A 58,674-nucleotide genomic window follows, 5' to 3' on the forward strand; every position below is an offset into this window, starting at 1 on the left:
ATCCCCTTACCATGGATACAATAGCACGTTGTTCCTTTTTTAGATCACAAGACTTTTCCTTGAATAGGCAAGGGAGGAAACCCATTTTGTGCCCTACACCATTAACTCAGAAAGAAAATGGCATGCCTGAGTTAGACATCTAACTATTGCAAAAAAATTAATTATTCTAAAAAAAATTTTTGGGTAATCTTGGGAAATAACCTAAACTTAGATTATATTTTCTATAGAAACTACTTTCAACATTATAATATACCTGTGACTTGCAACTAATAGATAAATAAGTCCTAGAGATAGAGTGCACAGTATAGTGATGATGGACAATAATACTATATTGTAAACATCAAATTTGCTAACAGAATAGGTCTTAAGTATTCCCATCACAAAAAAACGATAATTATGTGACATGATGGAGGTGTTAGCTAATGCTACAATGGCAATCATATTGCAATATATAAATGTATCAAATCAATATGTTGTACACCTTAAACTTACACAATATTACATATAAAATATATTTCAATTTTTAAAATTCCCGGTGAAACAGTTTTAATAAATCTGGCCTAAATCTTATTTTAAAACTTGAAAATTGCTCAGCCTGCGTGGCTCAGTGGTTGAGCATCAACCTATGAACCTGGAGGTCATGGTTTGATTTCCGTTCAGGGCACATGCCCAAGTTGTGGGCTCTATTCCCAGTGTGGGGCCTGCAAGAGGCGGCAGATCAATTGTTCTTTCTCATCATTGATGTTTCTATCTCTCTCTTCCTCTCTGAAATCAATAAAAATATTTTTAAAAAACTACGTGAAAACATCTGTTTGCCATCCTCAATCAAAGTCCCATGAAAACCTCAGGTAATCTGACCTAATTTAACTAGAGCCTTCTTTCCACAGACTTTTTCATTCATTTTCCTTTTTGGGAAAAACACACACACACACACACACACACACACACACACACACACAAGCAAATGGTGCGGTGGGGGGGGTTAAGAGATCAACCAAAGGACTTGTATGCATACATATAAGCATAACCAATGGACACAGACAGTAGGAGGGTGGGGACATGTGCTGGGGGGGGGGGGAGGAGCCGGGGAGAGGTCAATGGGGAAAAAAGGAGACATATATAATACTTTTAACAATAAATAATTTAAAAATTTTAAAGCAAATAATAAAAGCCATTTCCTAACAAAATTTGTAAATAATTACTTCAAAGGACTTGCCTCATTTTCATCACGTTTAATCTAGCTTCCTATAATCCTTGCCAGGGCCAGCTTTATGGGCATGGGACCAGGGTAACACAGACGCCCCTGCCCTTGCAGGGTCTAGCCTTATTTTAAAGTTCTGCTGTTGCCATGTTGAAATTCTTAATCATTTTTTAACAAGGCCTGCATTTTGGTTTTGCACAGGGTCCAGTCAATTACATAGCCCTTTCTGATTTTTATATCTACAACTATAGAATAGCACAATGGGAATCCCATGCAGATTAATAATTTACGACACATGGTTTTTCCCTGTATGCTTCAAAGTAGTTCACATTATTTAATTTGATCCGATTGTAAAATTGATGTTCATAATGCAAGATTAAGACCAATTCACTCTATGGGGGGGGGGGGCAATGGTAAGATATGTACACATATAATACCTTAATTAAAAAAATGAAAAAAAAAGACCAATTCACTCTAAAGACTATCATTTTAAAAACAATTTGTCATTTAACTATTTCTAAGAGGTTTTCTCTTGCTAGATTGACACCCTTTGGGATCAGAGGTCATGGTCTTCTGTGGGAGTTAGCAAACTTTTCTGTAAAGGGCCCACTAAGTATTTCACGTCTTTCCTTGTCTCAGGAAAACAGCCATAGGCCATAGGTGCACAAATTACCATGGCTGCGTTCGAATGGGACTTTATGTGTGGACACTGAAATTTGAATTTCAGATACTTTACAGGTGTCGTGAATATTCTTCCTCCTCATTTTCTGACAGTTTAAAAATGTAGAAATCATCCTTTGTGAACTGCATAAAAGCATGAATCAAGCTAGATTTGGTCTTATCCTTCATAGTAATTTCAGGGCTAGCACATAGTAGGTTTTCAGCAAGGTTACAGAATTCTCTGGATCCAACCACAGCAATGCAGTTCAACAGGCCGGCCTCAGTAGAGCACAATAAAGAAAGAGGTCCATGTTTCCCTCGCCATTGCCTTTGGGTGCTGTCAGCTCTTGCTTCCCCGCTCTTTGACGGCATTTGGAGCAGATGGGTAACTTTCCTGTTGCTTTTGGCTATTACAAAGTCTCTCCCCTCACAGACAACTGTACTCTCTTGTGAGCAGTTTTTCATCTGATGATCACTCAGAACACACAGTCACTGGTGCGGCATGGGCACCTACTCAGCATGGGTCCAGCTGTGAGCACCCCACCTGGCTGCAGGTGTATACACATCAGAACTCAGTCCCGCCCGAGTGCTATGGGGAAAAGAGTGGAAATGCCACAGCCTCTCTGTAGGCTCACACCCTCTGCCTCTCTGAATCCCCAGCCCTCTCTCCCACCGCCTGCTTGGGCTGATGGGGACTGGAGCGGTTCAGCTCTCCAGCACCTCCTGCATGCATGCAGCCAGGGCCTCCCTTTAGAAAGGACATTCCCTTTCATAGTCAGTGTTATACTGGATCAAAAATATGCCAACTGTGGGTTTCCCAACATGCCAGGACATCCTCGGGAGATACTGAGCTCTCTGTCATTGGAGGTGATTAAGCTGATAGAAGAGATACTATAGTAAGGACCAGGCAAAAGTTGGGATGAAAATGAGAGTATTCGTTATCCTGTTTATTTCTTGACTATCTTTAGTGAGTTACTCTATATTTTCAATTCAGTATATCTCAGTATCTTTGTGTTTTCTGTAATATTCATAGAATAAGCAATAATGGGGTGGGCAAAACAATAGACAGCAAATGTTCAAGATTTGAATTCCTATATCCGAAGAAACTAGAAACACCAATTAGAAAGGATATATGCACCCCTATGTTCATAGCAGCACAATTCACCATAGCTAAGATTTGGAAACAGCCTAGGTGCCCGTCAGCAGATGACTGGATCAGAAAACTGTGGTACATCTACACAATGGAATACTATGCTGCCATAAAAAAGAAGGAATTCTCATCATTTGCAGCAACCTGGGAGGAATTGGAGAACATTATGTTAAGTGAAATAAGTCAGTCAATGAAAGAAAAATACCACATGATCTCACTCATTTATGGATAATAAAGAACATTATAATCTTGAACAAAAAGATAGATACAGAGACAGTAAAGCATCAAACAGACTGTCAAATTACAAGGGGAAGGTTAGGGAGAGGTGGGGGAGATAAGAGATCAATCAAAGGACTTGTATGCATGCATATAAGCATAACCAATGGATGCAAAACTCTGGGGGGTGGGGGCATATATGGGAGGGGGGTGTGGGGAGGGCAATGGTAAGATATGTACACATATAATACCTTAATAAAAAAATTGAAAAAAAAAAAAAGATTTGAATTCCTGAAGCCATCCTAGAAATGTGTTGATAGGGCTGCTGTAACAAATACTGCAGACTAGATAGCTTAAACAACAAAAATGTATTTTCTCACTGTTCTGGAGGCTAGAGGTACAAGATCATGGTTCGGACAGGGTTTTCTTCTGAGGGCTCTTTCTTTGGCTAGTCAATGGCTTTCTTCTCTCTTCACATGGTCTTCCCTCTCTGTACCTGTGTCCTAATCTTCTCTTCTTTTAAAGACACCATTCATATTAGATTAGGGCCCACGTTTAAGACCTCATCTTACATTAATTACCTTTTTAAAGACCATATCTCTAAATACAATCACATTCTGAGGTACTGGGGGCTAGGATTTCAACATATGAATTTTGAGGGGACACAATTCATTCCATAACAGCTATTCTCCAGAATTTATTCTGCCCAACATCGGCACCAAAAGATCTCTGAAAGGCAGAAGATTTCAAACCTGAGCCAGTTGCCAAGCATGTCTTCCATCCAGGGCCACACGGGATATGGCCACCTCTCTGCAAAGTTATCTTCAAGCCCATCTAGTATTCTGTGGTGCCCTTTCCCACAGGGGAAGTGGTTGTGTAAAGATGAAGCCTCCTTGCCTGGTCAGTGTTGCCCAGTGGTTGAGCATCGACCTATGAACCAGGAGGTCACAGTTCAATTCCCAGTCAAGGCACAGGCCCAGGTTGCGGGCTTGATCCCAAGTGGGGGGCATGCAGGAGGCAGCTGATCAATGACTCTCTTCATTGATGTTTATATATCTCTCCCTCTTCCTCTCTGATATCAATAAAAATATATTACCAAAAAAAATAAGATTAAGTCTCCTTTATGGTAGGGCATGTAGAAGTCAGCCCAAGACTTGGAATTGCATTTTAAACACATCCTGATTCATTAGGCAAACTTGTCACTCAGCCACAACAGCAGTATTGCTGGGACTCATACTGTCTGGCAGCAGGATCAGTACGTCCCTCCATTCAGGACGTCCTGCCAACAGCCAGCTCCTCCTGCCTGGAACATTGCTCCCCTTACAGGCTCCTTGTTAATCCAGTCTCAGTTTAAATCACATCTCTTCAGAGAGGTCTACTTCTGATCACTCAACATAAGCAGCCCCCACCCCACCCTATTGTTTTCAAAGTAGTTCTCTTCATAACACATGTTTACCACCAATCTCTCCACTGGTCTATAGACACAATGAAGAGCATTTCCTAAGGACAATCATTGTAGTCAACCATGTTGCCCATTTTGGGTTTGGGAAAATGTGGTGTACCATACGAGTAGCAACAGCTACATCTGTGTCACTTACTTATTGCTGTTTTGGTTTTTTTTTTTTTGTATGTGTGTGCCACTTTACACATGTAAAGGTGTAAGTATGTAGACAGTAGTGGCCCCATGGAATGAGCTGGGGGGATTTAGCCTATGGTATTTTCCATCAGCACCTCTCTCATAGCCATTCTATATAAATAGATTTCAGTGAAAGGGAAGCTTGCTTGTAATTTCAACATAGTTCCCTCATAGCCTCCCCACTCATCACTAGACAAAATCTGAAGCCACCACTGTGTTTGAAGCATTCTCACTGACTGAAAACCAGAGGGGCTGTTCCATATGTCTATTGGTCATGGCTATTTTGCTCATACGATGTATTTTAAAAACTAATTTACATTGTAGTGAAACAACTCTGAGCATGAAGGAAGACTGGGTTTACATAGGCTCTCTTTCACTACCTATAATAAATTCAGACATAAAAAGGATGACTTGCTGAAATACAAATAAAACCCAAATCTTCATCTTAGTGACTAATTTTAAGATCCTCTTTCCTCAAAGTGACTTTCATAAATATAAGGAAAAATGAGTTTGAGTTTCATTCTCCCTTTGGTTCCTCTTGCCTGCTTTAAGAGCTGAAGTATTGTAGAGGGCCACCTTGGAAGACACATGGGCATTTTTCTTTAATTATCATCAGCTGAACTCAGGGTGTAGGCAGAGCCACGCCCTGGGAACATGCTTCCCCAATCATAGCAGCCCAGGTGTTGGTCGGGGTGGGACTAGATATGTAAATCTAGGTCTATAAAATAAATGCGCTGCGTGGGTTGGGTAGTCATGCTGCTTCTCCATCAGAGAAATGGCGTCCCACCCAGCTCCCAGCTATAATCTATTTCTGCCTCTTGGTCTCATTCTTTCTTTAATTTATTAATCCCCAGCTCTTCCACTCAGCAACTGGACTGTTTCCTTTTCCGTGATGGAGATGGACGCAGAAAAGAGAGAAATACCACTACAAAGTATAGAAAGATTTCATGTCTACAAACTTCAAAAAAGACCATTGTAGTTCAGGGTTAAGCACAGACATTATTTCTACAGGAAAGGCTTATTAACGGAATGCTGAGATGGAGGTAAGCCTACTCAAGTGAATATGAAAATTATATGTTCAGTGAAGCAGATGGAGATGAAGATGCTAGCCAGCTCTACTTGGAGCATGAGATTAAGTTGTTTTTCAGATGTTTGGGATAATTTTACCTGATCTTCTATCCTTTCATTGCTTCCTCTTAATTCCAAGAGTGTAAACCAACTGGTGTTGGGTAGGAGTTGAATTTTCTTCACAAAACCAAAGCCACAAATGATTTAGATTAAAACAGGACTGACATAGTTCTAGATTAAGTATCCTGCCAATGGAACCACTTATCTTGGATACATTTTAAAGGATTGAAAGCTAGAGCATTCAAAACATTTCAAAGAGATAGTCTCCATGCATAAAAGGAATGTAAATGTACAATTTAGAAGAGGATAGGAAAGAGTTACTAAAGCTAAACATGCAATTTCACTCCTGGGTAAATATCCGAGGAAAAGAAAGCATATGGAAACTACATGGACAAGAATGTTCACAGTAGCTTGGCTGCCTGCTGTGCAAATATTTGACACATAATAGGTGCTCAATGAATGTGTGAAATTTAAAGGAACACATCTTTCTATCTCACTCAATTCTTTCCATCCTCCACTTAACCAGACAACAAAGGGGCGAGGGGTGGGAGAATATGGCTTCACAAAACCAGCAACACATACTAGTTGCATATGTTTATCCATCAGTTTGGATATCTACCATAAATACTTTTAGCAAAACCATTTTATTAATAATTTCCATTTGAATCCATTATTTAATAAAACATCAGAGTGAGGTCTTTAGAATAATTTATTCAAACAAGATAATTATAAAGAAGGGCCCATTACTAAAGAAAGCACAGTGTTATTAGAAATTAAGTTTTACAAATGAACACATAGATGCTCCACTTACTGTTTTATCTCCCAAGCTGGCCTGATACTAAGCTCACTTTAAAAGCATTTTCTTGCAGAGGGATTGGTTTTGGTCAATGCTAAGGTCTGGTAGTTGTATAAAATCAAAGCTAATGATATAGAACAATGCCATCCAATGAAACTATCTGGAATGATGGAATGTTCTGTATCTGTGCTGTCCAATATGGCAGACACTAGAGTATATGCTGGCAAAATGTGCCAAACAGAGCCTGCAAAATTATAATATTTAATGCAACTGGAGTGACCAGAAAACAGAGCTACAAATATTTGGCCACAAGTATTCCCAAAAGGTTAAATTCAATTATCATAGATGTTTTAATAGTTTTATCCAAATTAATAAAACAGAGGCTTAACTTTCAAGCCTTCACTCAGTTGCAAATTTAGAAAAATAACTAGTTCTTTAAGTCAAAGACTTGCCAATCAGACAACAGAGAACTTAATCTATTTTTAAGTTTCAAGGTGACATACCTGATTCACGGAGTTCAACATGAATAGTAGTCACCAGGAGAAAGAGTCCACAACATAGTTTCATAGTGGAAAGCTAAGGGCAAACAGAGAAAGGAAAATATAAAACAAACCCTGCTCTCCACTTAAAGCTGCTTTAGCCATTCTATGACCCGGATTAGAAATACAGAGAAACAAGCAAGCCACCAGCTACAAGGTTTAATGATTAATCCCCATCACTTGGGTTAATACTTTGACAGAAGCAGCCCATCTCCTGTCAGTTATTTACAAAAGCCTGTTTGGAAAACAGGTTAGCTGTGCTTTGCAAACTCTAGCTTGAAAGAATGTTTCCCCTGCTGACTCAAAATCAGAATTCTCCCCCCCACACACATACACCCCCGCCCCTTTGTTGTCTGGTTAAGTGCAGGATGGAAAGAACTGAGTCCTCTCTGGAGGATTTTCCTGGTATGAACTTCCCATCTTTTCAGGCCTGAAGTATCTATCTGGCTGACAGATAAGCTATCTTAATTTGGGAAGCTAATATCACTCCTTTCTATCTCTGGTGAACAAAGGCCTTGCAAGAGGGGCCTTACCTGACTCACACTTCTGCAGGTAAACATCCTGGCCCAGCTTCCAATTCAAAGGGGATGATTTTGGTCAGCCCGAAGGGGTGGCAGCTGTGCAAAATCACAGCTGATGACACAGAGCAGTCCAATGGAACTCTGTGATGATGGAAATGCTCTATAGCTGCCCTCACAAAGTGGTAGCCAGTAGACATGGGTGACTGTTGAGCACTTGAAACTGGGCTGGTGCTGCTGTGAAAGGAATTCAAGATTAAATTAAGTAGCCACAAGGGCTGGTGAGCACATTGGTCAATGATGCCACAGAGCAGTAGTCAAGAGCTGCCCACCACAAACTAGGTCTGCTGGGCTCTCTCTTTAACCCTCCAAAGAGCACCTCACTGGTGCGGTTGTTATAATTGTCTTACAGCGAGGAAATCAAGGCTCTGGTGTTCAAGGCATCGGTGGCAATGGGAGGAGTGAATAGGTGTCACTTGAACCCTCTCTCCACCACACTGAACCGCACTGCATCTCAGGTCATCATTGGTAAAACTGAAATTGCAGCAAAACCTCAGAGATGCTCTGAGTAAGATAAAGAATGGACAAGACTCCTTCCCTCGTGGGCACTCTACAGAGGCCAATAGAAGCCCCCAGAGGGGTTTGATCGATGTCAGGGCTTTCCTCTCTTCCATGCTGCCTCTTCATGCATTTGGCCCCCAAATTTGACCTTGTTGCTTGAAAACCATGAGTGGGAAAATTAGGTTGGGTGACCTGGATGTTAATAGAAAGTTTGGATTTTTAAAGCAATAATGAGAAAATGTAAACAATGATACTTCTGCAACACTTTGAGAGTCAAATCATTTCCCCCTCCTACTTAGGGTGGTATGTTATCATAGATGGCCCATCTGTGTTCGCTAACTCCACCTGAGGAAACTTGTTTGCCTTTCCTCCACTTTGGTTGCCAAGGCACAGAGTCAGGAGAAGTTGCCAAAAGTTGGCTGTGGGAGAGGCAGCCAAAAGTGAGTCCAGTCATTCTAGAAGTGTCACTATTTACTGAATTTTCATTTCACTAAAATGAAAATTTCCTAGAAGGAAAAGCTCACATAACTAACCCTTGCAAACAAGGTCAGACTAGATCAAGTTATCTTGGCAAATGTTAGATAAGATAAAGTCATCATGGGAAGGAAAAGTCAATAGATAGAGATTGCAACAAGCTGATAACTGGCATCAAAAAGCAAAAGTCATGTTAGAGACAGAAATCCAATTCAGCTTTCCTTTAGCCTGAAACTTCATAAAAGTATCAAATACCTCTCTTTTGCTTTTGCTTAATCATCTATGTGACTAAGATTGAAGACAGTAAAATGCTGAATCGTAGTCTAAGCCATTTATTTGAAATGAGAAGAAAATCTCTTCCCTATTGAATTATGACTTCCCAATGTTTGTTGCATCATTTTTTAAATGTAAAAAAGAACAATTTAAGTTCTTTATAGGAAATAACAGAGAAGCCAAAAGACAAAAGTAGAAATCACTTGTAATTCCACCAGCATCAATGGCCATTGTTAATGTTGTCCAAATATTTGGAACATATCTTTCTTAGCCTTGGGTCTTCCTCTGTGTGTGTGTGAATACAAATAGATTTCTCTTTAAAAACAAAACTAGGAATTGGAGCCGTGTTTAAGGGTAGAAACTTGCAACCAGTAGTTAAGTCCAGGAGATCTAAGGCACAGCACAGTATGGACAATACTGTACTATAAATTTCAAGGTTGCTAAGAAACTAGATCTTAATTGTTCTGACCACAAAAAAGAAATTATAATTAGGTTATGTGGCAAAGGTGTTAGCAAAGATGATGGTGGTGCCCTAACCGGTTTGGCTCAGTGGATAAGAGCATCACCCTGCGGACTCAAGGGTCCCAGGTTCGATTCCGGCCAAGGGCATGTACCTTGGTTGCGGGCACATCCCCAGTGGGGGGTGTGCAGGAGGCAGCTGATCGATGTTTCTCTCTCATCGATGTTTCTAACTCTCTATCCCTCTCCCTTCCTCTCTGTAAAAAATCAATAAAATATATTTTAAAAAAAAGATGATGGTGGTAAGCATATTGCAATATATAAATGTATCAATCAACATACTGTACACCTTAAAGTTATATCGTATTGTTTCTATTAGTCTCATTAACAAACTTGAGATTATACTATTATGAAGCTTTGCCCCCTTCTTTCTTGAACTTAGTGTGTTTTGGATATATTTCCACATCTTTAACTATTCCTCTATAATATAGTGGTAATGAATCATATGCTTTTAATTCTAATTTCTTATTTTCCATTTTACTGTAATAAAAATGCTATAATAAATATTCTGGATGCTAACAATTTTTTGCTCACTTGTAATAACACCTTTGGTATAAATTCTTAAAATTTAAATTTTGGAGGCAAATGATATACAAAAATGTAAGATTCTTTTCAAAACTGTTATGTCTGTGTACATATCTCTCTTGAACTATGTGTGTTTATTTTCCATTGTCTTGAATCAAATGATATGCAAAACTGTAAGATTCTTTTCAAAGGTTTTATGTCTGTGTACATATTTTTTTGCACTACGTGTAAGTTTATTTGCCCGTGTCTTTAAAGCTCTTTGGGCAAATAAAATGGTACAGCAGTGTATAAATACTGCTTTGATTTGCGACTTTTTTGTTTCATGTAAAGCTGAACATTTTATACGTTAAATGGTCATTTTTTAAATTGCTTATTTAATGCTTTGTCCTTCTTTTCTGCCAAAGTGTTTGTCCTAAATTTTTTTTTGCACTAATGTGTGTGTGTACAGACATTCTTTGTCAGTTATTAATTCCCCCTTTCATTTGATATGATTATCCTCTTGCATTTTCCTGTTAAGCAATCCTATATTTCATGTCATCTACACATCATTTTAAATTTACCTCCTACTTTTGAACAGTAATACCTAACTGTTGATGCTGTTGTTGCTTTGTCTCATTGTAGTGGCCCTGTCAGAACAGGTACATCATAATGGTGAGAATAGCTTGGAGCCTTACTCTAGCGAGTAAACAGTTCTCTGAAAATTTTCCATTTTTCTCACTTTTAGTCATTTCAGATTTTATACTTCTTTTTTTAATATATTTGTATTGATTTCAGAAAGGAAGATAGGAACATCAATGATGAGACAGAATCATTGATTGGCTGCCTGCTGCAAGCTCCCCACTGGGGATCGAGCCCACAACCAGGCATGTGCCCTGACCGGAAATCGAACCCGTGAACTCTTGGTTCCAAGGTCGATGCTCAACAGCTGAGCTACACCCGGCTGGGCTTATACTTCTTTTAAAGTCCATTTAGACTCCTTATAATTTCTAAGAAAATCATTGAATTCATTCAGATTTTCCAGTATTCTCATGAGCTTTAAAGAATATTTTCCATAAAATTTTTGTGTTGCTATGTTCCCTATATATTTGGTAGTGAATACATTAATTTTTTTCTCATTTTCCATTAGGCTTGCCAGAAGTCTTGCTATTTTTTGTTGTTGTATTCTCAAGGAACGTGTTCTTGGATGAATTTCATTTCTAGTCTTTCTATTTTCTGATTTAATTATCTTATTTACATATAGTTGTCCTCCTGGTAGAGGCACCTCTCACCAACACCAGAGGCGTGTTACCAGGCAGGACAGCCCCAGAATCAATGGAGAGGGCTGTACCCAACCTTGATCCTTGTCTTCTCATATAAATGAATTTATACGAGAGACCTTGACTCTGTTGTGAAAAGCCAATTTATTAAAGCATGCACCTTTATCGAAAAAGCAAAGCAAGCAAACCTATACATCTGGCTTATGAAGGGCTCTCAGTTAATCTGAAGAGCAGGTTGGGTGGGGGCCAAGGCATTATATACCCTCCTGTCTAATAGGTTTCAAAATTCCTCTGCTGAATATTTTGCTACAGAGTAATTTTGAAGGTCACCTCCCCTTTTTTTTTACTTTGTTGTGGCCTTCCCAGAATTCATGAGGAGCACCTGGCAACTTTATCTTGCCAAGTCTTGAGACTGCTCCCTTCTCTGCTTAGGGAGTAAAATGGCCCTTTTTTTTCCTTTTCTCTTTTCCCCTCCCTTTCTGCTTTCTCTCATTAGGGAGGTTTTTAACTATTTGCTCTTGTGACCTTGGCTCAGGAAGATAATGGCTTGTTAGTTACAAGCTGGCTGCAAATTGCCCACAGTATTTGGCCTTGTTTTAACTTTCCTGTCTCAGTTTCCCTATTCCTCCTGCCCTGGAGTCCTGTAACCCTCCTTCCAGTTATTAAACTTGTGTTGCTATTCTTTTAATAACTCGTGAATTGACTAATAAGCTCATTTATTTTGAGTCTTAGTTAATAATGAAAACATCTGTGGCTGTTAATTTTCCTCTGAGTACTGATCTGGCCACATGACATAAGAAGAGTAGAAGTACAGTGATCTCACTATTATAGATTTTCAAAATAATCATAATTATAGTTTTCATATTTTTCTATAGCCCAGTAATTGTTTAGAAAAGTGTTTTCTGTCCCGGCCAGTTTGACTCAGTGGATAGCGCGTCAGCCTGTAGACCAAAGGGTCCCAGGTTCAATTCCAGTCAGGGGAAGGTGCCTTGGTTGCGGGCTCCTCCCTGGCCTGGGCCCTGGGCCCTGGTCCCTGGTTGGGGTGCTTACAGGAGGCAGCCAATTGATGTGTTTCTCTCACATAGATGTTTGTCTCTGTCTTTCCTTCTCTGTTCCACTCTCTCTAAAAGATCAGTGGGAAAATATCCTCAGGTAAGGATTAACAAAAAGAAAGAAAAGTGTTTTCTAAATTTCTAAGTACTTTTCAGATTTAACTATAAATATATGTATATATTATATTTTAAATAGTATTCTTATTAGTCTCAAATGTATTAATACATTTTAATCCTAGAATTTATAAGAGAAAGTCTATACAATTTACCCATTATCTCCAAATGTATTTTATTAAAAACTTCAAATAAGCATCTTATAATATTCTTTTTAACAGAATCATGAATGAACACTATACTGATAGAATAAATGTCCTGTAATTATAATTATAAAAGCATTATCTGTGACGGTTTCGTATTGTTTAAAGTAAATCAAAATTCATAATATTAAAGAACTATGAAATGGAAAATTTCTCAAGGTAATAAGATTTTGATATCAGGATAAAGCAAATTTCTAATAATGGGCTGATGTGCTTATATGTTTGGATTTCTTTGACAACAAAAGAAATTGTCAGATGTGTGGCCCAACGTGGCATGATTCAAAATATCAACTTTTATTGGTTCTGTCAGGTGAATAGAAAGACAAAACCTTAGTGACAAATGTGAGGCACTGTCAATAACTTGACTTCAAATCCAAAGACACCACAATTACATATCACATAGAAAGTACTAAAAATGAATTAATTGTTAAATAGCTTGGTGGAAATCTCAATAAAATAGATGGAAAACAGAGCTACATTCTAGGATTCATACCTCTCAACCTACTGTCTTTGCTTTCTTATACTTTTCAATATCTTGCACAGATTTAGTGTTTGTTTTGATGTACAAGTTTTAAGTAGTGAATGTCCACAGGATTTGTATCCTTGTAACTTGCTTCATACAATGCTCATTTCAGCATTCCACATATAGGAGCCTAATAGCTTATTAATAACAGTGGTAATGATGACAGGTAAAGTAGTTTCAATCATTTTGAATATGTTACTATCGACTTCCCATGTTCCAAGTTTAGAGAAAGCAGATAAAAAGTGAGATTACTGTTTACCATGAGCATTACGTAAAGCATCAAGTCTCCTGAGACAGGAAAAAGAAATTGATTTCTCCATGTTTTTCATACTCCACAATACTCTTGAAAAGCAGTTTCTCAGCACATAGCTATTGATCTACTGCCCAGGAAGGTAAATTAAATATGAGATCACACAAACAGAAAACACGTGAGTCATTCTTTTTACTCATTCCAGTTGCCTTTTAAAGTTTATCAGAGTTGTAAATGCATGTGGGCATGTGTATGCTTCATTTACTGTAAGAAAACAAGAGGTAGTGAGAACTGCTGTTGCTTTTGAATTTTGACCCCCAATTATCACAAACATGAATTTTCTAATCCTATAGCACCTACATCTACTACAGTAAATTGTGAAACCATTTAAAATATGATGTTACTTCGTACATTTTTATGTTTTTGGAAATATATCTGGCTGTGACACATTAAAATAAATCAAAACTTTTAATCATTGAATATGGAAACCTTTCATAAGATTTTTAAAAACCCTGCACTTTTAAAACTAGTATCTACTACAATTATTTAGCACCACTCACTAATTTTCTAGAATAGAAGTGGTAGAGTTTTTGTTTGTTTGTTTTTTAATATATATTTTTAAAGTCCCATTTCTTTTGTTTTTAATATATTTTATTGATTTTTTACAGAGAGGAAGAGAGAGGTATAGAGAGTTAGAAACATCGATCAGCTGCCTCCTGCACACCTCCTACTGGGGATGTGCCCGCAACCAAGGTACATGCCCTTGACCGGAATCGAACCTGGGACCCTTCAGTCCACAGGCCGATGCTCTATCCACTGAGCCAAACCGGTTTCGGCTGAAGTGGTAGAGTTTTAATCAAATGTGATCCTTCACCTTTTAATTGTAATGAAACTGATATGTAATAAACAATTTAAAAAGGTTTATAATAATTACCCCAATGTGTTCAGAATAATTAGATAAAAAATGATTCTACTCCCTTTAAACTATCATTAGGTTAAGATATATATGGTGATAAAATATTTTTGCCTCATGTGCAAACCTATTCTATTTTAACCTAGTGGTTCTCAATCAAGGGCAATTTTGTCCCCAAAGAACATTTAGAGACATTTTCAGTTGGTGGAACTTCAGGGGGCTGGGAGTTCCGTGATATCTAATCGGCAGGTGGGGCCCAGGAATACAGCTAAACATCCTACAGTGCACAGGACAGCCCCCACAGAAAAGTGTTATCCAGCCCCAGATAACAATAACACCAAGTCTGAGGAGCTACTTTCACTGTGCAGATGCTTTTGGGTCAGGGACCGCGTATTCCTTCTTAGTTTCCCAGTATCAGAAACAGCAACCTAGAATCTAGTATATTGGAGACAGTTGGTGCTGACACTTGGTAAATTGGCATCATTACTTTTATTGTTCACATGTATAAATAAATAAGCCATATGTCATTTTGAGAAAAACCTGGCTGTAGGTGTAGTGAGTTTTCTCATTACCTGTTTCATCTGTTCGTCATTGAACTGGGTACCAATGATGAGATTCAGTCTTAACTGCTGGGTGCCAGCTAGTTAGGTGTGCACAGTTTACCTTGAGAAGGTCTCAGGTTGGACACACCAGTATTACATTGAAAGAATGCAACACGTTTGCTTTTAATTAACTTTTTATACTGCTTGTGAAAGTGAAGTTTGACCCAGGTGTCTTCTCTTTTAAAACTGTTTTCCCTATGGTGATTACAACATGTTGGTTGTTCAAAGCTCTATATTTATGAAGGTTTCTCTCCATATTGCTACCATCAGCATAACTTATCAATTTGCAAATTTCATAAATCTTTGTTTCCCATTATTATTATTCTTATGTGGGGTTATTTCCATTAACACAACTAATAGGGAGGAAGAAAGAACCAGTTAAAGGCCTAACTAATGTTTCTCTAAAGATTACCATTTAATAAACTTATGGGATACTGGTTAAATGAGAGATCAGTTTAATATATATAATATGTAATTTCTAGCGCACAGATGCTTATAATATATTATTTGCTCTATATTCTGAATTTACTATTACAATAAGTTCATTTATCTTCTTAGGATGGCTAATTATAGACTAGAATAATCAAACCTATGATCTTATTTCTAATTAAATCTCAAGGTCATTATTACCATAAATGATTAATTTACCCTCCCTTATCTACTTTATCTGACTTGCCTAATTAAAATTGTATTTTATTTTTCTGTTTAAGCCTTATAGAAAAAAATCTTGCTTCAAATTTTAATATAAAATTTGTACTCAGATTTTATCCCCTTTACATATCCCATTCTTGAGTAAACATTTAACTATTAGTATTAAGTAACAAGATTGAAAAATCTTTACAAGAAAAGACTATATGGTTGCAGCACCTTCCTCTTGGGACTAGTGAGTTGATTCCCACAAAGGCTGTTTAGGGAGGAAGCCATTTCCCCCTCCTTTGCCCCCACTGGGTCCTGCAGGCCTTCACTTTCTACAACATCCTCTAGTTTATGACATTGGGACTGTTTGAAAACTCCTTTAACTAAAATCCATGTATACTGCCAGTATCAATGTGCATTCCACTCACTAGTACCTAATGCTTAGTGCTTGTACTTGATAAGTACTCACAGGTTGCTCTGAATAATAATGTTAAGTTACAGATTTCTGATGGAAAATTGGAGTTTATGTAGCTTTGGATGTATCACATGGTTCCAAAAGATCTAGCTGGAAAGTAAAAATAATTGATTTTGGGATTAAAACATTCTTAATAACATAAGGGTTGCATTTCTCATGGCCCATCAATATTGGATTGTTTATTATACTAGTAACTCAGTTGACTAATCATAATCATAGACTGGATTTCTAAGACTCCCAACACTGTTGGGAATGAAGTATCTTGAGGTACATTACATTTTTTTCTCATTCCTAAATAGAAAGAAAATTTAAAACACTTTCAGGATATATCATAAACCAGGCTTTGAAATATTTTTGTCTTCATCCTGATATTTTATGCTTTATTTTAAGATGCAAAAATCTTATGAAACTAGGATATTCAAACGGCTCATCAAATTTTATAAGTTAATTGACAGCCATAACCATTATGAACTTTGGTTTATTTTTTACAGGCTAACATTTTTTTACTTCAGTGAAAGTTAATCACTATTGCTTGAAAACAAAAATTAGACAAACTGAATGAGTGTAATTTTGCCAGTGTTATATTCGTACAGAGGGAATTTAAAGGACAGTTGCTTAAATGGGATGCTTGTGTGTCTGTGTATGTGTCTCATCCTGTGAATGAAGACCAATAAATTATGACTTCCATGTAGTAAAAGCAAGACTCACACTGAGTTTTCTGATATTTCCTTGTAGATGTTTAAATATTTACACTGCTTCTTGAATGTTACCTTGAAAGTTTTTCATGGTCTTGGTACACAATGCTTATTTTTCTAAGCTAAAATCTTTGCAGCTAGAAAAATATAGCGGGACTTTTTGGTCTTTTTTGTGTGCCTCAGACATGAAACAGCTCTGGCCACCAACACAGGCACCAAGCTAGGAAGAACTAAGGACTGTATATCTGCCTGGCCCCTGATTAATATAAGAGCAATACCACCAATCAGGTGTCTCCTTGTCCACTGCCAGGGGGTGACTTTTCTGGTCTTTAATCACCTAATAGGCTGTCTATTGGAGTTTACCCAAAAGTGTTGAGCCCTGCCCATACGTACTTCCTCTGCCAGCCTTTATAAATAGGTGATGGGGGCCAATTTTCATTACAGAACCTTAAACTACCTTCCTCCTCAAAGCACATGAATGAATCAATATCTCGAAGTGTCTACCCTGAAGTTTTGGCCAATGACAATGACCTCATACTCTGTACCACACAGGATAATTCTCAACACCCTATAATGAAATGTCACTTTGGGAAGGCTATAAAGACCTGCATGCAGGACCTCTATTTCTACAAATCAGAGGTGCCGGATAGGTTGTTGCTCACAGCCAATCACCCATTATGCAATGTTAATCACAAGTGTGGACACAGCCACCAAACTTCCCAGCACAAGTTATGCAGGCAGTTTCTGTGAATGAATCAAGAGTTGACTTGCAAATTGAAATCTACTTGTCATCCTGGGTAGTAGTAATCTAAATGCTACTCTGGCCCTGGCTGGTGTGCTCAGTGGTTAGAGCATTGGCCAGTTAGAGCATTGGCCCACCCACCAAAGGGTCATTGGTTCGATTCCCAGTCAAGGGTAGGTATCTAGGTTGTGGGTTCGCTCCTGGGGGAGAGGGAGTGCATGCAGGTGGCAACCAGTGGATGTGTCTCTCTCACAGTGATATTTCTCTCTCTCTCCTCTCTCTCTCTCTCTCCCCCTCCCCCATTAATAAATAAATGAATACTACCCTGGATTCGGCCAGACCATTCAGGACTTTTATACTTTACTCAGCTGAATAGGAAAGTTTGGATAGTACATAGCATCAATTTTCTAGTAAAGCACTGTGCTTTGTCATTACAGCAATGGTTTCCATTGAGGGGAACTGTGTATTTCCTTATGACACTTATTTCCCACTTAGTAGCTTATATCACCTTTATGAGGGACCGGGATTTCTCTTGCTACTCAAAATATATCAAACAAAACCCCTAGCTTTTATATCTTATGAACATAGCAAGACCTTAAAATGATTGTCATTCTCTCGATGAGCATTCAGAAGTTCATAGTCAAATCTCTGCCCCCCCCCCCACACACACACACTTTAACAAGGACATTTTCCTCTGTGCTCACAAGGAAGGGTTCAGGATCCAGTGGCTTGCCTACTTGTTTATCTTATTATTGGCAGCATTGTTCTCTCTCTCTCAAGTTCCCCTTTCCTTGATTCCTTCAACTATGTCTTTCATCCAATATTGCCTATATTTTCATAAGTTGCATCAAATCATTGTAAAGGAGTAAACTATTGCTAACTACACAAAAATTAAAACAGTAACTTGCACAGTCTGTATTTGGTCTCATTTCCTATTATTTTTTAAGGCAATCAATGAATGATATTTAAAACATCCTATATAATAAAGGGATAATATGCAAATTAACCCTCACTCCCTCACAAGATGGCTGCCTATGACCAGGCCGGCAGGGGGGTTAGTGAGGGACGACCAAACGACTGAACAAGCAGGCTGTGTGGGGTGACCAGGCCAGCAGGGGTGGGGGGGTGTGAGGGGCAACCAGGCTGGCAGGGGGGGCAGTGAGGGGCAACTAGGCCAGCGGGGGGGGGGGGGGCAGTTAGGAGCAGCCAGGCCAGCAGGGATGGGGCAGTTGGGGGCAACCTGGCCGGCAGCGGGGGGCAGTTAGGGCCACCATCCACAACCAAGAAGAGAACTGTCACCAGATCAGACTGGCAGCAGGGGGAGTTAGGGGCGACCAGGCAGGCAGGCAGGTAAGCGATAAGGAGCCAGCAGTCCAGGATTGTGAGAGGGATGTCCCTGGGATTAGGCCTAAACCAGCAGTTGGACATCCCCCGAGGGGTCCTGGATTTGAGAGGGTGCAGGCTGGGCTGAGGGGACAACCCCCGCTCCGTGCACAAATTTTGTGCACCAGGCTTCTAGTTTTGTATAAATGAAGCAGAGTTCTCAGGGTCAGAGTGAGCCTAATGCAAGTGTTCTGTTGCAAAGTTGTTCTTTCCTCTGTGTTCCTTGTAGCACATTTGTGAATATTCCCACTGTCTTCAAGGCAGACACGAAATGGAGAGTGAGAAGGGAACTAATTGGTGATCTTAAAATCTTTATTGCTGGCACATGGAAAATTATAGGTAGCCAATCTTGTTACTATGAAGGGGAAAATGTAGCACACCACATGAGTTAAAGGGGCATGTATATTCAATGATAATTTATTGGTAATTTATTGTGTAAAGGGCTGTAGTGAGTACTCTAAAAGCTGCTTCCTATGTTTTCTGGCCCAAGATATTCATACTAATCAGATCAAGAAGACCTGTGGTTACTGTCAAATGATTAAACCATTTAGTAACGAGTTTGATGTCTTTTAGGCAAGGAAGGAAATATAGTCCGTGAGATGGGGGTGGGGTGCAATGCCTTACAAGCAGAGGGGCGCTCTTCCCGAGGGAGTTTGGGCAAGAGCAAGTTTTCTAGAACGTTAGAAGAGGCAACATGGAAACAGGGCAGGATGAGCTAGGAGGTCGGGGATTTCTTTATGGGGATAACAGCTCCTGTTTTCTAGGGTAAAGTAAGCTAGCTAAGCTGACTTGGACAATTGTGATTGGTGTGTGTTGGGTTTTCTTGACAGGTGTGTCCCATAAGTGCAGGATGACTTAGGTTTAGATTTGTGACATGGGCTGGGCCACTGGGGTGGCCTCCATTTTGTGGGTCCTAATATACAAATGAACTTTACCATTACAAGTCCTTTGCATCTTAACATACCTTCCTTTCTAGTCATTTCTTATTGTATCAAAACCCAAGTTGGGGCAACTTCAGGCTGTAAGCTCCTTGAGGTTTGCCTTATTTGTCACTGGAATAAAGTACTTGATAAACATGGTTTGACTTGATAAAGTGACTGAATGGCTAATGGAGAGAGCCCTTCCCCCATAAATGTCCAGTGAGATATTTCTGGACAGGAAAGAAAGCTGGTTATAACCTCTTTAATTGTTTTTTCTTCTGGACCCAGAGTTGTAAATGGAGGGATCAAGGATAGTATGGTACTAGACTTATTGAGTACTAGGTCACTTCATAAGTTATGTAAATGTCTAATCACTATGTTGTATGCCTGGAACTAATATACTATTGTATGTCAACTGTTATTGAAAAAAATTTAAATCTCTGGCTAACCTTAAACAACTGTTTTGGATCTGATGGCCTGCATACTTAAATGCTAATTTTATCATTGCCTGCATTATTCTCCTTCCATTAAGTCCTCCTTTTCTTGGCTCCTTCAACTATTTCTTTTATCCAGTAATGACTATATTTTAGTAAGCTGCCTCAAATCATTGGTGGAAGAAGATGAGGTAGAACTAATTGTATAAAAATCAACTCAGTAATTTATATAGACTGTATTTGGATCAATTTCTGTGAGTTAATTTTTCAGGCAAATATGACTGACAGTTGAAACATTTTATAAATGAGTCAGGGTTCTCAGGGTCAGAATGTTCTGTTGAAACATTCTTTTCTCTGTGTTCCTTCTAGTGCAACATTTGTGAATGTCCCCACTATCTATGAGCCAGAAATGCAATGGAGGTTGGGAAGGAAAAAAGTAACTAAATATGCTATCATAAAAGTTTTATTGTTGATATATGAAGAAATAAAAGTAGCAAATCTTACTGCCAAGGGGGATATATCTTTCTCCACATGTGAAAAAGGCAAATATTCAATGAAGATTTATTGAGAATTTATTACTTAAAGAAATGTAGTAAGTCCTATAAAAGTGGGTTTTTGTTTGCTACCCAAAAGCGTTCCACCTAATCAATTCAAGAAGACCTGTGATTACCAAATCCTTTCTCACTTGTCAACCCCTTGCCACATCTTCTCTAATGTTCTTGTCATAATTGTCACGCCTAAACCCAAGTTGGGACAACTTCAGACCGTAAGCCCCTTGAGGCTCATCTTATTTGTCAGGGGAGCATGTATTCAGTGATAGGATTTAAGTGGATGAATCAGATTTCCGTACAGGGGTAGAAAAGCTGGTTATAACCTGGTCACATTATTCTTGTGGACCCAGAGTTGTAAATGGACAGAGAAAGGAAAGCGCAGTCATCTGTGAGCGCACGCAGGGCTGCAACCAGTTTCAGTCTGTGTGGTGTCTCGACAGGCCCTAGAGAGCAGGAGCTCACTGGATGCCTAGGAAAGTTCATCTGGAGGAGACATCAAGAATACAGGAGTTCCGTTTAACTCCACTCATCTGCCTAAGGGACTAGAAGGAACACCGGTTCACAGTTCAAGTTCAGAGCACGTGGACATGAAAACTAGCTGGAAGGAACGTGCCTGCACCATCTGCTCAGTGTCGGTGGGTCCCTCCTGAGCCACCTGCCCTCAGTGTTTCCTACGGATGTTTGGAAATGGGGAAAACCGGAGGAAAATCATTTCTTAGACTAGGCTCTTAAGTCTGACTTCACCCGACAAAAGGACGCCAGCGCTCAGTTCTCCGGCCGGAGGGTTTCTCTAGAGACAAGTTGGGGGGCCGCCCACGCGACATCCAATTCCTGCGACAAAGTTCCGCACGGGAGGAGGGGGGGCCAAGGGGGGGGGGCGCAGGGGCGTGACCAAGGTGGAGGGGCGGGCCCGGGCGGAGCTCAGGGGCGTGACCCGGGGAGGGGGGCGTGACTGTGGCTGGAGGCGGGTGGCAGGGCCGGAAGGCTGAGAGGGGCGCCGTCTGGAGTGGCGTGGCCAGGGCGGCAAGTAAGGACTGGGAGGTGGAGTCATGTGAGGCGTGGCTTAGGGGCGAGGGGCGTGGCTATTGCCCTGGAACCCGACGAGGGGGTGTGGCTATGATGGCTAAGTTTGCCAGCTGCGGTCCCAGGACTAAGTAAGGTTCATGCTCTGGGGAAAACGCTCAGGTAAGGGCCGGTGGCCGAGTGGAGCTGGGGCTCGGGGGGGGCGGGGGGGGGGGAGTGTGTGTGGGGGTGGCTACAGCGGGGGCTGGCCCACTCGGGGAGGGCTGGACCTTCCTCACAAACCCCAGCACTGCCCCGCCTGGTCTTGGAACCAGGAGAGCTGTTTGCGCGTATTGCTGGGGTCACCGCGGAGCGCGGAGGACTGGTTAGGCTGGGGGGGCATTACCCTCCCCGTCTCCACCGCCCGCCCCCCCGTGCATCCCTCTTCTATGGGAGTCACCAGCCAAAAGGCTGCACTTCCTTTACGGTTACTTGCACTTGCCGGGAAAACAGCCGCCCCAGGGAATCTGTGGGGAGTGTGAGGACAGCTCCTTGGGAGGGAGTGCGGCCAGGGCCGGTTGGATGTGACTAACTCGAGAAACTGCTGTGAAAGAGCTGGACACAGGTAAGGACTACACATCTGAGCTTGTGGTGCCACCGGCCGAGGCGCGGCCAGCTGGGACTAACTTGGGTCAGCACTGTATTTCTTCCCTCCCCTGGCTTTGCCAGGGTCTGTGGATGGAGTCACAGCCACCCCCAACCCCAACCCCAACGCAGGGGATCAGCATCACAGCTGCGTCTCGGGGACAAATCTCAGTCTCCTGCTTTCCCCGAGTCCTTCTGGCCTTTTTGTTTCGTGCCTTGCCCCAGAATAGGAGGAGAACCTCGGAAGTACAAATGTTGATGGCTGTGAGTCTTTGTGCAACCCAGTGTTAAATGCTACTGCCTGGAGGCTGGTGGCAACTCATTAATATTCATGTCATTGCCCTCCCCTCCCATATATTTTAACTGGGAAAGTTTGAGAGGTTCAAGAAGTTAATGTGTACACCTTAATTTGGATGGAACACGTTCTCTCCCAGCTACTGAAAACCACATTGTTTTCTGCTTCCCCTACTTCCTTTACTGATAATCTAGTCAGTAAAGGAGCAGCCAGATTTCTCTGGCGAGGAAAGCTACCTGGGACCCTACCCCTGATTTGCCCTTGCACATCCCTCAGAGCCGGCAGTTCTTGGATATGTTGGAAACGGGAAACCTTTCAGCTATGGAGGGCTGTCCTCCTTTACTCAGGTAATTTTGACATCAGTACCAGGACTGAAATTCACCAAAAGACCAAGAGCAGCGAGGACACGACTCTCTGTGCCCGCACCCACCTCTCTGGAGCCAGGGGAGAGGCAGTGAAGGTTCGCAGTGGGAATGCAGTAAAGACTGGCTGAATTGTGAGTGAATGAGTGAACATGAATATTTGGGAAATCTGATGGGAGGAGGACAGGCCACACTTGCATAGTTTGTTGCAGCACAGTAAGCAGTCACTGGGAATGTATTTTGAAACCTTTGGCAACCCCCAGATTAGAAGCATACTCTCAGAAAAGAAGTGGGTGAGAGGAGGAAGCTGAGCTTTCTCAGTCAAGACATTGAAACGTAACCTCTCATTTAAATTCAGAGAATTGCAAGCTGGCTTCCTTTCTAAATCAAGAGGTGAGAAAATTAAGGGTCAATATGATAGGAATCAAGGAACTTTTTTTCAATGTAATCATTACCTTTAGTAGGACTTTATTGCTGTCTGTTTGGCATACATATAAATGTCTTAATCAGGCAGAGTTCAATCTATTTGTCATTTAATAAATACATGATTTATGAATGATTCTTTCAAGGCTTTCAGTATCTTTATTTTTTTCACGAGATTCTAAGTCTGCAAGACAGCAGATAAGGGACCTGTTAGTAAAATTCAAGACATGCATAAATAATTAGTGATCACATAGTACTATAGTACAGAAAACTTAGCCCTCCTGGGCTTGTAAAAAATTAATGGGGACGGAGTCACTTCAAAATGGAGTCGGAGCTGTCATCCCAAAGGTGCGTTGCATGTCTTACTCCTGAAACCTTTGGATTGTTAAAACTGAGCAAATAAGCCTATGGCATTGTATCCCAAACAACTGTTTGCAAAGCTAATAGGAAAGTAGATATGACTACATGACTGAAAATGAAAGACATTCTTTAAAATTAGTATCATATGTTAGCCTACCTGCATCTATAGAAATTTCTTCCTTTGCTTATTAACACTCAGAGAAATTCCTTCTATCGCTGCATTTATTCCCCTTTCCTTTCTCATAAAAATCCCTTGCCTTCACCTCCTAATCAGAACATAATTTGGGTTTCTACCTGAATCAGTGCTTCCTGAATAGCTCTTCTATAGAATCTTAAACACTTGTTGCCTCTCACTTTGACCTTTTATTTTTATGTTAACTGTCCCATCTTTAAGGACAAACTTAAGTAAGGACAAATTTTCTGTGAAAGCCAGTAATGTATGGAAGTAGTTCATTGTTATGTATTATGTTTGATAATTAGACATTATTTGTGGTTTCACGAGCTTGGGTTTTATGAGATCCTGGGTAAGTTTAAATAACCACCTCTATAACTTTTAATGTAACATATGGGATTGGTGTTAGGCTTGAGTATAAATAATCTCAACTATTGTTACAGGTATTGGAGCCCAGCATTAGCTAAACTGAGTTTCTGTTTATTTGGATTTTCATGGAATCCTCTTTACCTCTGACTTTCCATGCTCTGTTGCTTCCTTGATTGCCTTTAACTGTTCCTTCTCCATCCCTTGGCCTCCTTAATCACTTCATTTTTTTCAGTCTCCCTCTGTATACCTGTTACTCTTGGGGGTGGGGTGGGGAGAGGGTGTACCTTCTCTCTAGCCTCATAGCCTCTCCTGAGGACCAGAGCTGCTTTGCCAGCTCTCCTAGACCTTTCCTCTCATCTGTACCCTGGACCTCAAATCCAATGTATAATTGGATGAAGAGGGTCATCTTTGCCTTCTCACCTACACCTTGTGCCAAGTTCTGTTTCTCTGTCAGGGATCCATCCTCATTCTACCACCAGCATCATCTAGCTCTAAAACCATGAAGCCTTCTTCAGCTTCTTCCCTTTTCTCTACTCCAGTTGAGTGCAAATCCTATTGTTTTATGTTTAACCAAAATGGTGATCTCTTAATGCAAAGTGCCTTGTTCCACTCTACTGCCACTATCAAGTTCAGTATTTTTTATTCCCCACTTGGATCACTGGAATTTCATTTTAAACTTCACATTCCCAATTCTGAGCTACTAAATTCCCACCCAAAACCTGTTCGACACAATATTGTCCTCATCTCAGTTCATGGCAACTCCATCCTTCCAGTTGTTTAGGCCAAGAATCATCCAGTCATCCTTGACTCCTCTCTTGCACATTTTACAAGCTGTATTTCCAAGTTGTAGCTAAGACCCAACCACCTCTCACTACCTCCACTGCAACATCCTTAGATCTAACCCCTGGATTATCTGAATGATTTCCCTGATCCTTTCCTGCCTCACATCCCACTTGATTTCCAATAGAGTACCCTTAATGATCTTTTAGAAATATAAATCAGATTAAGTCCCTCCTCTGCTCCAGAAACTTCATCATAACCCCATTTCTCTTAGAGCAGTAGTTCCCAATCAGAGCTGATCCCCCTTCTCCAAGGAACATCTGCAATGTCTGGAGACAGTTTTGATTGTCACAGTTGGAGGGAGAGTGCCACTGGCATCTAGTAGGTAGAGACCAGACAGGCTGCTAAATATCGTACTATGCACAGGATGCCCCCCACCCCAACAAAAAAAGAGTTATCTGGTAAAAAATGTCAACAACGCCAAGGTTGAGAAACCTGAGATGGAGAAAGAACCTTTATAGTGGCCTAGACATTACTTGATCTGGCATCCATTACCTCTGAACCTCATCTCCTATCCTCTTGCTGGTTCACTCCTGTCCTATTGGCCTCTTTACCATCCCTTGTATGTGCCAGACACACTCCCACCTCAGGGTCTTTGCACAAGCAATTTCCTTTGTCTAGAATACCCTTCACCCTGATACCCATATAATAAATTCCTTTACCTCCTTCAATCCTTTGCTCAATTTCACCTTCTCAATAAGCCCTCCCCTGAGCAATTGATTTAAAAATCGGACACCGCCTTCCCAGTGGCACTCCAAATTCACCTAACCCTGCTGTACTTTTCACTGAATCTGTTATATCATTGCTGTTTATTGTCTGTCTCCCCCTGCTAGAATATAAGTTCCACAAGGGTAGAGACTTTGTTTTATTACCCTGTTGATCCTAGAACAGTGTCTGGCATTTAATATGTTTGATTGACATCTTGATGAATGAAGGAATAAAAGAGTGATGGGGAAACAAAGAGTGGTGGAATTGAAGGAAGGATGGTTGGAGGAATCATCTCGTCACTGACTTTCCTGGCTCCACTCTTTGCCCACTCCCATCCATCCTGCACTGTGCCCACAGTCATCAGAAACCATCAGGGCTTCCTCCTGTACACATGGAATAATATTTGAAAGTCTTCCAGTCTCTTGGAAATTTATATCCTCTGAATTACTCTCAAATCCCCATCCTTCCCTACCTTCCACTGTGTCTCCTGGGCATCTGCTTGGCCAATACCTTAACAAATATCCATAGCAGACTTGAGATTATGGGAAGTTCAGATACATTTGGCTTCATTTACCAAAAAACAACATTTTGGTTTTATAAAAAAACACAAGGTCGTCGACTTCAGAGTCAGTGTCCCCTGCAGTGAGATCAACAGTATTCCTAGGAGACAAACAGAAGTTCAGACTTCCAGACCATTACATGCAGCCCACTATTGGGTGGGCTTTGTGGAGGAGGAACGAGAAGGTGAGGTTGACGTCAGGCCTCTGGAGCTCTTGTGTCCTCCTAGTCCTCGAGAGCCAGTCTGGAAGTAGGCAAGAGACACTTCCTCTGGGTGAGGTGTCATCAGGTGCCAGCCTTGGCATTGTGCACAGATGGCATGATTGCAGAATGCAGAGCAGTCCCCAAGGCAGTACTGTTCTGGCCTGTGGCGCCAACTCAGACTTGCCCTAAGGGCTTTCCTGATGGCTCTGGAGCTAAACCAAGGATCAGTTATCCAGACTTCTCTGGGCGCCTCGGTAACAGGTCTCAGACCCTCACATGGCCCCTTGTGCAGGGCCAAGGGCACGCCCACTCATCTTTACAACTCCCTTGGTGGTCAGGCATGCTGCTGACCTTGTCTTATCACAACATTCTCTTTGAAGGGCAGACCAGCAAGTCCCTTCTGTTGAGTATACCTTGCAGTTGGCATTGTGTTCCCGGAATTTACTGTATTTTTTTTTAATCTAGATTATAAGCAAGAAAGAAGTCCTTTTCCACATGTTTTCCCACCTCCCCACAACACTGGGATTGATTACGAAATAAGCCCAAGATTCTACCTATTTCAACTTCAATTGTCCTCTTTGGCCTTGGTTCCTAGGTACCCCTGCCTCCCCCACAATATCCTCATCATTGCTGACATTACCCCATCCATCTCTCTGTCTTTGTGCCTCTTATTAAAATAATCTCTCTCCTATGACACACGTTTAAGATGTTACCCCATCCTGAAATTTAGAGCCTCTGCCCTTTGTTCTCATTGAATTAAGTCAGGGCTGTCTTCATATCTAACTTGATTAAGAAGTATTTGTTTAATTATGTTAAGTAAAATAAACCATACTCAGAGGAAACATATTGTATAATTCCACTTATATGAAGTATGTAGAATAGGCAAATACATAGAGATGGAAAGTAGAAAAGAAGTTACCGGGGTTTGGGGCATCATGAGGAATGAGGAGTTATCTTTTAATGGGTAGAGTTTATACAGGGGGTGATGAAAAATTTTGGGGTATAGATACTTGTGATGGGTACACAACATTGTAAATGTATTTAATGCCACAAAAAAGTGAAAATGATCAATATTATGTATATTTCACTACAATAAAAAGATAACTAAAAAAATCCCACAAACGTTGTTTGTTTAAATAGCTTTTCCTTGTAGATTGCAAGCTTGTGGGAATGGTGAAAAAAAACATGACTTTTTCATCATTACCCAGCACAATGCTTTGAATGAGATAGTCACTCATTACTGCTTCAATTCAGGGATAGAAAGAAAAACAGAAATAAGGTACATTTTGACACATCTGCTGCCTCCAAAAATGTATATATACAAACACACATAAAGCTACTATGAACAAAAGTGATTCTAATTTGGTTTGAGAATTTCCAACTTCTTTTGTCAGTGAAGACATACTTCAGGTGTCACAGCCCTAAAGACCCCAGGTAGAAAGTCAGAACTGCAGGTGCGGAGCCTCTGTGGGTTTGAAGAACTTCCTGCCAGTCCCCTTCCATGTGGTGTCATGCATTTCTGCTCCCTGAGATCAGTGTGATCATTGGCAAAGTGTTAAGGACAACAGCACACAGCACATACAATATTTGTCCAGGCACATGCACTAATAGCTAATCCTATCTACTAAAAGAGTAATATGCAGATTGACCATCACTCCAACACACAAGATGGCTGCCCCCATGTGGTCAAAGATGGCTGCCCCCATGTGGACACAAGATGGCCGCCACAAGATGGCCAGCAGGGGAGGGCAGTTGAGAGGGACCAGGCCTGCAAGGGAGGGCAGTTGTGGGCAATCAGCCAGCAGGGGAGGGCAGCTGGGAAGGACCAGGCCTGCAGGGAGGCCAGTTAGGGGTGATCCTACCGGGATCCGGCCTAAACAGGCAGTTGGACATCCTTTGAGGGTCCCAGATTGGAGAGGGTGCAGGCTGGGCTGAGGGACACACACCCGCGTGCACGAATTTTGTGCACCAGGCCTCTAGTTAATAAGAATTCTGCTTTGAGTCCTCAGTTGTTCCTTTCAGGGTAGTAATAGGAAGTAACTGCCCTATGCCTTCACTGGACACACCTCACGGTTCCCATGGGTTTAGCCTTCTCCCCTCTAGCTCAGATCTGGTGGAGTCAAGGGTAGAAGAGCTAGTTCACAGCCAGTTAACAGCAGTGAGGTACATGAAGAGAGGGGACGGTGAAATCAGGACAGGTGCCTCCTTTCTCTGCATCCCTGGGGATCCTAATGTGCTTTTTTAAAAATCTTACACTCTTCTTGGAAAGACTGTGAACGATAAAATTCAAGTCTGTAAGTGATATGTGTTTTTAGTGGCTTCTCTTTTTTGTGCCTTTTGGCAGCTGCCCTCCCCTGGCATTGCCAAAATGTTTAGAGGCCTCCAATAGGCTGAGGGCAGAATCTGAGGAGCACTAACACCTGCTGAGAACTGAATTGGTGTGTATTTTCCTTCCCATGGGATGTGCATTTCAAGAAGCTTCTAGGAGGAGACATTACACATCTGGAAGCTAGAGTTCATGTCTTGTTCCTCTTTGCATCCCAGCCCCCAACATGGTGCCTGGGGCAAAGGAAATGATAATAAATGTTTCAATGAAAATGGTTACTGGCAGAACTCCCATCTCTGTGACACCAGGTTGGGTTCAATAGGTTCCTCTTACAGATCAGGCAGAACTTTGGGGGTCCTTCGTATCTTATAGGAAGGGATATGAGACCCTCCTCTTAAACATTCTAAAGTGTTTTCATAAATGTATATAAATACATTTATTTATACATTTCAAAGTGTATAAATAAACCTGCAAATGGGTGATGGTGACATGTAGGAAAAGGAAAAATCCCTTCATACTGGGAACATACTAGCAGTCACTTCACTGTTCTCAGTTCTTGAAATTAGGATCAAGGTCTTTCCCTCTTCAGATCATCAGGTAGCCATCATGTGCCAGACACTGTGTCCCTAAGAGATGCACCTGTGACAGAGATATAAATAGTCTCTACCACCACGGGGCTTAGATACTGTAGAAATAGTCATAAATTACATTCCTGGTGAGGTATTTAATTCAACTGTGACCAAGAACAAAAGGGCCCTGGGCTCATCAAGAGAGGCCACAGTCAAGGGAGGCTTTTAGGAGGTGATGGTGCATGTGGTCATTAAAGGGTGGATAGGAGTTAACGAGCCACAGGGGGAGTGAGAGTGGTCTATGGAAGGAGGAGCATCTACATAAACCCTGAGACTAGAGGGAGCATCAGGAGTTGGAAAAACCAAAGTCCATGTGGCTGCTGTGCAGACAGGAGTGTGAACTAGACATGAGGTTGAGAGGTCAGCAGGGCTAGAACACTCAGCTGTGCAGCCAAACTGTACTCATTGTTGCTCAAATGGTGTCTGAATAGTTGTCTGAATGCATCTCAAGTAATCACTCTAAACACTTTAAATTCTATAGTGGAGTGAATATATAATCAAGGAACATTTTTTTTCCCCATTTTTGACCTTGTTTGCTTACTTGGTCCAGGGATAGAAGTTTCAGGAAAAATGGATGAGGCAATATTGGGTGGGGAGTGGGGAAGAAACATTCAAAGTTAACATTACCATAATTTCAGAACACTGTAGTGAATGCCTTGGGAAGCATAGTCTTCTGAGACTCTCAACTATGAACATGTGAGAGGTAGGGAGGTCATCAGTGCAGTCATAAGTGAATACTCAAATTGAATCTACTTGTAGGTTAGTTCAGGATTAATCTTCTGCATTTTCCAATTAACCAAGGAAAATAGTGCTACACCTAAAATTGGCAGTCACTGGATATATTTAAGCTTGGATTTCAAAACCACCCCTGACTATTTTGGCAGGATGTATCTTGGATTGTTGTTTTTAAGCAATCCAGATGCAGACTAATTTTTAAAAAATTTAGCTTGCCTGGAGGGAGCCTTCATCTTTGGTTACTTCTTATATATAAAGTAGAGGCCCCTTGCATGAATTCGTGCATGGGTGGGGTCCCTCAGGGTAGCCTGTGGGGATTGGACCCCAGCTTGCACCCCCAGGCACTAAGCCACAGCTTGCGCCCCTAGCCTTGCAGCCCCGCAGCCCCGCCTGGCACCCTGCTGTGGCCTGGCGCCACCCCCTCACCTGCTCCACCATCCCACCTGTGGGGCGATAGATTGGGGGTGGGGGGGAAGCCCCCCCCCCCCCGCCGCCTGGCTCCCTCAATGCCTGGGAGCTGGGTGGAGGCTCTGCCCCTGGCTGTTGGTCACTGTCTGCAGGGCAATCGGTGGGGCCATTAGGCCCCTGCTCACACCCACCTTGGTCTGGCAACGCCCGCTCACCTGCTCCACCATCCCACCACGTCACCCACCGACACCTGCCATGTTCTGCGCCACCCCCTGATGGTCAGCGCACGTCATAGCAAGTGGTCAAACTCCTGGTCAAACTCCCGGTCAAACAATTTGCACATTAGGCTTTTATATATATAGCTATCATGCTAGACAATTTGGGTTTCAGGAAGTATCTTTTTCAATTTTAAGAACTCTACTGTAAACAGTCTATTCATTCTTGTGGTTAAAGAGGATAGTTTCTCTGGACCTCTAATATTTGCCAATCTCTAAGGAAAGGCAGGGTGCCTGACTTAGTCATCCAGATCCTGTTGACTCTAAGTTTGGGCCTCTCTCACCCCATCGTGTGTAGTGATAGTCTGGATGTTGCCATCTTACTTAAGGGATTCCATATGGTCCTCGATCTTGACTATTTACAGCTTTTCCTCCTCTGTCCTCCTGCCTCTGGGTTATTAGGTTCCCGCAAGTTCCTTGCAAACTGCCCAAGACTTCAAGCCAAAGATGGTGGTGATGAGTAGCCTGCGGGTCATTCTTCAAGCCTCTTTATGCAAATTGCTGTGGAGAAGATGCCAAATTCTGAGATCCACACCAGTGAGGCCCTGTAGCCTCTACACCTGCACTTACAAAACCCGGAACCGAGCCTGTGAGTACCCTGCTACCTTAAGGAGAGCAGGATGCTTGTTTCATAACAGTCATGCATGTTAAAGATTTGTGGATGGGATGTCAGTGGCATTCCAGAGTGGGTTTATATGCCTTAAGAACTTTGAGAATTAATTACTTGTTTCTCTATCTGTCCTCTAAAAGGAATGTGGAAAGTTCTTTTTGCCCCAGCTTTACTGAGATATAATTGACACATAACACGTGTAAGTCTAAGATGTGCCACATGGTAATTTGATACACATGTATATTGCAAAATGATTACTGCAGTAAGGTTTAGAAAGTCCTTTTCTTGATCAGTTTGAACATGTTAAAATGATGTCCTACAGAAATGGGACAAGGGCGAGATCCCAGTTCAAATATTTTGAAACCTGTTCTTTATTGTTTCTTGTTAGCAATTGTCTTTTTAAAAATATATATTTTTATTGATTTCAGGGAGGAAGGAAGAGGGAGAGAGAGATAGAAACATCAATGATGAGAGAGAATCATTGATGGGCTGCCTTCTGCACGCCCCATACTGGGGATTGAGCCGTAACCTGGACATGTGCCCTTGATTGGAATCGAACCCAGGACCCTTCAGTCTGCAGGCTGACACTCTATCCACTGAGCCAAACTGGCTAGGGCAGCTACTGTTTGGTTTTTTTGTTTTTTTTTTATTAAGGTTGGCTCACAGACTGCGAATGATTTCTGTGGATCTGTACATTCTAGAAGATGCATGTTAATGCTTGCCAGCAGTTCAAAACAGTAGCATCACACCCTGGAATATTCTTTCCTGAGTTACGCATTGTGGTTGCTTCTAGCTGACCAGCTTGTTGAATGTATGTTCTTCTGTAAACATAGCAGATCCAATGAGGCAGCAGATGGTCTCTGCTGAAACCTCTCACATCTAATCCCCCTGCCAAAAGACCAGTTACCATCTACCTCTCTATGGGGCAGGGATTCTCCACTGCAGCACCACTGACATGGGGGTGGTCATTCTGTGTTGTCAGGGGTTGTCCTGTGCACTGTCAGATATTGGATGGCATCCCTGGCCTCTACCCACTAGATGACTGCAATATCCCTGACCAGTTGCAACAACCAAAAATGTCTGCACACATTACCAAATGAGTTCTAAGGGGCAAAATTGCCTCTGGTTAAGAAATGATAGGAGAGGATAAGCTTTGTATCTGTGGAGAGATGAGTTTGAGTTTGTAGAGAGATTAAATGGATAAATATATAATTGAAGAGGTGTTTTTCATATTTTCCATTAGTTTAAAGGCGTTGACTCAGAGTTTTCAAATATTGGCTTGCTTCTAGGTCAAGGTTTCTCTATTTTTTTCTCTTTGGGTTTAGTCTCTTTTGATCCTATTTGCACATAATAAAAGCATAGGTAAGAAAGGAATGCTTGTAAATTAGGAATGATAATCTAGCTAAAGCCAAGGACTTGAAACTGCTCCATAAATATATTTTTATTGAGAGCATATTTTATTTCCTCTCACATTGACTGTGTTCTCATTAAAATGAACTGCCCAGTGTTATAATACATTTCTGGTTGCTGGGTGTGGCTTCCTACCACCAGGCCCACATCCTACCCAGACTGGCTTATTCTCAACACTGGCACTTTGAGGCTTAAAGTGGAAAAAAATATTTATCTAGGTAATGAAGTTTTACTTTTTTAACAGAAAGTTGAAAAGTATAAGTCCCTAATGGTATCTAGTAGTTAAATAAAGTGAACCACAAAAATGAGCTATGTAGACAATTCCATCTTTTCTAATAATCACACTTAAAAATGAACAAATAGTATGTCAACTGCATCTCAATAAAACTGGGGGAGGTAAATTTTGTTCATTTTTGTAATTCTACTAATATAGAAAATATAGATGAATTATAGTATATAGGTGAAATAAATATTACTAATATATTTTATTTAATGTAATATATCCAAAATATTATCACTTCAAAGTAAGATGAATATAAGGATTATAAATGAAATATTTTGCTTTTGTTTGAAATATATTTGCAAACAATATAAGTCTTCACGGCCCCTCAGTGTTTTACATTTATAGCACATTTCAATTTCAACTAGTCACACTGGATGTGTGGGTACCATGTTAGACCGTGCAGGTACAGAGAGCAGTTGCCTAGGAGTAACAGTAGATGAGAGGATGCTTAATGTAATGTGCAGCTGTCGGGGGAGGGGGGTTTGAACTGACCTTGAGAGCCAGTAGGATTTTCACAGATGAGAAAAAACCAGGCAGTTGTGATCATGTGAATGCAGGAGGTGTTCTGGGTACACCTGCTTGCCTGGTTGAAGAGACTATGGGTGAGAGGTAAGGCTAGAGAGCCTTGGTGTCAACTTGTTTGGTTTTCTCTATCAGTAAGGTAAGCATTAAGTGCCTCCATTGTGCCTGGTACCAAGTTCAGCCCTGGGCCTGTAGCAAAAGTACAGGATTCAGGCCCTACGGCTTAGAGTTGACACAGGCCCCTTGAGCAGATAAAGTAAAGGCACATTGCATGAGACATGGTTAGGTACTAAATGGTGTGAGGGTGAATGCAGTGTGAGTTCAGCAGAAGGAAAGGTCAGAGTGGTTGGAGAAAATGTCAAGACTGGAGTTTGGGAAGATGGAGTAGAGGAGAGTGAGAGAGGAGGCAAAGCAACCAAGAGCATGGTATGAAGTCTGGGCTATAGAGACTGGAACTAGGCTGGTGGTCATGGGTGAGGCAAGAAAGAGGTAAACCTAAAATATTCTTAAAGAAAAAATAATGTGGTCAGTAGGATAACCTATATATATATATAAGCCTAATATGCAAATTGTCCCTGTGGGAGTTTGACTGGGAGACCGATCGCTCGTTATAACATGCACTGATCACCAGGGGCGACGCGGAACGAAGGAAGGCGCTGTCTGGCAGCTGACAGCCGGGGAAGGGAGGTCCCAGCCGGCAGCCAGAAGGAAGGCCCTGGCTGGCAGCTGGAAGGACCCGATAGGCCCTGATCGCCGGCTAGGCTTAGGGACCCTACCTGTGCATGAATTTCATGCACTGGGCCTCTAGTATGAAATATAGATAAAAAAGAATGAGACATCCCCAGTTATGTTCTTTACTAGAGGCCCGGTGCACGAAATTCGTGCGCGGGGGTCCCTCAGCCCAACCTGCACCCTCTACAATTCAGGAGCTCTCAGAGGATATCCTACTGATGGCTTAGGCCCACTCCCCATGGTTCTCTGCTCTCTGCGGGGCCTGGAGGTTTCCCTGCAGCCATGGAGATGAAGTCCCCATGCCCTGCTGTCGCTCTCTGCCTGCTGCCGCCATGTGCCATGTGAAGGAAGCCCCAATGTCCTGCAGTGTGCTCTGTCTGCCCAGCCTGGGGGCTTCCCAGACACGGACACACTAAAGAAGCCCCCATGCCCTGTTGTCCAGGCTCTGTCTGCAGGGCCTGGGGGTGTTCCCACCACCACTGCCCACTAAGGAAGCCCCCAAGCCCTGCTGTCTGGGCTCTGTCTGCCATGTCTGGGACTTCCCTGCCACCGCCCCACTAAGGAAGCCGCCATGCCCGGCTTTGCAGGGCCTGGCGGCTTCCTGGCTGCTGAGATCAGGAAGCCGCCATGCCCTGCTCTGCTGGCACTGGAGTCTTCCCGATCGCCTCGGCGACCATCGGGAAGACTCCATGCCCTGCTCCTCCGCCGGCTCTGTGTGTGCAGGGCCTGGCGGCTTCCCGCTGCCGCAGCACTAAAGAAGCAACCATGCCCTGCTCTCAGTGCTCTGTTTGCTGGTGGGACAGGCCAGACACTCCAGCAGCGGGGCTGAGGGGACTGGGCGCTGCCATCTTGTGGGTATGGGGGCCGCCATTTTGTCACGGAGTGACGCCTAATTTGCATATTACTCTATTATTAGATAGGATTATATTCCTTCATCCCACAACTGATTGAAAGCCAGCTGGGTTCTGATTTGCAGAGCAGCAGGGGAAGCACATAATAACACTTGTATGTGTAGGGGAGGACAAATTATTTTCATTCTACCCTTCTGAATTATTGCCCCCAGCCCAATAAAAGAGAGACTAATCAAAGGAAAACAAACAGAATTTTAATAATATGGATACCAGGCCAAAAGGGGGGGCAGGGAGTTTAAGGAACAAGTTAACATAAATGTGGATTTATAAAAAACATCAATTGTCTTGTACATTTTGATAAGCAGCAGCACCAGCTTCATTTGTGACACAGTTTGTGGCATTGGGGAAAAATGTATTCTGTGATTGAAGTAAATTATGTTATAAATGCAAAGAGAAGAAAAAATATTAAAAAACATATTTTCTAAAAAAAATAACATGGATACCTCCTGTATACATAGGAGAGACCCAAGAAAGCTGAGTAACTCCCTGAAACAACCCAACAGATCACATTGCCCAGATCAAACACTCTCAGTAGTCCTCACAAACTCTGGGTATTCATAGTCTAAACTAGAGGCCCGATGCACGAAATTCGTGCAAGGGGCTCGGCCCTCGCAGCCGCCATGGCTTGCCTTGGCCCTCGCAGCCCCGGCTTCATCCAGAAGGTCATCTGGAAGGACATTCAGCTATCCGGTCTAATTAGCATATTACACTTTTATTATTATAGATGTCCCCTTGCTGTAGTTGTCTCTTCATATACTGTTATGGATAAGCCCCTGTAGTGCCCCTCAGCAGCTGAGCTGAGAGAACAAATGAGATAATATCCTGACTCAGTTTACATCACTCATATCGAAACAACTTAATTCTTAAATCAAAACAATTTCACTCTTAAAAACAACTTTAATTTTTGTCATGAACAGATTTTAAATCACATAAAACTGATACACAATAAGTGTGAATTCTCAAGTCCCCAGCCACAAGTCTGAATATCTCAGAGGTATTTCTAGAAGTTTAAAAACATCACACAATCAAATGCAGTTGTTTATTCCAACAATAGCAGTTCAATACTAAAATTAAAAGGCATTTATCAGATAAGGCACTACAAGACAACAAAAAAGGAGGAAGATATGGCTCCTACCTGCAAGGAATTTGCATTCTAATCCAATTATAATATGAGTATATTATACCAATTCATATACATTTTCCATCTTAGATTCCTGAAACAGAAAGTTCTTGTTTTTCACAAGTTCTTTTTATATTAACGGAGAAACCCAAAACATTGATTTCAGACCTCTCTACAAGTGAGAGTACTGCATTATATGAAAAAATAGAAAGAAGAAGAAGAATACTTTGAGTTTGTCTTTGCTTTTAGCTCTACACCAAGATTTCTCTACTTTGGCGTTGTTGAAATCCAGGGTGGAATAATCTATGCATTGTGTGATGTTTAGCTGCATCCTAGGCCTCCACCCACTAGATGTCAGTAGCACCCTCCTCCAGTTACAACAATGAAAAATGTCTCTAGACACTGACAAATATTCCCTGGGGGTAGAATCACTCTTTTGAGAACTACTGACCTAGAAACTGCCAGGAGAGCTTTATGTCTGTACTGCTGGGGTACTTTTGCCCAAAAAGACAAGGTTAAGATCTTGCACTTCCAGCTTTGGGCAGCTACCTCAGAAAGAAGAATGTTTTCTTTGTAAGAGTAAATCAGAGGCAAATGTCTGTTTTTTTGTTTTTGTTTGTTGTTGTTTTTTTAATGAAGAGTGTCAGGGACCCTGCCATGCACAAGGATATTTGACTGTATAGCAGCTGCCTTGTCAAATCCTTAGACTCATTCATAGCAGAGGGTCATTAGTAATGATTTCCTGTTGGTCTTGGTTTTACCTACCTATGGTGCTTCTAAAGGGCAGAGAACTATAACACCCCAAATCATATACATGGGTTCAATCCATCATGCATGGATGTCTCAAAAGGTCTGTCTGTGTTATCAGGAAGCCTGTGGAGATTTATCAGGGACTTGCCACAAAGACTGTTCCAAACTAAAGGGGTTCATTTGCCTAGACACATCAAAGCCCAATAAAACACGAGCAGGAGTTTGCAGCAAAGAAAGTAAACGTTTATTTAAGAAAATGGCACCAAGTTTGGAGACACAAGTGAGCTAATGCTCAACGACCTAGCTCCCCAATGGCCTGTATGAGGGCAGATTATATACGGAAACAATTATTAATCATTGTGACTAAGCGAGTTGAGGTCATGGGCTCTACTGATAATTTGGGGCCAGAATAGGAAGTAGTGGTTATTGTATCAAGTCCTGATGTCAGCTGTGGTGTCATTCTGTCCAGTTTTATGAGGGTAAAGATGTTATGCTTTCATGGGCCTGGGACTGACACACAACTGAGGCCAAGATGTTATCTTCAGTTTGAAACTGTTCCCTTGATCAACAGACCTGAGGTTTTGTTCGTAAGACCTTATGATGCTATCCAGAACCTGATGTCCTAAGGGCTTTGTGATTAAGGGAGTGGACATGCAGTATGCCGCGCTGCTATTGACTGGACAAAGCTAGCTTGAATTAAGGGGGGAAGTCATATTAAAGAAATGAAGTTCCTGTGCAATTACAAGACCTGGTTCTTGAATTTTTGGTAGAAAAATCAGCATCAGTGATGTTATCAGTGCCCATGTGGAATAAAATGTATCTGTACACTTAATATTATAAACAGAACTCCAGGAAACTTAGCAATGGTAATATTCTACCCAGGTTTTGCATAATGGCTTCGTAATCTTCAAATCTTGCTTACATAAGAGGTGAAGTTAGCATACACACTTAAATAGGACCATATAATTCCTCCAATGGGATTTACCTCTCTCTGGTTCTCTTTGGTCTGACATACTTCTCTGCTGTGATTCAAGAAGTATTTGAGTCTGTCCTTAAGGCCTTAAGTATCTCTATTTCCCCCATTTTCCTTTCTTCTGAATGATATGACAGTGTAGGGTAGGAACAATAATTTTTACTCTATCCTTCTAGGTTCTGACTGAGACCCAACCCCCTCCAATAATAAAAGACAGATTAACAGGAGAAAAAACAAACAAAAGTTTAATAACATGGATAGCACCTGTATACATGGGAGAGATTCAAGAAAACTGAATATCTCCCCCAAAAGGCCCAAGCCACCACCTTAAATACAGTCTTCAGCTAAAGACAAAAGATTTGGGGGCAGGGCTCTAGTATGGGAGGTTATCAGGAAAAGCACAGTAGACAAGAGTAATGTTATATAGATTTAAGTCAGTGCCTTCTCCATTGATGAGAGTCTACAGATTTAGTCTTCTTCCTGGTACAGAGAGGGAGACACCCTTATAAATGGAGATTCCCTTACAAATATAAATGTTTCTTATAAGAGGATAACTTCTACTGCATTTTCAGACCTTCTCATGTGTCAGTTGTTTCTTTAAAAATTCAGCCTAAAATAATTCTTGTGCCAAAGAGATATTGGGGTGACTCACTCTGCTCTCCATCAACAGGGCCCCTAAACCCTGAACATTTTATATGTCTCAAACTAAGAAGAAATTACTCCTTATCTTCTCACAATCATCAGTATCTTTCTTAATTTTTCCAAAACCCTAGAGTGTGCTCTAATGTCAACTGGAAGCCTACAATATTATATTGTGTGTAAGGAATCCAGAAATCTTCAAAACAGCAAGCAAAATTATAGGATGCATGCAGGTCATTTCTACTAGCCAACCAATTAAAACCTTAATGGTTGACTGAACATTTGCTTTCCAAAAATTATTTCTCCTCTTTCCCCATTTACTTGGTTGAATATGTGCATTATTGAAAATTTCATTAATATGTTCATATATATATATATATATATATATATTTTACATATGTGTCCTTATTCCCCCATTACCCCTCACCCCCCACTTATGCCCCACCCCCCTGTTGTCTGTGTCCATTGATTAGGCTCATATGCATGCACACAAGTCCCTTGGTTATGTTCCTGTGTTTAAAACTAGTTTAGCAGTCTGTTCTCTGTATCTATGAGCCTGTTTCTATTTTGTAAGGAAAAACACACACCAAAAAAAACTCATAGACATAGACAACAATATGGCAATTACCAGAGGGAAAGAGGTGTGTGTGTGTGGGGGGGGGGGGGGTAGAAGAGGGTAAAGGGGGGATGAAAATGGTGACAGTGACGAAAGGAGACTTGACTTTGGGTAGTGAATACATAATACAATATACAGATAATGTACTATAAAACTGTACACCTGAAACCTGTATAATTTTGTTAATCAATGTCACCCCAATAAACTCAATAAAAATTAAAAAATACAAGTAAAATGGGCATATCCCTCAAAAAAACAAAACTTAGTTTAGCAGGTGGAGCCCAGGAAATTATCCATTCTAATCTCCATGCATTTTTCCTGTTATCATAAGACTATGTTGCACTTCGTTTAAGTGAAATTCGAAGGTGGACTGAGAGGCTGCAGTTTGACAAGACATCAGAGGCTGCTCCTATGCAAAGGGCTCTCTGACCTGCCCATGTCCATGTCCTCTGCTTTCGTCAGTCCATGAAGCCCCTAAGCGGCTAAGTCCTGAGACTTCTCGTTTCCATTAGCCTCAACAGGATCTCCACAAATAGAACCGCCTGATGTGTGATCCCAGATAAGGGACATCCTGATGGCAGTCCCGATGTGCTTTCTCCTAGTACACCCACTCTGGGAAAGAATGGACCTGGTCCCGGGGGGCGAGCGCCAGTCGCCCATCAACATCCGGTGGAGGGATAGTGTCTACGATCCTGACTTAAAGCCGCTCACCATCTCTTATGACCCGGCCACCTGCCTACACCTCTGGAATAACGGATACTCTTTCCTTGTGGAATTTGAAGATTCTACAGATAAATCAGGTGAGAGCCAGACTGGTAGTGTCATCTGGAGTTAAAGGCACAGTTTCATATGAGCACAGGCTATATCACAGTCTCCATGGAAGCACGACCTCTTTTGTTAGCAATGATGGGACACATTGGACTTACTTTTTCAATGTAAGTTTTTATGCATATTTTCTTCTAGTATAGGTAGTATTTTTATTACTAAATAAGCATATTTCTAAGTATAGATTTATAATTCATATAGAAGGTAGGGTGTGAAATTAAAAACTGTGTCCAAAATTTATTTTGTAGGGTTTATGAATATGTACTAATTTTCTCTACTTGCTGACTTTACAAGACACTTTTATGTTAAATAGTAACACTGTTTAATTAGATTTAACTGATCAGATTTCAATGCCTTTGAAATGGTGAAAAGAATATTCATGTGTGCATGAGGTTTTAGTCTTAACAACTAGCTAAAGCTAGTAGTATATTAGAAAAATGGAAACTCACATTCTGTTAATTTTGTTAGTTAAGTAATGTTACCTAAAAGAAACACACTTTTATTTTTTATTTTTAATGTGTTTTTGTTGATTTTTTTTTTTTTAGAGAGAGAGGAAAAGAGAGAAGGAGAGAGAGATAGAAACATCAATGAGAGAGACACATCAATCAGCTGCCTCCTGCATGCCCCCTACTAGGATTGAGCCCGCAACCTGGGCCTGGGCCCTGACCAGAAATTGAACCGGTGACCTCTTGGTTCATGGGTCAGCTCTCAACCACTAAGCCACACCGGCCAGGCAAGAAACACAATTTTAACAGATTTTAAAATTAAAACATTATATTGCTTTTGAATCTTTTTTTTCTCTTAGTCAGATATAAATTAATCTGAATGATTTTGAAGTTTACCTGAAACTTTAGAGTGTGATGAATTCTATACAGGTTTCTTTTTTCTTTTCCTTTCCAAGCCAAATTTGATGGTATCAAATAGTCCTAATTACATTGAAATAATTATTATTTGAAATAGTGTGTCTTTTTAAAGAGAGGTTATCAACCTGTGGCAATTTTGCCACCTATTTTTTCCCAGGGACTGGGGACATTTGGCAATGCCTGTAGGCATTTGTCGTCACAACTGGAGGGTGGTGGTGTGACTGACATCTAGTGGGTCGAGGCCAGGAATGCTGCTAGACATCTTATAATAGGCAGGGCAGCATTCATGAAGAGTTATCCAGCTTCAAATATCAATAGAGCTGAGATAGAGAAATCCTGATTTAAAGTAAATTAATTTCCTTTTCTGAATATGAAGAAATGAGTCTGTGAAAGTTCATAAATGAAGTAAAAGCGTAACTTAAAACATAAATACAGTGTTCACTCCTGTGTTTATCCTGGCTCGAGGATTCTCAACCGTATCTTGGGTTTCCTTGCATTTTTCTAGTGATGCTCTGATACCTAGACATGGCCCTCTGACCAACTGCAAACTGACTGATCCTGCAATGGGGTTCATCTCTCTCTCGTTCTCTTCCCTCTGACATACTTCTTTGCTGTGATTCAGAAAGTATTCTAGCCTATCCTTAAGGGCTTAGGTGTCTCTATGTTGTACCCCATTTTTTTTTATTTCTGCTCCATGATATTACATGATCCCCAAACCCTAAATATCTTAATTACATTTGGCAATGCTTGTAATTGGATAACTCTTCATGAATGCTGTCCTGCCTATTATAGGATGTTTAACAGCATTCCTGGCCTCAACCCACTTCTTCCTTTTCTCCAGATTCATCAGTGTCTTCCTTCTTACGTTTTTTAAACCCTAGAGTATGCCCCCACCTCAACTGGAGGACTATAATATATTTTATATAAGGATTCCAGAAATCCTCAAAACAGGAAGCTAAAGTCCTGTGTTTCAGATAACCATCTTGCCTTAGAGCTCTACCATTACTCCTGCCAGAGATAGAGTAATGGACAGACCCAGTCCACAGAACACCAGCTCTCATATGTTCACTCTGGATGCATAGCAATCCCCTCAATTAATTAGTGTCAGCTCCAGCTGGTCCTTAGCAACCTTCTTTTCTTCTGTTATTGGTGGGGTGCTCTCCATGTCCCCATCTGTCATTGGTGGAAGTGGGCTTCTTGGGATGCTGCAAGAGTAAGAATTTCCTGAGGCTCCCATGGGAGGATGAGGTATTGCAGAAAGCTTTATTGATGAGGTAATATTAAGGGGCTTTCTTTTCAAGGTCCCACCTCCCTCTGTCTTGCCATGGAAAAAGTCCTATTTTATCTTCAGCAGGGCTAAGATCAAAACCATTACCTAGAGTTTCTGCTCCATATTTGCACAGTCCAGTCCAGCAACTGGCTACCTTAGTTTGTGTTCCAAGCTGTGGTCCATTGCATGTGGGGGCACATAGCCATGGGCCATGCAGCTTCTAGGGCCACATGACTCTGGAGGCACATGACCCATACGGGTCATGGAGCAAATGAGAAACAGTAGTACAAGTGGGAAACAGGAGTGCAAGTGGCAAGAGGAACAAGAGAGAATTCTTTGGGGAATTTTACCCTTCCAAGATTTTTCAGGCTTGCAGTGGATCCACCCCTAGCCTATTGTATTTGTTCCCAGATTAGACTGACAGGCAAGCACCTTCCCTACATCACCCTGACTTGACTCGCATGCACCCTTCCCCTTTGTTGGACCCTTTCTTCCAGTGATTTTCAGGGAATGGAATGGTGGTTCCCTGGGAAGAGTAAAGTTGCAGCTTCCTGGTGAAGCTGCCCAGATGACCATGCTTATAATGTCTGCCCTTCCCCTTGCTCCTTTCCTAGTATTAATATTAATAAACTAGCCAGTTGCAATGGTAACATGAGGATTCTAAATAGTGATCAACCTTCTAATAACTTTGATAGTTTAGGGACTATTGCCAATATTTTATTGCTTTATTGAGCTAAAATCCTTAGGAAGTTGTTTAATGGGTTTCTTGAGTGAGTCAATCCCAAGATTGTTCAAGGCAAATAGTTTTTTATTTTATTTTTAAAAATATGTTTTTGTTGATTTCAGAGAGCGGAAGGGAGAGGGAGAGAGTTAGAAACATCAATGATGAGAGAAAATCATGGATCAGCTGCCTTCTGCATGCCCCCTACTGGGGATGGAGCCTGCAACCTGGGCATGTGCCCTGACTGGGAATCAAACCTTGACCTCCTAGTTCAAGGACCAACGCTCAACCCCTGAGCCACACTGGCTGGGCTTTTTGTTTTATTTTTCAGTCATGCTTTTCTCATTTGAACAATAGTCCCAAGAATTTTCATCCACCTATTTGCATGGGCAATCTTATATGCAAAAAAAAAGTTTTCCTCATAATAGCTCTCTAGATACATACCAACACAGCAAACTGAATCATTCCTTAATCTTACCTTCCCTAGGTGAGTCAGTTTCACACACTTTTTACAAAATGCAAGGAAGTTTATAAGGAGGTTGTTTTTTTCAGGAAGGACTAAAATAGGTAACTCCTTTTCATTGTGCTTTAATAATTATTTTCTTTCAGATATCATTAATCTTTAATAAGTACCTAACTCTATCTCTTTTTCCACATTTCAGTGACTACCTCCTATCTCCTGCTTATTCTTCACTGCTATTTCTCCATGCTGTTTCCAAATAATCAATAACATTCAAAGAGGAAGAAAGAATGAATGAACATAAAAAATAAAGAAAATTAAAAGAAAGCAAAGACATCCTAGAAAGGAAGGAAGGCGTGAAACAACTCTAATTCTAGAAAATAAAGGATCTAATAAATACTAATGTCTATAAATGTCCCAGAAAAAAAAGTAGGAAATGCTGCTACAGTGTGCTTTACAAAGAAATGAGGATAAAGTGTGCAAGGGAACAAGCTGGGGAAGGTATGTGACAAAAACAAAATATACCAAACCTTAGGGGATGCAGCAAAAGCAGTGCTTAGAGAGAAATTTATAAATGAAAATGCCTGTATTGGAGAAGAAATTTCTCAAATTAATAACCTACTCTTCTACCTTAAGAAACTAGAAAGAGAACAGCAAACTAAACCTAAAGCCAACCGAAAGAAGGTCATAAGAAAGAGCAGAAATCAGTGAAATCAGAAGTTGGTTTTTTGGAAAGTTCAACAAAATTGACAAATGTTTGGCTAGGTAGAACAATGGGGAAAAATAAGAGAAGACTCAAATTACTAAACTCAGGAATGAAAGAGGGGATATCATATCAGCCTTACAGAAATTAAAAGGGTAAGAGAAAAATTGTGAACATTTCATACCACTGCCCTCTGCTGAATATTGTTTTGTTTGGCTCCCCTGAATAGAACACAGTTATTGATTTTAATGAGTGCATATGAGGGATGCAAAATATTGCGGGAAAAGGCACTGAATTATATCTAGGCTGAGTCCTGTAAATGATTCCTATAAATTATCACCTTCACTGAAATTACTCTCATCAGCAATATCAGGCATTAAAGAGAAAGAGTTGAGTTCTGTTGTTCTCCTAAGGATGCTTCCTGCCCTGTTTGGCTTCACTTACTTGACACTTTTAGGAGCATCACCAATGAATCTAAGTTCTCCTTCCGTATTTTTGGTCCTACATCTACTTTTTTTGGAAAAACAAAATAGTAGTTTTTAGTAAATTTACAGAGTGGTGCAGCCATTATTACAATCCCATTTTAGACCATTTCCATCACCCCAAAAAGTTTCATGCCCATTCTGTATTTCCTTTTATTTGTATGGGGCTTGTGTATTATCTTCTCCTTCACCATCCCTTTCTCTGTTAGCTTCCTCACCTCTACTTTGGGGAGGAAGGGGCAGGAAGAGATTAACCAAAGAACTTTTATACATATATGTATAACCCAATGGATACAGACAATAGTATGGTAGTCCTGGGAGGGGCGGGGTAGAGAGGGTCAATGGGGGGGGAGGGTACATCTGTAATACTTTAAACAATAAAGATAAATTTTCTAAAAAGCAAAAGAAGGGAGTGAACATTACATAGGCTGCTTACCCGACACTATGCTAGGTGTTTTATATTTCCTATCTAATTTTTACATGTTTAATCTCTTCTCAGAGCACAGAAAGAATGAAATATCAACAACCTCAAATAAATAAGTATATAATTGATATATATTATGACTGCTCTGCTAATTCACTAACTTCTGTGTCCATTTTCTGCCCCATTTCTTGCCAACTGTACTTGCCCTTCTCATCCACGCATCTGTCCTGCCCGACTTTACCATTTTCCTTGCTCTTGTTGAGGTTACCAGTGATGTTTCAACTAACAAACACTTTACAGTCTATTTTTTTTTAGTTCCTGTTTTCACTGAGGATCTCCTAAGTGTCAGGCACTGTGCCAGGTGCTCATAATAGAAAGAGGAAGAGGGGATGGTTTTGCCTTTAAGGAGCTACAGTGTGGTGGGGAGACAGAACTGGTGGGACCATCTAAAGGGGGCGACCATTTCTCCTGTCCAGCCTACTGTCACCAGTGGAAGCATGTGCCCAACATGGTCAGGACGTCTCATTTTCAAGTTAAGTTGAAAGCGTGGATTTTTATGTGAAATCATCCAGATTTAAATGTTGGCAACGAATGTAAAAATGTCTTTAGTATTATGTGGGTGAATCCAAACACAACTGAAGACCAGTTCTGCCCTGCTCCCTTGAAGCCACCCATTGGTGACATCTCTCTGCCTTGCTCATTGTCTTTGGAGAAGACACACACCGTAAGTGTGCAGGAAATTTTGCCAGTGTGTTTCTGGGGATAGGAGAGAAAAGCTTGCGGTCTCCTCTGCCCTGGTCACTAAACTTGGGACCAGAACGTCAATTGAATTAAACAGATTAGGTTAATTATTTGCCAAAGTCATGCTCACAATATGGAGCTGGCACAGAAAAATAAGAATTTTGAGGAGACGTTTTATTTTTATATCAGTACACTTTAGTACCATCTTCCTATTCATTTAGTGAATCATGTGGTATTATTCTCTTCAACTTCCCTGCACCCAAAGAAGTCATAGGTGTCTTTGCTCATTTCTTACAAAACTTCTTATTTTTAAAGAGAAAGTTAGGTAAAATATTTTCAAAAGCCAGTACAATACATAGAAGACCATTGTATGACATATCTAATGTATTTGGTCCTTGGGATCACTGTACTCAAACATTTGTGTATATAAAATTCAACAAATGATGCAATAAATGCTAAAGATCATTATGATAGATGAGATGGATGGTTTTCATGTTGTTGTATTAGTTTAACCATGAACAGGTATCACCAAGGTTTGATTAGATGGAAGAAATGAGGAAATAAAATGATTTAGCAAATTCAAGCAAAAGAAGAAAATTAGCACCACCCAAAAACTGAGGAAGGGTGACTAGAAAAACTCACATCCAAATATTTTGCGTATACTGTAATGTATTGATTTCATGAGTTTCAGAAAACATTATTCTAAACAAAAGGTATTTATCCAACACGGTGAACCTAGTGGTGCAGTGTGTGGATGATTCACATTGTTCACTCTGTCCAAAGGGAGATGGGTGATGATTTTTAACTTGCAAATTTCCTATTCTATTTCAATGAAAGGGGAGGATATCTACAAAAATTGAAAAGCCAAGTATCCGTGCATAAAAAATAAATAGAATATCTTTTGTCCCCATATTTCAGTTTTATGAGATTGGGTTGGATATATATGCTAAGAGAAATATACATTTTACTGTACCCACAAAAAAATGGGCACAGTAAATGTAGAATATAAAAAAATAAGTCAAGAATTGACCTTTAACAATTGTATATAGCTTGGATTGTAGTTAAGTCTCGGTGTCATTCAGAGTGCAGATCTCCCCCTTAGACATGCATTAACTGCATGGAAATTAAGTTTATAAACACTTGTATACAACACAGCGTGTTCCACTTAGGACAGTTCATACAGAAGTTTCACCCACAGATTTGGCCTTTCCCTCCATCTTCCACGGTGTGAGAAAACTGTGCCCTAAAATTGTTGGATGTGTCATTTCAGTGATCAAGGGGGGACCCCTGGAAGATAACTATCGATTGAAGCAGTTCCATTTTCACTGGGGAGCCATCGATGCCTGGGGCTCCGAGCATACTGTGGACAGCAAATGTTACCCGGCAGAGGTATGTTGAGAAGCTCGGGAATAGTGACAACTGCGGAGGAGTGGGGATAGTTCGGAGTATCTAGTTTCTAGTTTGAAGAAATTATCAGGAAGAATCAGGTGATTCCTATAAATCTAAATAGCTCTCTCAGGGGCATATTAGATTATTCCCATTACATGTAAAATGATAACTGCCCTCATCTCAAATAATATAGCTTAAATCAACCTTAAGATTACAAAATGGACTTCTTTCAGAATTCTACGATAAGTTCAAATCATAGGCTAAAGTAAAAACCTAGGCAACAATGCAGGACCACCACATCTAATTAATCCAAGTGAGAAATGGTGGGAACCTAAATGAAGAAATAGACATAAAGAGTGAGATTTAACAAGCATTTCTAACCTAAGAGCAACAGAGCACTTGAGGCGGGGTCCTCTTTAGGAAAGGAGAGGAGAGGAAAGGAAGGTAAGCATGACCTTGAGGGTCTTACTTGGGAGGCTGGGTAATGAAACATTCATGAATGATGGATGAGGAATAATTTGTAGTGAAATAGAGGGAGCACATAAGCACATAGAATTTCTTCTAACAATTTCCCCCCCTAATTTAGTTTTGTGTTAGCTTTAAAAGAAACATATTTTAACTGGTTCTCACTCAAAGAAATGTGTCTTAAACTCCTATCTCATTCCCATAGGGAGAATCTATTTCTCTCAAGATAAGCATCTCTCCAGTATATGCAAATGGATTTGGGATATGAGTGTTTCATGCAAATCAGGGCGAGAATGGACAAATGTTGCTCCCTCACTGAAATGTTACTCACTCTGCTATATATTTTTTCTTTTATTTTCCTCCCCAAATGAATGTCTCTATTCCAAATTCATTTCTGCTGCTGCATACATTTCTTCTTGTTCTTTATTTTGATTCCATATACTTTTCCCAGTGGCTTTATTATAGGTAAGAAAACATGTTAAAATATCATGTTGAATAAGGCTATTTTTGATCGATCCTATGTGGTCATGTGTCAAACCAACTTTTAATGGTGTTTCAGCTGCACCTGGTGCATTGGAATGCAGTCAAATTTGAAAACTTTGAGGATGCAGTACTGGAAGAAAATGGTTTGGCTGTGATAGGAGTATTTTTAAAGGTAAGAAAAAGTTACCAACTTTAATTGATGTGTAGTATTCTAGGATGAAAAGACAGAACATTGCATGACTAAGTTCTAAGAATATTGGGATGAAAATAAGCAATGGTTAAAATACAAGATTATTATGAATATATTTTAAATGGTGTAAAAATGCATGGTCCAATAGAGTAGTCACAAGCCATATGTGGCAACTGAGCACTTGAACTGTTGTTACTTTGACTGTGGAACAGTTTTTAATTTTAATGAATTTAACTTTCAGACCTTATAGTTAAATGGAGGGGCACCTTTCCCTGCAGGCATGCTGATCCTGTCAGCAAACAGCCTGCTCTTTTGTTCTGTTCTAATTTAATTCAGCGATATTTATAATATTCTAAATTACCAGTTTAAGTATAGTTTAAGTAGTATGGTTGGTTTGCTTTTATGTAATCACCAGGTGGTTAATTTTAATTCACATTCTGTTGTAATTTCAAAAGTGAGATGTCAATTATTTTTAATATTTCCTCATTGCCTTTTCTTTAGCTCGGGAAAAATCATAAAGAGCTACAAAAATTGGTGGATACGTTGCCATCAATTAAGCACAAGGTAATATTTTTTTTTTCCAAAAGCACTTGTAATATATTTTATGTTGAAGTCTCAGGGTGGAAATACTAACAAAGCCCTTTGAATTGGGAAATGTAATTAATTTCAGTGTAATTCAGGTTCTCTTTGAAAGTTGCCTAGACAACAGCTTGGCTTATGGTGCTGGTGTGTTGAGAGCACCCCTGGCCCTCAGGGTACAGAAGGGACTTCTTTGGTGGGCACTGGCCACTGGTTTTGCTGTCATGCCCTGAGCATTCGCGCACTTGGGAACATAATGGGTCCTCACCCCTCTGCTCCTGCCACCTGCTCCCTCTCAGTCCTTGTGGACACACTTAGAGCAGCCTTCTTGACTCTAGCTACCCTCCCTCAGGCAGGAAGCAGAGAAAAGTTGGACAGAAACTTGGTTTGTCCACCTCTAAATAACAATTACCCATATCCTTCAGGACGCATACCTTTGTCCAGCCCCAAGATCAGTTGTTCAATATTCAGAATCCCAAAGGGGCTGCTCCCTGGAAGTCCATATGCTGTTCTCTTTCTCTTACCCTCCCCATCTCCCCCTCTTTCCTTCCTTCTTCTTTCTCACTCCCTTTTGAGTCTAGGATCCTGGCTCCTCCCAATTTGCACTGCATTTTAGAAAGGAGGATGCTATTAGTCTCTTGAAAAAGGAAGCCTCCCTGTTTGTACACCAGCCACCACCTAACGCCCCCCAAGAATTCAGAGGAGACCACCTGCCGGAAACTCACTAGAACGGAGGGAGAAAATGGGTTCTGCTGTGTTCCCACTGAGGAGTGTCAGAAATGCAGAGTTCATTGCAGGCATGGGCGTGATTCAGTCCAGAGGACCTAAGGAGCTCCTCTGGACCACGGCTGGTCCCCAGACACTCCTAGAGTTGTTGCCTTGTCATCTGTTTCCTGAGTGGTTGTCATCACCATGAAATGATAGTTTGGTGACCCTTTCTTTCTCTTGGCTAGGATACCATAGTGGAATTTGGGTCATTCGACCCTGCCTGCCTGATGCCCACCTGCCCGGACTACTGGACCTACTCAGGATCCCTGACTACCCCACCACTCTCCGAGTCTGTCACCTGGATCATTAAGAAGCAGCCTGTAGAGGTTGATCATGATCAGGTACATTCTTTCCATGTTTCTGTATAAGGAAATTCTAGTTTTCCTCTTCAAAACAAGCCTGGGCTCAAACTTTGGGATCAGTTTTTAATTTATAATGCCTATACATTTTTATTAAAACTAGAGGCCCGATGCACGAAGATTTGTGCAAGATTGAGTCTTCCTTCCCCTGGCTGCTGGCACCGCCTTCGCTCTGGCCGAAGCCACCTTTCTGCCTTCCCACGCTGCCCGAAGGCCCAGAGCTGCTGGGGTGGTGCGGAACACCTGCGTCGTTGCCATGGTGACGATGCAAGCATCCCACCCGCCCCTGGCAGCTCGGTGCCTGTGTATGCAAATTAATCCACAATCTTTGTTGGGTTAATTTGCATACTCACTCCTGATTGGCTGGTGGGTGTCGTGAAGGTACAGTCAATTAGCATGTTACTCTTTTATTAGGTAGATGTGCTAACTTCTTGTCTAATTTAGGTATGAATTAGGAAATGCTTCAAATTAACCAGAAAGAGTAGTTAAAACTTAGAAAACAGCCTGGCCAGTGTTGCCCAGTAGTTGAGTGTCATCCTATGAACCCAGAGGTCACTGGTTCAATTCCCAATCAGGGCACATACCCAAGTTGTAGGCTCAATCACCAAAGGAGGGCGTGCAGGAGGCAACTAATTAATGATTCTCTCTCATCATTGATGTTTCTATCTCTCTCTCCCTCTCCCCTCCTCTTTGAAATCAATAAAAATATATTAAAAGAAAGAAAAGAGAACATTTAAACAAATAAATATATAAAAGGGTAACTTATACTGGGTTTTCAGAGCTTCTCTGTGTCTGCACTTTAATAAAAATAATCAGCTCAAAATAATCCTTATGCCAAAGGCATATTTTGGGGTCACAAATTCTGCTCCCCTTTATCTCCAAATGGAGGAAGCTTTTCTAACTATATATCAAAACCAGAAGTCATAAAGAAAGCAACTAGTGAATTAGACTGCGTATTTTTTTTAATTCTGTGTGATGAAATCCATTAAAAACCAGTGGCAAAATACAGATCTTGCCTGCCCATAAGCCTGGGCTTGGTGGTCTATACATTTAATCTGCTACTATCCTTCATATTTAAAAATTGACATGACACTGAAAAATAAGTAAATAAAATAAAGAAACCATTGGATCAGTGTCCTATATGGAGGACTTTGGAAATAAAATTTCAACAGAAAAAAAAGATAGAGCTGTCATCTATAATCCTAGTCACCTATTATCTAACCACTCAGTGTTAATCATTGTTTGGGAAAATCCTTCAGGTTTCTTATCTGTATAAATATGCGTAGTTTTTAAAAGAAGGAATCATTCTGTATGAACCATTTTGCTGCTCTTTTCACTCTGTGAAGTGTGGAATACTTTGTAGATAATACATTATCTTTGGTATTATTTTTAATGGCTATGTACCAATCCATTTTATAGATCTACTGGTGTTTGGGCTATTTCTAATCTTTGCAATTTGTAAAAAAACAAAAAAAACAAAACAACCTTAGTTACTTGGACACATTCCTATTTAATGAGGGTATAATGAGGGTATACGTGTGATTTGTAAGAAGGGTAACTGTTTGGTGCTTGCCTCTGGTCCCAATCCTGCCTCTGCAGCTCTACTGTGCCCAGGTTGTCCTTCAAGCTGTATTGCACCTGACTGAATAATGAGAAAGGTGGTGAATAGGTTTTCCGGCTGGCTTGAAGTTGAGTCCACCCCATAGTTGCCCAGAAAGGCAAGGTGCTACTGATTAATGCTATTGCCACACTAATGAACCCTTGATTTGGGGTTGCTCCTTTTGTACTGAGCTGCTGTGTCTAATACATTGGCCACTAGCCCCATGTGGCCATTTAAATTTAAATATAGATACATTAAAATGAAGAGTAAATTAAAACATCACTTCCTTAGTCACACTGGCCACAGTTCAAGCGCTCAGAAGCTATCTATGGTTTGTGTCTACCCTAATAAACTGCTGAGGACCTTGCCATCGTTTCAGAAAGTTCTTTTGGACAGTGTGAGCAAGGAGCATCCCAGTGTCCAGGGGCGGTAAGCCATCAAGGATACATTGTGTTAACAATTCAGTTAAAATTTAAAAAACAAAACAAAACAAACCACAAAAACATTTTTGGCGCTGTTACTCTATGGACCAGGCCTTTCCTTTTTCATTCAGTGAGCTGCTGTTTTAACTATTTCAAGACGAGGTTCCTGGAATCAAAGATGAAGTAACTTATTCTTGGCAAGTGGCCAATATGTGGGGGACAGGGCCTTTGACCCCTAGTCCTTGGGTTCCAAGTGCCTGGCTGGTTTCACCACCTGCTGCTGCTCTCTTCTCCACACATCTTCCTCCCTGTCCAATGCCGAAGGCATTCCTACCCAGAATAAGTTCTGCTGTGTCCAATTTTAGAGGAATGTTTCAGACTCATAAAAATGAAAGTAATTTATTAATGCGGTGAAGCTGTTTTTCCATTGAAATTATTTATGCTTCCTGTTTCTATTTCTAGCTTGAGCAATTTCGGACCCTGCTTTTCACTTCCGAGGGGGAGAAAGAAAAAAAAATGGTGGACAACTTCCGCCCCCTGCAGCCCCTCATGAATCGCACTGTCCGCTCATCCTTCCGTCATGATTATATCCTCAATATACAAGCAAAATCCAAGCCATCGACCAGCCAAGCTAGCCCCTAAGACGCCCATATGTAGGTGGTGTTTTGCTTTAATACATAATAGGTTTTAAAAAACTGTTAACTAAGACTATTCTAAACACCTGTGTTTAATACTAATTATAGAGGTGCATTTCTTGGTATGGTAGTGCTCCTTCAGTCTTTTATTGATAATGATGTTTATCACTGAAGTAGCAACAAGAAACACAAGTTTCTCTTAAAGCAATCTGTTGGTTTTTATAATGTCTTTTAATGTCTGACATTTTTGAGCTGTCTTTGTATATCATCAGTTAGTGGTTATATAGAGTTGTAAGTAGGGATGACAATCAAAATATTTAACCACTGGTAAGGCACAAACTGGTACTTTCTGGCTGAACATTGGCCATGATTTTAGGTACATTTTATTTCAAAACATGGATGAATTTTCTTTTATAAGGCCTTCTCAGAGAGCATATTTGCTCTGATCTTTAGTTAACTTACAAGAACATGATATGCTTGCTTACTTACTATCAATTTATGATACAGAAAAAAGTATTTTGTAATCCTAGGAAAACAAAGATTTACTGATATCTGAAAATCTTTTTGCATTTCTGAAGATCAGATATTTTACTTAAAGGCCTGATCATATAGAAAGCATATGCAGTGTAGAACATTTTAAAGAAAATGATTGAAGTGCCTAGAACTTAGAATTCTTTCATGACATATTTATGGAAGTATTTTTCAAATAACTAGTAATATAATCTATAGTTTATAATATTATTTTGCATTATTTGTACACTGTTTCATAGACTATGATAATATTTTCCACAATGACAAAACAATCTTAGCTTCCTTTTAAAGCTGTCTGAACTTTATTTATTTCCTTAGTTGATGTTCTGGGCAAGACACATGATCAAAATAAATCTCCCAGTTTATACAGTGGCTTAGAAAACTTTTGCTACAGTAATAGAGGGAGAAACTTGTCAAACAGGCTAAAATCTAGGTAATTCTACATATTCCATGGAATCCATCCCACTGTTGCCCTTGCTTGTAAATATCTTGGAATGTTTCTAATGGCCAATAAGCCTGTGTTCAGACTCAATATTGCATTAATTAGTAGTATTTCTTTCATGAATATGCTAGTCATCTGGTCTGCAAGATAGAGTTGGATAAATATACTTAACACTACTGAACCATACACTGAAGAAAGTTAAGATGATAAGTTTTATGCTATGTGTATTATTAATTAAAAATAATTAATAATTCAGTAGGAAGAAAAGATAGAATTGAAGTTGTATATGTAAACTTAGGGGGCTATATCTGCCCTAAAGAAGGTTGGAAGGGGGAGTGAAGGCATTTGCTTCTAGGGTGCATGCCTTTTCTGGGAAAGGGAAGCAAGTATACCTTGGGAAATGAATATACTTCTTAAAAAGATAAATGTGTGTGGGGGGGAAGTTTACCTCAATTGATCTGTTTCAAACCATAGTTGTCTTCAAAAGGGTAAACACCCAAGATATGCATTATTCCTCTCACACAAGCTTCCCTCCTAGGCCTCTTGCAAACTCTTAATGCAAAATGCTATTGCTGTGAGTCTTCCAAATTGGAGCCAGAAACAATGTATAGAACACCTGATTACCCTTATATTTTAGAGGTACAAAGGGTGTAGAGTTGACCCTTGAACTGCATTTGAAATGCGTGGGTCCACTTACACGTAATTTTTTTTTCAATAAATACGTACAGTACTGGAAATGTTTTCTCTTCCTTATGATTTCCTTAACATTTTCTTTTCTCTCATTTACTGTATTGTAAGAATGCAGTATATAATATACAAAATATGTATTAATCAATGGTTTGTTATCAGCTAGGCTTCTAGTCAACAGTAGGCTATTAGTAGTTAAGTTTTGGGGGAGTCAAAAGTTATACACAGATTTTTGACTGTACAAGGATGTCAGTGCTCCAAGCCCTGCATTGTTGAAGGGTTAACTATACAGGGTGGGGCAAGAGTAGGTTTACAGTTGTCTGTATGGAAAATAATACAATAATTAATAAATTTAAGTACAAGAATAAACTCAGTGTTTTGCATACTCACAACTGTAAACCTACTTTTGCCCTGCCCTGTATTTATAGGGGTGTTTCTCAGTTTACAACTCCTGATTTACTTACACCTCATGTTCTGGTGTAATTATTAACAGAACCCTATTCACTCTCAGCCATGTCCTGTATGTATGTTTGCATAATACATTTTTGGTCACCCTCTCTGCGGAGGTTATGGAAACTGCCTTGGGGTGTGGTTTCATGCATGCCTTAGTTATCTGCCCCCAAAAGGGATAATAGAGATTCCCTGGCTACTGAGACACCCTATCAGGAAACATGTTATGTCTCTTATGTCTCCAAAAGTGTTTTACTGGTCCTTCCTAGACCCGAAGGGGATAAGATCTGTCAAAGGGCTTGAGAAAGAATTTTGTATTTGAATTGCTGCTCATCTTCATTAAGTAATGCTAGATTAATAAAACCATCTTTATAATATTAGCATTTGTTGAATGAGCTTTTCTTTCTATTAGTTGTTTTGAGTATGGAATATGTCTGTAAAATTTGCTAGATATCCTAACATGTAGATCAGAAAGTGAATGGAAAACTCATAAGGATTTTACTCGTGAAGCAAGAATGGAAAGAACCACCTGTTACCCCTCAGCTCACCTGTTTCTGTGAAACCAGGGCATGATCTGCTGACATCACCAATAGGGCAAGCTGCCAGTGCTACAAGGGGTTAGGGCAGTGGTTGGCAAACTCATTAGTCAACAGAGCCAAATATCAACAGTACAACGATTGAAATTTCTTTCGAGAGCCAAATTTTTTAAACTTCTTCTAACGCCACTTCTTCAACATAGACTTGCCCAGGCCGTGGTATTTTGTGGAAGAGCCACACTCAAGGGATCCAAAGAGCCGCATGTGGCTCGCGAGCCGCAGTTTGCCGACCACGGGGGGTAGGGTAATGTTGGCTATTGTAAAACCAGGCATCCACCTCAAAAAAGTTTAGGACGATGTCTTTTTGGGGGACATGATATTAGCAAAAATACAGTATTGTAATTACTTTAGATATTTTTCTTTGTCACTAAAAGAAACAACAGTATTTACTTGATATTTATTTAACTTAATGTTTTATTATATTTTTAATTCAACTTTGTTAGTTAAGTTGTTTCATATATAATGTTATTGATCAAAGTGGGTAGTTCATTTAAGTGAATAAGCTCTACTTTTACCATATAATTAATACATATAAACAATACCGGCTACTTTCCAGATAAATAGTAATGCATTCTTCTGTTTATGGACTGAGTGTTTGTGCCTGCCCCCCGCCCCCATCCAAGGTTCATATGTTGAAATCCTAACCTTCAAAGTGATGGTATTAAGAGGTAGAGCCTTTGGGAGGTGATTATATCATGAGGGCGGAATCCTCATGATGAGGTTAGTGCCCTTATAAAGGAGTCCCCAGAGAACTTTCTCACTCCTTCCACCATGTGAGGACACATCGAGAATATGGCTATCTATGAATCAGTAAGGAGGCACTTAGCAGACACCAAACTTATTGGCACCTTGATCTTATCCCCCCAGCCTCTAGAACTGTGAGAAATAAATTGTGGTGATTTACCAGCCACCCAATCTCTGGTATATTGTTATAGCAGCCAGAACTGACTAAGACATTGTCAGTATATGTACATTTTTATTATTGTGTGTGTTTTTTTTAATTCAACCAGTCTTCAGAAATGGTACTTCGGTTTGGGTTCTAGGTGGGCAGATCAATTCTGCCACTATTCATTCTCAAACCACCTGAAGTTGTGCTGCTTTGACCTTATCACTAGACAAAAGACTCAAATAATAACAATTATCACTGGATAGTTCTCTCCTCCAAAGAAAACTTTTAATCAGTTTTTACAAATCAGCATTTTTCATAATATGCATTTATAAGTAGTTTATCTTGCTATTTTAAGTTATAACTGTAATCTGAAATATATATATATATATATATATATATATATATATATATATATATATATATACTAGAGCCCCGGTGCACAAAATTCCTGCATGGGGGGGTGTCCCTCAGCCCAGCCTGCACCCTCTCCAATCTGGGACATCCCTCTCACAATCCAGGACTGCTGGCTCCCAACTGCTCACCTGCCTGCCTTCCTGATTGCCCCTAACCACTTCTGCCTGACAGCCTGATCACCCCCTAACCACTCCCCTGCCAGCCTGGTTGATGTCTAATTGCTCCCCTGCCAGCCTGTTTGCCCCCAACTTCCCTCCTCTGCTGGCCTGGTCACCCCTAACTGCCCTCCCCTACAGGCTTGATCACCTCCACTGCCCTCCCTTGCAGGCCTGGTCCCTCCCAACTGCCCTCCCCTGCTGGCCTGATCTCCCACAACTGCCCTCCCTTGCAGGCCTGGCCCTTCCCAACTGCCCTCCCCTGCTGGCCATCTTGTGGTGGCCATCTTGTTTCCACATGGGGGCAGCCATCTAGTGTGTTGGAGTGATGGTCAATCTGCATATTACTCTTTTATTAGATAGGATAGAGGCCTGGTGCACGGGTGGGGGCCGGCTGGTTTGCCCTGAAGGGTGTCCCGGATCAGGGTGGGGGTTCCCTTGGGGTGTGGGGCAGCCTGGGCGAGCAGCCTGTGGGGGTTTGCAGGCCGGCCATGCCCCCTGGCAACCCAAGTGGAGGCCCTGGTATCTGGGATTTATTTATCTTCTACAATTGAAACTTTGTAGCCTGAAGCAGAGCCAAGCCTTTTGCTCGCTCCGTGGCTGCAGCCATTTCTGTTGGGATTTATTTATCTTCTATAATTGAAACTTTGTAGCCTTAAGCGGAGGCCTGGGCCGGCCAGAGTGAGCGGAAAGCTTGGCTTCTTCCATCGCGGGGGAAACCCAAGCCTCCCTCCTGCTCTCTTTGTGGCTGCAGCCATCTTGGTTGGGTTAATTTGCATACTCGATCCTGATTGGCTTGTGGGCGTGGCTTGTGGGCATGGCTTGTGCATGTAGCAGAGTGATGATTAATTTGCATATTACTCTTTTATTAGATAGGATACACACACACACACACACACACACACACACCCACACACACACACACTGTATATATATCCATGCTTTGGCATAGCAATGAGGGTTGCAGAGACTTGAGACCCTGTTGTATGTCCTTGAACAAATTTAATACTGAAATTCATAGTAGGTAAAGAATGAAATTTTCTGCCCAGCCAGTGCTGCTCAGTGGTTGAGCGTCAACCCATGAACCAAGAAGTCCCCAGCTCAATTCCCGGTCAGTCAGGGCACATACCCAGGTTTCAGGCGCAATCCTCAGTTGGGGGTGTGCAGGAATCAGCAGTCTCACTGATGTTTCTATCTCTATATCCCTCTCCCTCTCTCTTTAAAAATCAATAAAAACATATTTTATAAAAAAGAATGAAATTTTCTTTCCTGAGGTTTTCTGCATTGACCAGTGAATCCTAATACCTTT

At 40.9% G+C, this 58,674-nt stretch overlaps 1 protein-coding gene across 5 annotated transcripts; it reads left to right on the top strand.

Moving 5' to 3' along the window:
• Positions 1–21,381: 21,381 nt before the first annotated feature.
• On the top strand, positions 21,382–55,787 carry CA5B (carbonic anhydrase 5B). 5 transcript variants are annotated; one of them, XM_079765215.1, is made up of 9 exons: positions 22,100–22,130; positions 23,235–23,383; positions 31,659–31,845; positions 40,425–40,622; positions 47,582–47,700; positions 48,725–48,820; positions 49,340–49,402; positions 50,371–50,526; positions 53,029–55,787. In XM_079765215.1, exons 3-9 carry the CDS (start codon positions 31,704–31,706, stop codon positions 53,206–53,208), a joined length of 954 nt encoding a protein of 317 aa, XP_079621341.1. In that variant the 5' UTR covers positions 22,100–22,130; positions 23,235–23,383; positions 31,659–31,703; the 3' UTR covers positions 53,209–55,787. The 5 variants fall into 5 exon arrangements, with proteins under 5 accessions (XP_079621340.1, XP_079621342.1, XP_079621341.1 ...); XM_079765214.1 differs by lacking the exons at positions 22,100–22,130; positions 23,235–23,383 and adding an exon at positions 21,382–21,580; XM_079765216.1 differs by lacking the exon at positions 23,235–23,383 and having other exon boundaries at positions 22,044–22,130.
• Positions 55,788–58,674: the final 2,887 nt, after the last annotated feature.

The sequence above is a fragment of the Cnephaeus nilssonii genome, assembly GCF_951640355.1.
Source record: "Cnephaeus nilssonii genome assembly, chromosome: X".
In the NCBI taxonomy this organism is placed as follows: domain Eukaryota; kingdom Metazoa; phylum Chordata; class Mammalia; order Chiroptera; family Vespertilionidae; genus Cnephaeus; species Cnephaeus nilssonii.

What these genes read in the sequence shown, in the direction of transcription:
- CA5B (XM_079765214.1), top strand. Translation starts at nt 21,533, where the DNA reads ATGAAAACTAGCTGGAAGGAACGTGCCTGCACCATCTGCTCAGTGTCG. An exon ending in CAAAACCCGGAACCGAGCCT is followed by an intron (nt 31,846 to 40,424) that starts GTGAGTACCCTG and finishes GCTTTCTCCTAG; the next exon opens with TACACCCACTCTGGGAAAGA. An exon ending in GCAAATGTTACCCGGCAGAG is followed by an intron (nt 47,701 to 48,724) that starts GTATGTTGAGAA and finishes ATGGTGTTTCAG; the next exon opens with CTGCACCTGGTGCATTGGAA.